The following is a 57,675-nucleotide window of genomic DNA, read 5'->3' on the forward strand; positions in this document are numbered from 1 at the left end:
TTCAGTTACTCTTGCAATAACTGGTGTCAAGTTGCTATAGGGATGCAGGGCAAGGAAGTCTAGTGGGGCAAAGGGGGAATGAGGCGCCCAAATTCCATGTTTAGAGCACAGCTTTAGTAGAATAGAATAGAATAGCAGAGTTGGAAGGGACCTTGGAGGTCTTCTAGTCCAACCCCCTGCTTAGGCAGGAAACCCTACACCATTTCAGACAAATGATTATCCAACATCTTCTTAAAAACTTCCAGTGTTGGAGCATGCACAACTTCTGGAGGCAAGTTGTCCCATTGATTTTGTTCTAACTGTCAGGAAATTTCTCTTCAGTTCTAAGTTGCTTCTCTCCTTCATTAGTTTCCTGCCCTCAGGTGCTTTGGAGAATAGATTGACTCCCTCTTCTTTGTGGCAGCCCTGAGATATTGGAACACTGCTATCATCATGTCTCCCCTAGTCCTTCTTTCTATTAAACTAGACATACCCAGTTCCTGAAACCGTTCTTCACATGTTTTAACCTCCAGTCCTTAATCATCTTTGTTGCTCTTCTCTGCACTCTTTCTAGAGTCTCCACATCTTTTTTAACATCATGGCGACCAAAACTGAATGCAGTATTTCAAGTGTGGCCTTATCAAGGCATTATAAAGTGGTATTTAACACTTCACAGGATCTTGATTCTATCCCTCTGTTTATGCAGCCTAGAACTAGCGAAAGAAACCTGTTGAATCGCCGGATCTGTTGAAAAAGCAGCCAACCCGGGAAACCGACGGGAGGGGAACAAGAACTGCCTTGACCACTTGGATTCAATTTAGAGGGGGGGGATGCCCAGGACACTTGGGGTTTCTGGAAAAAGACCCACACAGGAAACTCCCATCCTTCAGGAATTCGGCTCTTTGTGCCCTTATAAGGCTATTTCAACTCCTGGCCAATCAGCAAGAGGGAGGCGGCGCTCTGTTGGCCCCAAAACTTCGGGTAAGAAGAAGGAGGCGCTGAAAGTGGCGGCCCGCTGAGACGGTCTTGAGCGCGTCTCGCCTTCGTTGGAGATTCCGTCCTGTTCCGGAAGAGGATGAGCAGTAACCAATTCAACAAGGGTCCCAGCTACGGCTTGTCTGCGGAAGTCAGAAATCGGGTGAGAAATTGGTGGCAGGGAGGGAGGGTGCCACCCCCGGCCAGGTGCGCCCTGAGCGCACGGCGACGGCTTTGGAGAGGCGCTTCTCCGTGCGCTCTGGCGGAGGTGTGGCGCCGCGCCCTGGGAGAAGGCGGGGGCCGCGCGCTTCCCATTAAAAGGGGATAGGGGGGCTCAGGGGAATTAAGAAGCTGCCTCTGAGTTGAGCCGCCTCAGCCCCCAAAAGGGGGTTTGCTTCCCGGGATTCCCGGCTGGGGCTTGAGCATACATTTTGGGGGCGTCGGCTACGGTTAATAGTGGGCTAAAGAGGCGCGTTTCGTTCCACTTTCTCATTTGGAATCTTGAGCGTTGAAATGTTCCGTAGGAACGTTCTATTTCGGAATGTTGGAACTTACGGTAGTTCTTGGGTGGTTTCTGCCGAGATCAAAAGTGAAGCGAAGTTGGGAGTGGAAGCGAAGTTGAAAGTGTAAACGAGGCTAGCCACAAAATCGGTATCAAGATGGACAGCCTTGACTTATTCTCAAACTACCTCATGGGATTCGTAGGGAGCCCCAAAAAACCCGGAATGAGAGCCTTGTTGGCAACCTTGTATTCTTCGAAGGATGGGTGTGATTTAAGAAATCTGTGATTGAAGGGTATAAGAGGTGAGATTCTGAGTTTTCTTTTGCTGGTAGAATGGAGATAATCACGCAACTATTTATATTCAGCTTTTCTAGTGACTAAAACAGTATACTGGTATTATTGTTGCTATGCTGGTTTATTTAATTGGCTTCTAGGCCAAAACCATCATTTAGAAAGACTTTCACAGTGTGTCACCTGGCTGGCAGCATCAGGACCACCTGTGCAACGTAAGGCTGCCCATCCAATTTGAACACTGAACAGGACCTGCTCTAAATGCCTCCCAGCATCAGGTCTAGGAAGCTTGGAATGGAAGACAACCCTTTTTATACCTTCCCACTTATGCAACATGCTATCTCACCCCACCCCACCCCATGATTGACCCCCTACTCTCCTTTCATTCAGGAAGTCCCTGCCTTCCAAAATCATTTCCTCATGCCTAAGAGGATTAATAAAGATACAAATGTTTGCTCTTGTTTTCTATTATTTTGTTGCAATTAATTGTGTTTTTGTTTGAGGCTTTTTAAATTGCTGAGATATTTACTATTAATTTCTTTTTGCAAGCCCCATGGAGAAAATTTGTGAAGTAGCTACGAATCAAAAACGACTTGTCACATAATCAATTTTTGCATGCTGCCCAAAGTAGTTGGCTAGGTTGGGTCTATAAGGACAGATGATTGATTGATTGATTGATAGATAGATAGATAGATAGATAGATAGATGATAGACAGACAGACAGACAGACAGACAGACAGACACCACACACACACACACACACACACACACGGATAGATACATAGATGTCTAAAAATGCCCATGTTTTGTAATTTTTCCATATTATTCATCCTGAAATGTTTTGATCACATCTGGCTTGGATAGCCCTTATTGAAAAGAATAATTTCTTTACAGAATTCACTGTGCTTAAGATCTGCCAAAATTCAGTGTTTAAACTAGTACTGGAGCCACATTACTTCCCCAAAGTACCTTCTCTTTCATTGGCTTATTTTTATGGTACAGTATTATTTCATCTGTGTAAAAGCCACAATTTTCAGTGAGTTCAACCACATTATTATTATTGTAGTTATAATTATGTAGCTGAAAGTGCCAAATAACAAAGTACATATATTGTTCAAAAGTTTGATGTAAGATTACACAGTTTAACAAATAAAATACATTGAGAGATATTACACAAAGCATTTAAAGTGTGTTAATTTATTAGCAAAGGTTTTTTTATACCTGTAGTTAAAAATGTGGCTGTTGACCCTGTAATTTTAGTTTTTTTAGCTGAGAGTAAAACATTTTTTAGCAATATCTTTCCTGGTCTTGAATTTAAAATTAGGCCAGATAATACTCTGCGAAAAATGTTTGTAAAACATGCAATAAAATATGATCCACAGTTTCAAGGTCAATACCATTAGAGGGACAATATATTTGAGAAATGGAAATCTTTTGACATTTACTAATTAGCACATCTGATGGCAACATATTTAATCTGGCTTTTGCAAAGGCCAGATTTATTTACAGTAAATGGAAACTGCAAAGATAAATAGGAACCCACAATATTGAGAGGGTTCAAATTATACTTGGAAGTAGCACCATTAGTTTCGGTTTTCTTAGGAGCCTTGGTGGGTCATAACAAAGTCTCAATAGTTTTTGTGTGCTAGATTTGGAGCGTGTTTCTTCTTAGAAAAGTGATGGAAAGAGCTGCGCCCTGAGAAAGAAAGAAAGAAAGAAAGAAAGCAAAGCAAATTGAAGTAATGCCATTAACCAAGCATCGTTAGCTAGGACATTGAAACAGTAAATTATCAAAAAGGAATAAGTTTCATCATCTTGAAATGATGAAAGTTATCACCGCATGAGCAAGAACTACAAGTAGTTCTTGACTTACAACAGTTTGTTTAGTGACTGTTAGAAGTTACAACAGCACTGAAAAAAGCGACTTATGACCGGGTTTACACCTGTTGCAACATCTCCATGGTCACGTGATCAAATTATGATGGTTGGCAACTGGCTTGTATTTATGACAGTTTGCAGTGTCCCAATGTCATGTAATCCACCTTTTGCAACCTTCTGACAAGCAAAGTCAATGGGGAAGCCAGATTCAATTAACAACCGTGTTAGTAACTTAACAACTGTGGCAAGAAAGGTTGTAAAATGGGGCACAGCTCACTTAACAACCACCTCACTTAGCAACAGACGTTTGGGGCTAAATCGTAGTTGTAAGTTGAAGATTACCTGTACTTTTAGTCATTTGGTGAACACCTAAAAAGTATTCTCCAATTTATGTAGAGTAAATTTCTGGTGAGTTTCTTCTATGAGGTTGGATGCAAGTGAGCATCCAAAACTGGCTATTAGACTGCTAAGGCAGCTTATTTTTTCTCTCCTAGGGCTATGCAGAAAAATCCTGCCTTTTTTTTTCCAGTGAAAGTTTTGAGTTAAGGTCAACTCTTAGTGCGTTCATGACCATCCCTGTGCTGTTTTCCTGGCAGTAATATGGACGATGCTCCCCGCTGCTGCCTTCTGTGTTGTTTTTTCAGCTTTCCAGTCTAGCCTGATGAGCCTGGGATTTCATAGTGGTCGCCTGTCCCAAGTGCTAAACAGGACTGGTCCTACTTAGTTTTTTGAAGACCCATCAAGGTGTCCTTTTTCAGTTTGATGAAAAAGCAATTCCACCCAAAGCAGAAAAGATTTACAGCAAAGAGATTAAGCATGGGGAGAAGAGTTTTTTGCAAACCATCTTCATTATATGGCTTTGCGTGTGTGTGTGTGTGTTCCAGCATAACTCTGGAACGCCTTGAGCAATTTCAACCAAATTTGGTACACAGATGGCTTACTCTCTGGAAACAAATACTGTTCTGTTAAGATACAGCCTGTTGTACCTTGAAATGCCTTCTATTGTACTGCCATAAAATGTCTTCTACTGTGCAGCGTAGTGGAATTGCCATGGTAACGGCTTCACAGTACTCCACAAGAGGGTTGCCTCTGGTAAAAGGGAAAATCCAACATTAGAAATTACATTTGGTCCCGACATTTCCCCCCCTATAAATAAATACCCGGGCAATGTCAGGTTATCGGCTAGTTACTTATATATTTGATAGCAAGAGATGTGTAGGCTTATGTTATCTTCCCATGCACATACAGCATCTTCCAATTTCTCATGCCTCAATTAAACCCTAGAAGAAGGAATACTTTCCACTGTGATTTGTTTTTGTTTTTTTAATGTGGAGAAGGGTCAGTGAAATTTCAGGCTGCTAAAGACAGAAAACATGGGACAGCAAGAAGGATTCTCATCTACAGTTTGGAAGATGCCACCGAGAATGAAAATATGTTATCTCAGCACCTAAGGTAGAAAACCAGAAACTATCTTTTCAGAGGGAGGGAAAAATCCAAATCAAATTTCAGCACAACTCTTCCCCCCCACCCCCCGGGTGAATAGCACCTATCTTAAAAGGAATTACCATAAGTAGGCCAAGATCTTAGTAAGGTGTGGCATGACCTTAGTCTCTGAAAAGAGATGAGAAGGTTCTCCTGTAATTTGACTCAACTTCACTTCTGTCATAGTTCTGAAATCCTGCATTTTGCTCTGTTTCCTGTTCCTTCTCACCCACTGGATGCTTCCACTTTGTTTTCTTCGCTTGATTCTTGGCATTAAACCAGGAGGAGCCACTCCTGGGAACATTCTGTAACTACATTTCTTGGGTCTGTGAGATGTTGGGAGTTTTCCTCTGCTTGACCTCTAGGGTAAGGAGCACATTTTTGATCCCCTTGTGGGATCACTAATCTTTCCCCCCTTTCCCCCTCAAGCTGTCAGAAGGCTTGAATGCAAAAGAAAAAGCCCGAATTATAAAAATGTTTCAACTGGGTAAAAAGACATTTTGGCTGAGGCTGAAGCAGGAATCTGATCCAAAAGCTTGTTTAATTCAGATACCGTATTTTTCGGAGTATAAGATGCACATTTTTCCCTCAAAAAAGAGGGTGAAAATCTGGGTGCGTCTTATACACTGAATATAGCATTTTTGGCCTCCTGAAACCCCGCCCACTTTGCAAAAATGGCCGTGCATAGCCTTTAGGAGGCTTCCAGAGTGCTCCAGGGGGCTGGGGAGGGCAAAAATGAGTGAAAAACGAGCTGTTTTTTGCTTGTTTTTGCCCCCACAGCCCCCAGGAGCACTCTATAAGCCTCCTAAAGGTTATGCATGCCCTCTTTTTTTAAACAAAAAATGGGCCTGTTTTCACGAAAAACTGTCCGTTTTCGGGAGGTCTGCAGAGTGCAAAAACTTTTGCCTCTTCAAAATCTTGGTGCGTCTTATACGCCGAAAAATACGGTAGCTCAGCTCTGCTTGAGAGGTGATGCAAAGGAGAGAAAGAGAGCAATTACCAGCCCAGTTCCATCCTTTTATCCAAATGATAACATCTCAAAGGAAGGTAGATCCGGCAGGTTTAATTTTTCTGTGCCTTGGCTCATTTGTATGGGTATTGTGCTCCACTTGGTTAAACAGTTAACTGGGGAACTGTTAAAGATAGATAGGTAGAGCTAATGACTTCTACCATAGGAGAAGCTAGAAGTTGTGAGCTGGAGACGCCATCATAATAACTTGGAAATATATACAGCTTTCGTTTAGTGAGCGTTCCAAGTTACAACAGCACTCAAAATTTAGATGCGTGGCAACTGGCTTATATTTATGCAGCGTCCCAGGGTCATGTGATTACCTTTTGCGACCCAACAAGCAGAGACATTGAAGAAGCCAGACTCATTTAACAACCGTGTTACTATTTGAACAATTGTATATATTCACTTAACTATGGCAAGAAAAGTCTTGAAATGGGGCAAAATTCACTTAACAACAGACATTTTGGGCTCAATTATGGACATAAATCGAGGGCTATCTGTATATAAAAACTCACACATTAGCGGTGTGTGTCTTCCTGAGTTTTGGGTCCTCTGCCAAAGGTTCAGTGCAGGGGTGAAATTCAGCAGGTTCTGCAGAACCGGTAGCAGAAATTTTGAGTAGTTCAGAGAACCGGCAAATACCACCTCTGGCTGGCCCCAGAGTGAGGTGGGAATGGGGATTTTGCAGTATCCTTCCCTTGCCACATCCACCAAGCCACACCCACAGAACCGGTAGTAAAAAAATTGAATTTCACCACTGGTTCAGTGCAAGATCTTAGCTGTTCCTAGCACTGCAATTTTCTGGACCGAGAGCTCAGATGCCATTTTGGGGATCTATTGGAGCCAACTTAGGGGTGACAGCCTCAAGGGCTCCTACCACCCCTGTGATAACTTTGGCCTTTACATTGCACTTCTTCTCGAGTTCTTCCGAATCTGTATGAATTGGCTTGCTGGAATAGGACAAAAAATATGGAATTACACAGTCAGAAGGAGCCCATATAGTCAATGTACACCAGAATCCAAATTAAATTGCCTCTGTTTGAAGGTTCCACCACAAATCTGCGAAGCCCTTATCCACGGAGACATAAACGCGAAGACTAATTCGCGCCGTTCTAAGCGCTAAGGAAAAACGCGACCCTACCGCGATGACATAATCGCGGAGGGCAAATCCGCGCATTCCCAAGCACTCAGTACCCTAAACCTAACCCTAAACCTAACCCTAAACATAACCCTAAACCTAACCCTAAACCTAATCCTAACCCTTACCTTAATTGAAATCGGCTTTCTGCCGCGGCGCCATTTTTAAGCGCCCTTCTGTTGCCGCGCTGTTGTCGCAGCGGTGATGACGCGCGGTGATGACGTTGCGGCTTTAGCGACGTGCTTATGTCTCCGCGGATAAGGGCTTCGCAGTTTTGTCGTGCCACGCTGTTTGAATATATGCCAGTTGCCAAGAGGCTGAATTTTGATCATGTGACTGTGGGAATGCTGTAATGTTTGTGTGAAAAAATGGTCCTAAATGGTCCTAAGTCATTTTTTCAGTGTCATTATACCTTCAAAGAGTTACTAAATGAATGGTTGTATATTGAGCTCTACCTGTATGGGAGCTGGAATTCAAAACATGGAGCATAAACTAAATTATTTATTCTTGTCTATGTTTTGGTATGTTCTATCTCTGTAAAAGACCAAAATCTTTTGGGTTTTGTTTTCCTAAAATGGAAATTTGCTGTGCTCAAAATCTGTAGAAAAAACCTGGACAATTTAGTACTGTATGTAAATTGCACTTTCAGAAAGGGATATTTTTGTGGCTTAGGAGAAGGAGAGAAAACGCTGAATGCATTATAAAAAGATTTTTATTTCAGAAGTGGCCAGCTGCTTGGAGAGGAGCATGCCAATTCGGAAGTTGAGATCTCTCTCTCTCTCTTTCAAATGTTCGTTCCCCCAAGAGAGAAACTGAAGAATGAAACTTGCATATAGTTTCCTATAATCCTATTTCTTCTTCCCGGCAGATAATCCCAATGCGCTCCGCTTCATACTTGTAATGCAGAAATAACATTTCATTGCTTGATGAGATAAGAAAGAAGGGAATCTTTGCCTCAGCTAATTCTATTAACTAATGATGAAAAGTAATACTTATTTAGCAGAAGCTCTCTCTGCCTTCACTCTTTCAAAATCTATAAAGATTAGCTTGCTGGAATAGGACAAAAATTATAAAAGTTGGAAGGAGATAATTTGGTCGATCAATGCAGCCCTTTGTTTGACGCCAGTATTCAATTTAAAACATTGTTTGCTTGAATGCATCCACTGTCCAACTTAACTGTAAAATTTGTTCTAATCAACTACAGCCTGTCTTCTTTCTTAATTCCATTTCCCCAAGTTTAAACAGTCTCTTACTCAAAAGTAATAGATTCTTACTCAGAGAAACGGTGTTAGTTCTGTGTTTGTCTTTGGGCCAACTGGGTGGCAGGAAAGAGTCTACTCCTTTTGATCTACTTTAATCATCAAATTTCCAAGTTTTTCATATTTCAGTTTGAAGGCAAAAAATCTCTGCATTTTCCCGCTGAACCTTAATGAAACTTAGGTGAAATATAATTTGGTTGATTGCTGTTATGCTATGAAGATTTAAAATGAGCTTCCTTCTCTAGACGTTCTCTAGAACAGAAAGTCCTTGATTTATGACAGCATGCTTAGTGACCATTCGAAGTAACAACAGCACTGAAAATCGTGACTTTTGACTATTTTTCATACAACTGTTGCAGCATCCCCATGGTCACATGATCAAAATTCAGACGCTTGGCAACTAACTTATATTTATGATTGTGGTGTCAAGGCGTCATGTGATCTCCTTTTGCGACCTTCTGACAAGCAAAGTCAAGGGAAGCCAGATTCACTTACCGTATTTTCCGGCGTATAAGATGACTTTTTAACCCCAAAAAATTATTTCAAAAATCGGGGGTCGTCTTATACGCCGGATATAAGAAAGGCCATACCCAAAAACCAAAACAAAAGAAAAAGTCACGCCGTCACTAGAGCAGACGGCGGCTTTTCAATTGTTAATCTCGGCACTCCTTGCCTGGGCATGTGGATGGATGAGCGCTGGGATGGCTTAGTAAGGTCTGGCTGGCGGTCTGGAGGAGGAAGGCGCTGAGCTCAAAGTACGAAAGCCCAGCTTTCGTATTTTGAAATTAGGGGCTCGTCTTATACGCCCAATTGTCTTATATGGCGGAATATATGGTAATAACCATGTTGGTAACTGAACAGCTGCAGCGATTCATTTAACATCTATGGCAAGAAAGGTTGTAAAATGGGGCAAAACTCACTTAACTAATGTCTCATTTAAAGCAACAGAAATTTTGGGCTGAATTATGGCTGTAAATTGAGGACTATCTGTATTTTTAAAGTAATATATATTATATAGGACCATAAGACACAATTCAATGCTGGTTGAGAATTCTGGGAGTTGAAGTCCACAAGCCTTAAAGTTGCCAAGTTTGGAGAGCCCTGGTATAGGGCAGTGCTGTTTCTAGAATTTCCATCAGTAAGAACCTTTCTTGATCATTTTAAGATGCGTGGACTTCAACTCCCAGATTCCCCATGCTGGCTGGAGAATTCTAGGCATTGAGGTCCATTCACCTTAAAATGGGCAACACTGGTATAAATGCTTTTCCCCCCTCCCCCCTTTAACTTTGCTGATAATTTTTTCAGAAGGTAAATTGGATATGTCTCTTTAAAAATGGTGAGAATGGCGCCAGTAGTTCAGTAAAACACAATAAGAGTGAATTCCTTGTAGATGAACGAGAAAGAGCCACATTCCGGGGATTGTGGACATGTTCTGAATTCTTGAAATCCAAGATTCAATTCTCAGCAGCCCCAATTAAATGGATCCTGGTTAGTTAGCAAATCTGGAAAAGTCTCTGGAAAGGTAGTGCTTCTGAGTTGACTATGGTTTATCAAATTTGAGGTTCCCATAATATCCCCTCGAAGTTCTGATGTCCCCAATTCTTTTATACTTTTTGTAAGGCATTAAAGGGATGCAGTGGCCCAGTGGCTAAGATGCTGAGCTTGTCCATCAGAAAGTTCGGCGGTTCGAATCCCTACCACCACATAATAGAGTGAGCTCCCGTTACTTGTCCAGCTTCTGCCAACTAGCAGTTCGAAAGCATGTAAAAATGCAAGTAGAAATATAGGGACCATCTTTGGTGGGAACAGTGATGGGTTGCTGCCGGTTTTACTACTGGTTCACAACAGCATGTTTGTGCTGTTCAATGTAAATTGTTCTTCACACATGCACAGAATAATTTACAGTGTACTGCGCACACACAGTAACTAAAAACCAAAATGGCGGTGGGCCAGCGGCAGTGAGGGAACCGGTTTGGGAAATGGCAGGTCTGGGTCACTGCTGGTTCTTGACCAAGGCTTGAATTCCACTTCCAGTTCGGCCGAACCAGGCCAAACTGGGAGCAACCCACCTCTGGGTTGGAAGGTAACAGCGTTCCGTGCACCTTTGGCGTTTAGTCATTCCAGCCACATGACCACGGAGACGTCTACGGACAGGTTGGCTCTTCGGCTTTGAAATGGAGATGAGCACCGCCCCCTAGAGTCGGGAAGGACTAGCACATATGTGCAAGGGGAACCTTTACCTGAGGCATTAAAATCTGCTTGTTACCTAAAGCTTTGGGGCTGGGAAAGTAAGTGAGCTCTATTGGCTGATCTGTTGTGATTCTAGTCCTACAACTTGAAGTGGAACATGTTTAGACCTTGTGTATATGTTAATTTATTTAAATCAGATTTAGACATTGCCCACCTCAATATCTTAGTGACTCTGGGCAGTTTACAAATGATAAAACCGTATGAAAGGGATATAATGAAAAACATAATTGAAACTGGCTGAAAAATAAAAAATAACTTTAGTATATAAAACCACCTATAATGCATCTATTACTTAACAGTTAAGCCTAATAATATGTTCAGTTTTTTTTTGTTTCTGCTTGTTATTTATAGCATGATTTATTTTGGGTTTCGATTCTTGTTCGCCGCCTGGAGTCACTGTTTTTTTTGAGAGATGGGCAGCTGCATCAAATGTATAAATGAATACGTTTACACACATAAATAAAGCATACTGGATTGCTAGGGCTGTGCTGCATCATTTAGTTTGCACCATGCACTGAGTGACAAATTAGCTAACACCTTTGGTGTTGTTTGTTTCAATATTTCTGGGCCATCTCTGCTTCTCACAGCTCAGGGCAACCCCAGAAGAAAAGGAGATGTTTGCATCCAAAAAGTGACCCAAACTACCCATGTCTCTGTCTTTGCCCAAAGCTTCTCTGTCTGTCTGTCTGTCCTCCCCCCCCGCCTCCATCCATCCATCCAGTCATCGAGCTATATAGCTCACTCACCGATTCACTCTGGGCAGCGTACAATTTAAATATAAAAAAACATTAATACTATTCTGCTGGGGGCAGTTAAAACAAGGATAATATTAATAATATAGCGGTTTGTGTCTTTGTGTGTGTGTGATGATGGCCCAGCGATTACAGATGCTGAACTTGTCAGCTGGAAAGCTGCCAGGTTGGAGACTTAAGCGCTGTGCGACGCGTTGAGCTCCTGCCCTTGCCTCAGTTCTTGCCCTCCTAGCGGTTCGAAAGAATGCAAATAGGTAACACTTCTGTGGGAAGATAACAGCATTCCATGAGCCTTGTATTATAGTCCTAATGGCCACATGACCACAGAAATGTCTTCGGACAACGTTGGCTCCCTTGGCGAAGAAATGGAGATGATCTTCTCTCCTCCTACCCCACCCCCACCCCAGTCGGACACAACTGGATAGGGGAAACCTTTAGCTTTACCTAAAACGGAAGGTGGGGGCCTCCAAGGTTGCCTGCTCTGTGAGCCCCAAGCAAGTCGGCAAAGCTAGGTGATTTTCACAGTTTTGGGAAATGCAAGGAAGGTGAGAGCTCGCCCCATGGTAGAAGGGAGTTCATAATGGGCCTGCTACTAAGAAGACAGGGCTCTGAACCTTCCTTCTCTTAGCCTCACTTGGGATGGAGACCTGGAACAGCTCTTTTGGAGAGGAATGTGCACAGGGTGAGTTATTTCTGGTTGGAAGACATGATCTCTGGGCTTTGAAGGTTAAAAACAGCACCTAGAATTACGGAAACCTATTGTGAAAGCAGTGCAGTGGCCTCAATGCAGAATCACGGTGTTGGAAGTGTTTCCCTCCTCAGCAGAGACTGCTATACTTTGGACTAACTTTAGCTTCCAGGTCTTCAAGGGCAACCCTACTTAAACCCCGTTGCGGTAATCTAGCAGGGTTGTGTCAAACTTGCCCAAGTCAGTTGAGTCGCAAATATAAGGCAGTGCTGCATAGGAAGACACATGACATTTTTTTTAAAAAAAATGGCCTATAATTCAAGTTGAGGGGAAATAGCAATAGCAATAGCAGTTAGACTTATATACCGCTTCATAGAGCTTTCAGCCTTCTCTAAGCGGTTTACAGAGTCAGCATATCGCCCCCACAATGTGGGTCCTCATTTTACCCACCTTGGAAGGATGGAAGGCTGAGTCAACCCTGAGCCGGTGAGATTTGAACCGCTGAACTGCTGAACTAGCAGTCAGCTGAAGTGGCCTGCAGTACTGCAGTCTACCCACCGCGCATTTCTTCTGTCATTTTCAATCAATGAGAGAATTAACTCCTCTCCCCCCTTGGATAAAAGCAACAGAGTGTGTGTGGTAGGAAGAGAAATAAGAAAGTGAATATTGGTTATTAAACTTAATTGTACAGGTAGTCCTCACTTAGCAACTGCCCTTTTTAGTGGTCATTCAAAGTTACAATAGTGCTGAAAAAACAACCTTGCAACCAGTCCTCTCCCCTGCGACTGTTAGCGTTGCATCGTCCCATGGTCACATGATTACTATCTGTGCCCTTCACCGCTGGATTCTGACGAAAGGACCCTGGGGAGGATCCAGCAGTAAAATCACAAGTTGCAGTCATGTGATGTCTCACTTAACAACCATGGGTAACGGGTGGGTTTCTCGCCCCGTTCCAACCGGTTCGGTTCTAACGGGGCCAGGCGGCGTCCTCGTGCACGCGCGCAGTGCACGCATGCGTACTAGCATCTGTGCGATGCTCCAGCTGCTCCTGGAGGATCGTGCAGGCGCTGTATGCGTCCTGCGCATGCGTGGAAGCGCAGAACTCATCAAAACGTCAAAACGGGTAAGAAACGTGGGCGGGTGGGTGGACCCTTCGGCATTCCCGGAAGTTACTTACTTCCGGGTTCGCCGACCAACCGGTTCGCGGGGACCGCCGCGAACCACCTGAAACCCACCCCTGATGGGTAATTCACTTAAACAATAGTGAGGTCATAAGTCCATCCTGCTACTACAGATTGTAAACCATGATTCAACATTGCGAATCCAGCCAGTTGGTTAAAATGGCAGCTTAAAGTGTGTGAAGTGAACTACAATACTGTACAGTGTTTAGCGATTAAAATATGGAGGGAGAAAGACTTCAAATGGGAGAATAGCTATTTCAGACTTAGCTTATTTTGTGTTGCGGTTTCCTTTTAGTTGCTGATTGCTTGTGAAAGAATGCGTACTAGCAAGCACACTTTTGTCCTTTAAGGTTATACATAAAAGGTTGTCTTATTTAGCCTTTGATCATGTATAGTTCAAACACATTGAGCAAACAGCATTTCCTTTAATCATAACACTGAACAATTCAAAGCAAGAAATAGTAACAGCTAATTGTAGCAAAAAGCTTAGTTGCACCACGTAAACAAATTTTCCTGAGATTTTGAGCTAAGATATACTTTATGCCAAAGGCTTTTTTGTTGTAGTTGTTGTTGATAATGATGATGATGCTAAAGTCACTAACAGAGCTAAGAGCTTGTTCTTCATTCTTGGCAGGCATGTCTGTCTCCTTTATTTCTTTTAGCCATTAGTGGAACATGCGAGTACCAGAATTTCAAGAAAAATACTAGAACGCCATGTCAATATATGGACCCAAGATGTGGGTAATGGTTGCAGCCACGTGTGAATTGCATATCCTGCCATTGCCTCTTAGTTGCTGAGTACAGTATTTTTTGGATTATAAGACACACCAGTATATAAGATGCACCAAGATTTCAAAGAGATAAGTAAGAAAAAAAAGTTTTTGTCCTTTCCAGGAACGCTCTGCAGGTTTCAGCAGGGCTGGGGGAAGCAAAAACAGCCCCATTTTTGCAAAAAAGAGCAGAAAATGGGGCAATTTTTTTTTGCAAAAATGGGATGCAGGAGCAGGACTTCGGGAGGCCAAAAACGACTGTATTTGGTGTATAAGAGGCACCAACATTTCCACACTCTTCTAGGGGGGGGGAGTGTGTCTTATACTCCGAAAAATATGGTATATTTAATCTAGATGTGTAAGTTACTTAAATTGAACAGGAGGCCGAATAAGATGCTTTTCAGTAGTTCTTCAATTCCAGATCTCCATAGTATATTTGATTTAAGAAGGGTAAATTGAATAATTCTCCATATACTTGAAAGAAGAACCACTGAAACTTTAACTTGAGGCTCATCAGATTGAAATAAGGGAATGTTTAGATAACATGGTTCTAGAACCCCAAACCCTGAATTCTTAACTATTTAGAGTACTAATGTTAGGAAATACTTAGGGCATGGAATCCAATGCTTTGCTCAACACGGGAATTCAAATAGAAATTCCCAGACAGTTATGTGCTTGAACACATTCAGTGAAGGATAACAGGATCATTGTACCTAATATTGACTTGCCTTTAATAGTCCCTAATATTAATTTGGTATCCAGCTCCTTTCTACTTATTTTCAGATACAATTCAGAATTAGGTTTAATTGATATGAGACATTGGATTCCAGCAAGACTTAACACCCTGATTTTAGTATCCAAAAAGTTAAATCTAATTAACTCTGGGAAAACCCTAGTTAATTATCTTCGAAACTCTCCCTAGATTAATCTCACACTGATTTGCAAAATCATTATTATTATTATCATTAGATCCTTATCCACCTTTATTATTTATTTCTCAAGGCATTGTACATAATACTCCTGTCTCCTATTTCTCCATAGTGAGGGGAGGAGTGTCCAGGATGCGTTGACCTTATCCTCTCGTTGATTGGACTGAGTCAGGTAAGCTCTTGGGATATGCCCCTGGTCCACCAGGCACCACCCAGTTATCGACTCAGTCCCTCAACTGGATGGTTTGCCATCCTGGATCTCCGATAATTTGGAAAGAATTTTAAAGAAAGAAATAGGATTAATTCATCTCCCTACAGCAGCAGCCGCAAACGAGCTGGACAGCTCCCCGAGCTGCAAGAAAGCCTGCCAAAAGCCCCCTTGGGGGTGGCACGCTGCCCAGGCATCTGAGTGAGACAAGTATCACTCAGAAAAGGAAATCTGCCAGGCAAGCAGGAAACAAAGGACACAAGCATTCCAAAAGGCAAGCCCTGCCGCGGAGGCTACAGCGGCTCCGGAGAGTTCCGCTGCTCCCCACAGGGTCGAGCGGCGAGCCGCAGCTTCCTCAAACACTGTGGGGAACGAATTGGGCCACCGGCATGCGAGGGTAATGCTGGATCCTCACCCAGAAGGTGAGCCTCGCTGCGGGAACTCTGCCAGGCACCGGAGCACTCCGCTGCTCCCTGCTGGGTTGAGCAGCGAACCGTGCCTTTCCAAACGCCGCGCCAATGTCCACGTGGCCCATCTCATTGGAGGGGGTCCACAGGCAGAGCAAAGCCTCTAGCGGCGCCAGAAGAGGCAGAAGAAGTAAAAACTGGCGGCAGAGGCATGCAGCAGCTCCTCGGAGCACAAGCCGCCAGAACAGAAAATTTAAAAGAGGTGCCCTTTGTCTCCTGGTACGGGAGGAGCCACGTGTTCCAAGATGGCGGCGCCCAGCGGCAACGAGGAGACCGGCAGGACTCAAGTACCTGCAGCAACAGCCAGTAGCCCTACCAGAGGGGCAGAAGATCAACCAAGGTTAGTGATCACCCCAGAGGCTGCCCAGAAGGTGGGGGACAAAGGCTAGAGACAAGAAAAAGCACCTTTCTCCCAGGGCGGAGCTGGAGACAGAGGGTTGTCACAAGCCTTCCAAACCCTCTAAGTATGAAAGGGGAAGACACAAGAAGCTGGAGCAGCTCTACAAAAAGGCAAGTGGCCTTAAGCCCATCCCAGGCCTGGGGCAGAAGGGGAAGGCCCCTGGACTCCCTGCAACAGGCAGAAATACAGGGGAGGCACCCACATTGCAGGCTAGGATCCCTATTGACACATCAGGTCTTTGGGGTCTTTCTCAGGGGTGGCAATCCCACCTCACATATGGCTTCCCTGGGTTCAGCCCTGCCCACGGGGCTGCCACCTCTGGGTTTCCCCCAACACAGGTGGGCATGGGTTCCCCAGCAACCCCCCACAGGGGTCCCCAATTTTCAGGACCTAATGATGCAGGCCTTCCAACAATGCCTGACAGCGGCATTTCAACAGCCACAAATCGTAGGATGCCAGAAGGTCTGGAAACCCAGGGAGAAGACAGCTCTAGTTCCTCAGCCTCATCACAAGAGGACAGTGACCTGGATTGCGAGGAGGGGGAAGTTAGGGAGGATAAACTATCCGAAGACGAAGGCATGCCCCCTCCTAAGCCGGCCTTCACTGGGTTGTTCCAGCCTTCATTGCATAAGTCACTCCTGTTCAAGGCCAAGGCAGCCGCCAAGCTCGGAAACAGAACAGCAGAAGCACCATCTCAGCACCAGGGGTTCTCTGCAGAAACCATCTTTGATGAGCAGGCCATTGAGACCGACACGGTGCCAACCCCCAAGGCCTTTCTTGAGTTGGTCAAGCGCCAAAGGGCAGCCCCCACAGCGGGGCCCACGCCCCTGTCCACAGACAAGACTTCTTCAATGTGGACCAGGACACGGCCATGCTATCTCTTAGGAGCCAAGGTGGCGCAGTGGTTAAATGCAGCACTGCAGGCTACTGCTAGATCAGCAGGTCAGCGGTTCAAATCTCACCGGCTCAGGGTTGACTCAGCCTTCCATCCTTCCGAGGTGGGTAAAATGAGGACCCAGATTGTTGTTGGGGGCAATATGCTGACTCTCTGTAAACCGCTTAGAGAGGCCTGAAAGGCCTATGAAGCGGTATATAAGTCCACTGCTATTGCTATTGCTATCTCAGCCCGCCATTGATGCTCCAGTATTGGCACTACATACCCCCCCTACTCTACCAGGGGAACTAGAGGAGGCTCTGAAGTTGGAGGACAGGAAGGTGGACCTCACCCTCTAAAGGGGGCATCAAGCAGCTGTCTGGGCAGTGAAGGCAGCCATCACCGTCTCCTTCTTCAACAGGTCCTCATTACTCTGGCTGCAGCAGCTGCAGCAACATATCCCCATCACCGAGGTCAGAGCGCACCAGGACATCAACAAACTGGTGGCAGCCTTCCAATTTTCGGCGGATGCCACCTTGTCAGCAGCCAGGCTTGCCTCCAGGGCGATTGATTGCATCTCGTAGGTTGGTGTGGCTGAGACGGTGGTAGGCAGATATACGCCACAAGTGACACCTGGCATCTGCTCCTTTCACAGGAGATGCCCTTTTCAGGGCAGTTCTGGACCCCTACCTGGTCCAGAACAAGGACAAGAGGACGGTGCTTCCCACAGCCCCAAAGAAGGGACAGTTCAGGACGGCGCCTTACCCCAGACGGTCCTACTCTTGGGGACAAGACTTCGGGCCCTCCTTCCGGGGTCAGGATTCCTTCGGGCTCAGATGCAGGGTACTCAGGTGCCAGGCAGTACCAGGGTTTTTTTTTCTGCCAAGCAAAGATACCCAGATAGACAGCAGAGAGGCAGGCAGTAGAAGTGGCCCTTTCAAGGGGGCGGAGGAGCTCTATCACAGCACACTCCACACGAAGTGCGGCCAGCACTGTGGCCTGGGCAACGCAGGCCTCATTGACAGAGATATGTAGGGCAGCCATGTGGTCTTCCCTCTCACCCTTCATGAGGAACTACAAGTTAGATACCTTTGCCTCGGCGGAGGCTGCATTTGGTCGCAGGGTATTACAGGCGGTTCATAGGACGGGGGACACACCCCACCAGGCTTAGTTTGGCCATGTTTCCTCAGTATGTTACCCTCCCTAGGGATGTGTTAGCTTTGGTACGTCCCATCCTGGATACTCCTCCTCTCACTATGGAGAAAGGGCATTGGTACTTACCTGATACACCTCTTCTCATAGTGAGGGAGGAGTATCCAGACCCTCCCTTACATGGTAATGTAACATGTGTTATGATGGATGTTGCACTAATATGTTAAAGTTATAATTCAATGAAAAGTTTTGAAACCATAACAAATGTCTGGAGTGGACGGCACAACGAGTCAGATAGAGTTCTTCGCCGATAACTGGGTGATGCCTGGTGGACCAGGGGCGTATCCCAAGAGCTTATCTGACTCAGTCCAATCAACGAGAGGATAAGGTCAACCCATCCTGGATACTCCTCCCCCACTATGAGAAGAGGCGTATCAGATAAGTACCAATGCCCTTTTCCCTACACCAGCAACTCTGTGAGATTGTCGGGCTGATCCAAAATCACCCAGCTGGCTTTTAGGCCCAAGGCAGAACTTTGTAGTCTCCCAGTTTCCACTGCTCTTATTTTTATGGAACAAGCTTTTTTTAAATAAGTGCTACATTCTGAGGGGAGAAATAACAGCATCACAACCTATTTCAACTTGTGGAAGATCATTGGCTTCCTTGTTGCTAGGAAAATACTTAGGTGTTCAGAAGCTGTATGGTGCCCTCTGGATAGATAGGGGCCATAGTTTTCATCTTGGGCAGACACGATGCTGGTTGGGAATTCTAAGGTCCTAACACATCTTGAAATTGCCATGTTTGGCAAGAGGCTGCAACAGAGAAAATGAATGGAATGATAATTGCTCTTCTGTGTCTCTAAGGAGGTAATGACACTGCATTAATGGCAACTGATGTCATGTTGGTATATAATTGTAGGATATAGAAGATTGCATTCCTGGGATAAAAGAGTGACTGTGTGTGTGTGTGTGTATACATGCATACATACATACACATATACTTATAATGTATGTTAGAGGTATCAGATAGTACTGACAAGTTCTGGTAACGGAAATTTTGAATAGTTTGGAGAATCGGCAAACAGGCTGGCCCCGCCCCTGCTGCCTCCCAGCCACGCCGTGCCCACAAAGCCATGCCCACAGAACCGGTAGTAAAAAAAAACGTGAATCCCACCACTGATGTATGTACACCCACACACAGAGGAAGGAAAAGAAAGAGAGAGAGAGAGAAAGAGAAATACTAAATACTTTAGTCCAGTGCTTTGCAATCTTTTTTTTATTAAAGAGTTTTAATAAGTTTTACAATTGTATACCCTTCCCCTTCCCTCCCTCCGCCCCAATCCCACATCCCCTCCCCCCTCCCTCCCCAACCTCCCAGAGCAAAATACAGGGTATAAACATTTAACAATCATACACTAAAATAAACTAACTAACTTTAGCATTGTACTTTCACATACTTTAACTCCTCTATTGTAAAGCTAACTTTAGATAAATTGTAACATTCCTTGTTCATTCATTCATAAGCTAACTGAAGTTTTTTAGTTCCATATTTATTTTGAATGTAATCAGTCCATCTTCTCCATTCCAACTTATATTTCTCATCTGAATGGTCCTTCAAGTATGCTGATATTTTAGCCATCTCTGCTAGGTTTGTTACTTTTAAAGTCCATTCTTGAATAGTCGGCAATTCTTCCTTCTTCCAGTACTGTGCCACCAGCAATCTTGCTGCTTTAAGGTGTGTGGATTTCAACTCCTAGAACATGTTGGCTGAGGAATTTTGGAAGTTGAAGCGCAGACGCCTTAAAGTTGCCAAGGTTGAGAAACTTTGGTCTATCTTACTGACTTGGTTCAAGTATCAGGCTAAACTATCATTTGTTGAGAACTAATTTGCTTGATTGTTCTGTGATTTACAAACAGCAATGTCTAATTTCACCCAAACAAGTCATAAGACAAATCCTGTTAAGGCTAAGACCGGCATGGATCTGAACCAGGGTATTTGATGCCATCCTCTTGAGAGCTATAAAACTAGAGAGGGCCCAGTGCACGCCCAGTTGAGTCTGCACAAAATGCAAACCGATAATTAGTAGTTACTATTTCTTGCTTTGAACCAAGTTGGAAAGACTTTCTAAAGCCGGAGATAGGTCTGGTTAATCTTCGCGCCAAAGGCTGTACTTACAGCTTCTTCTTTTCTGTCTCTGCGTCGGGAAACCAGGAAGAAGGAGAAGCGGTATTGGACTAAGCCAATTGACACACCCCTGGTGTATTTGTCCTGTCAGCAGGAAATCAGCTTGGGTGTTGAAACCTGCCAGCCTTCTGGAGCGCCAGTCTGCCCTTGTTGCTCCAGGGGGTTGCGTTAGAACCGATGGAGAACATTTGGGAGGTGATGATACTTTCCTGAATTGAAGTCGGCTTTCTCACCCGATCCTGGGAGAGTATCCCAAGTGATTCTGTGATTGCAGCATTTTTGTTTTCCTCTTCCAATTTTTCCAAAGACAGTTAACCATCGAGATGAAACTAAGGATATATAATAAGCATCTGCGGTAATTAAAACAATGCGTGTGGAATGCCATTCAATTAGCATCTTGTTTAACGAGCGGTATGGCTTAAATAACTAAAAGCTTGATTGTGAAGCAAAAGACCTACTCTGCGCAGCATGCAAACCCACAATATGGCATGTTTGGTTTTGATTTAGTGTGCAGGGTGAATCCAGCTGTTAAAGTTTGTAAACTGTGGTTTATGGCTTAATGTGTAAATCTAGTTCCTGTGTTGGATGTCTTGAAAGGGGTTGGTATGGAAGTGTTTATGTTCAGTGCTTCAGTCTGAGCCTGGAGTATACGGTCTGTTCAAGAAATCATAATTTAAGAAGATACTAAACTTAGATCAGAGTTTACAAAGCACTGTGACAAGATTAGCTAGTTCACCTTCAGGCCTGGGAGCTCACAGAGTGGCAAGGGCCCAATCATAGAGCATAGAATAGTAGGATTGGAAGGGACCTTAGAGGTCTTTTAGTCCAACCCCCTGATCAAACAGGAGACCCTATACCAGGGGTGCCAAACATGCAGTGTCATGTCATCATGTGACGTATTGTGACTTCCTCCCCCCCACATTTGCTAAACCGGATGTGGGTGTGGCCAGTGCATGACGCAATCAGCCCGCAGGCTGTGGGTTTGACACCCCTGTCCTATACTATTCCAGACAAATGGTTGTCCAATCCCTTCTTGAAAACTCCAAGGTTGGAGCACCCACAACTTCTGGGAAAAAGCCCTTCCACTGATTAATTGTTTACGAACTGCCAGGAAATGTCCTTTTAGTTCTAAGTTAGATCTCTCTTGAATCACCGTCTCATAACTTAAATTCTCCCATGGCGTTGTTGTTGTTGTGAGGAACATTAAGAGTAAATGTTGGACATGATGTCTTCAGCTCCTGGCAGCAGAAAGATAAATCAGCTCAATGAATAAAAAACAAACAACTGCACCACTGCTTTGGATATTGTATAAACCCAGCCCTTGTCTCTCATTCATTCTGCTTTGTACTTAAAGAGTGGAAAAGAGTGAACTTGGTTTTGTGTTCATATCAGAAAAGAGAATCCTAGAGTTCGAAGACAAGGATAGAGAAAACTCGAACAGTATTTGTCAAAATGGAAAAGGTCTTCTGCACTCACGACATAAGCCTAAGTTTGAAAATCATGTTTGTCAGATGTTACATCTTTTCTATCCTGCTCTATAGAGTAGAGAGTTGGTCTCCGACAGAAGACCACTTGAAGAAACGCAAAGCATTTGAAATGTGGATTTACAGACTACTGTTACGTATTAGCTGGGTTGGCAAAATCAGAAATGATAAACCGCCTGGGAAAGCCAAGGGAAATCATCAAAACCATTAAAAAGCAAAAGTTAGAATATTTTGGACATGTGATGCGACACCCGGAAAAATACGGCATGCTTCACTTAATTCCCCAGGGAAAGATTGAAGGCAAATGAGGTCCAGGCAGAAGAAGAACATCAGGGCTTCAAAATCTAAGGGACTGGTCTGGACAAAACTCAACAGCACTTTTTTGTGCAGCTATTGATAAAAATAGGATTGCCAACATGATTGCCAACGTCCGATGACAGATATGGCACAAGAAGAAGAAGAAGAGTTAGAAAGCAATTCCGTGACCCGTCAAAACCGCGGTCCACTAAAGCGCGCCCGATTAAAGCGCGTACGTGACGTCATCATCAGCGTGACAAATACGACTGCGGAGAAAAAAGGGCGCTTTAAAAAGCGCTTTTAAAGCAAGCCGATTCACATAAGGGTTAGGGTTAGGGTTAGGTTAAGGGTTAGCGTTAGGTTTAGCGTTAGGTTTAGCGTTAGGTTTAGCGTTAGGTTAAGGGTTAGGTTAAGGGTTAGGGTTAGGGTTAGGTTTAGGGTTAGGTTTGGGGGGGTTAGGGTAAGGTTTTCGCGTTAATTTTAAGTTTACCGCTCACAGCGTGCTGTTTTCATCACGCTGTGATGACGTCACGTACACGCTTTCGTCGAGCGCGCTTTAGTCTACCGCGGTTTTGTGGTGGAACCGGCAATTCCATGGCCACGGAATCTTACTCATTATTCAGTCCAGGCATCCAGATTGAGACATCTCCAGCAGATGACTTCTTTCATTTTAAAATATTCCACTGCTGTTATTCTTAGGCAGGTTTTCTGAGATTCTAGGACAGGTAGTCCTTGACTTATGAACCTAATTGAGCCCGGAATTATGATTGTAAGCCATGATGGTCATTAAGCAGACCACCATTTGACCACACCTGATTTCTAACCTTTTTTAGTACAGTTGTTAAGTGAACACTATGTTCACAAACCATTATACCCGATGGGCAATTTTTCCAGCAAAACCCACCAAAAATCATGGTTGCCAGACTGCAGGATGCTGCAAATGGATATAAATCAAGCCAGTTGCCAAGCACCCAAAATGTAATCACCTTTCTTTCTCTCCCTCTCTCTCCTTCCCCCCCTCTCTCTCTGTGAAAATGGGTCATTAAAAAGCTCTGCGGAGGTCTGTCGTAGCTTTGAGCAGTTGCTAAGTGATGGGTCATTAAGCGAGGACTGCATGTACACTAGCCATGAAATCCTCTTACCTTTGCTACCGGTTCGGGACCAGGAGCATGTGCAGACTATCCGTGATGACGTCTGGGCAGGTGGGTGGGGCCTCCCGCTACCACCATTACCGGCAGAATACCACCTCTGATGTAGACTCTGATTTTATTATTCTGTATTCTGCATTTAGAACTCTGGAGACTAGGCTTATTGTTATAGAAATGGCTTGTACACACACTGTTGTGTAAAAGCAAAAAGTTGTGGTTATAATGTTACCTTCTACTGTGCTAAAGAGAGTCGGAAATCGGTGCCTTTCGCTTTCCTCTCTTTTCCCTCCCCCTTTTCTTAGTTTTCTGCTACTTTTTTTTCCTTTGTGTTTTATATTTCGATAAACTAATAAAAATCTAATCAAAAAAAGAACTTTGGAGAATAAATCTCACCCTCCTTCTGTGTCTTCATTTCAGATATCAGCAAAGTGCTATATCCATGATGGCAGGTGGCATGTGGAGCCTTCTCTGAGGGCACGCAAGCCGTTGCTTTAGGTGAGCTGCAGCGCACATATGCGCGCCAGCCAACTGATTTTTGGCCTTTGAAAGGCCTCCGGAGGGCTGGGGGAGGTCATTTTTGCCCTCTCCAGGCTTCAGGAAAGCCTCCGGAGCCTGGGGAGGGTGAAAAATGGGCCTACCAAGCTTATCGGAAGTTAGAAAACTAATATAAATGTACAAATAGAGGCAAACAAATACAACATGTTCATCATAGTAAGTTGTCATCTCTACAATTAACCTCAATCTGTTCTAAATCCTCTTCAAAATGGCCTTTGGTATAAAGAGTGCAGTCTTACTAGTGATGTGCAGCTTCGTTCCCTACAAAAACTAAGATAGTCTCTCCCAGCTGTGCCTCAGTTTTTAAAAATAATAATAATCCTATGATGAGGAAAACAGTTTGCATTCCAATGTCTTGAATGGCTAAAAGGTAAAGGTCCCCGCCCCCCCCCCACACATGTGGTAGTCGTTCCCGACTCTAGGGGGTGGTGCTCATCTCCGTTTCAAAGCCGAAGAGCCAGCGGTGTCTGAAGACATGCCTGTGGTCATGTGGCCGGCATGACTAAACGCCGAAGGCGCACAGAACACTGTTACCTTCCCACGAAAGTGTTACCTTCCCTATTTTTCTACTTGCATTTTTTGCATGCTTTCAAACTGCTAGGTTGGCAGAAGCTGGGACAAGTAACGGGAGCTCACTCCATTACGCGGCGCTAGGGATTTGAACCACCAACTTTTCTGATCGACAATCTCAGAGTCTTAGCCACTGAGCCACCCTTATCGAACGGCTGGTGCTCCACAAATGCAGTTTTTCTTCAAATGGGACTCCATGAAACCTCCCATGTTTTACCATGGAGTCTAGTTTTTCAAAACGAGCACTGGAAAAAGATATTTTGAAATGTTGAGGTTGTTAAAATATTTTTCTAACTGGGAGGCTGCTTTCTGTCCAGTCAGACACTTCAAGGACTTGGCATAATTAAGTGCCGCACTATCATCTTGGGCAGCCACATCAATGACGCTTTGTTTGAAAGCTTCCTTGGCCTTTAGATCTGATTGGACCATGAACTGGATGGAGAATCCACATTGTGAGATGACATTTGAAAGTTGGGCGGCCACAGTGCCAGGAAGCGTGTTATGCAACTGCTCTTCAAAACACAGCTTGGCTAATCTATCTGGGTCCATAGATAGGATCTTTAGCCAGTACTTGAATAATTACTAAATTGTTTTGTGCAGAGGGTATATTCAGCTCCCTCCTTAATGCTGCAGCTGGATTTTTAACAAACACAGTCTAAAATCTATTGAGAAAAAAGAAATAAAGAAATTAATGACATTCTACATTGACCTTAGCTTCTTCTTGCTGAACTAACTTTAAACAATTTAAATCATTTCTGATCTTAAGCATAGGCTAACTGGAATTTCTTGGTCCCGTATTTATTTTGTATATAGTCAATCCATTTTTTCCAGTCTCATTTATATCTCTCATTTGAGTGATCTTTAAGATATGCCGATATTTTAGCCATCTCGGCTAAGTTTGTGACTTTCAATGTCCATTCTTGGATTGTAGGCAAGTCTTCCTTCTTCCAGTATTGCGCCACCAACAGCCTTGCTGCCGTTATTAGGTGCAGAATCAAGTTAGTCTCTACCACTGTAAAGTCAATGCTTATACCTAGTAAAAATAACTGAGGAGTAAACTTTATCCTTCTTTTAAAGATATTTTGCATAACCCACCATATTTTTATCCAGAATGCCGTAACCTTTTGGCAGGTCCACCATATATGCTAATATGTAGCATCGAGTATAATATGTAGCATTGAGTTATAATATGTAGCATTCATGAGAACTTTGATGGGCAGGTAACAGTGCTCCATGCCCCTTCGGCATTTAGTCATGCCAGCCACATGACCATGGAGATGTCTTCAGCTTAGAAAAGGAGATGAGCACCGTCCCTAGAGCCAGAAATGTCTAGCACGCATGTGCGGGGGAACCTTTACCTTACAGTTCTGCCCCATATATCCCTCTGGAATGAGCTGCCCCCGGAGCTTCACATAATCCCCAACCTCCAGTCCTTCCGACGCGCCCTAAAAAGTTGGCTTTTCCAGCAAGCTGGCTTGGCCTGAACAGAATAAAATAAATGATTAATTTAATTGTTAATTTTAATCTAATTTTTTAACATTTTTATTGTTAATATTAATTGGGTTTGTTTTTGGATACTTTATTTAATTTCCCTTTTTAACTTTTGTAATATGTGTGGTTTTTTTATGCTGTATGCCACCCTAAGCCCTTTGGGAGAAGGGTGGCATATAAATCCAATAAACAAACAACAAACAAACAAACAAACAAACAACATATGTGATCATTTGGACTCTTTTGCTGTTATATACCTTTATGATTGGAATTAGAGACCCCGAGTAGTTATGGTTGGTGAGTTGTCTTAAGGTTATATATAGCACAGGCTATATAGCCCTTAAATAACTCCTTAAAGTGTGGGAGTCAGCAACCTGATGCTTAAAAACTAGTCCTAAGTATGCAGTAGATAAAACTTAACTTCATGTATCCGTTCCCTATCCAGACTCCAGTCTTCCCAAAAACAACTACAATACCTTGGTTTTGAACTTACTATGGTTTTGTTGGGGCCCTTGGTGTTCTCTGAGGTTGGTTGTTTTCTTGCAGGTGTTTCATTATCCAAACTAGGTAACATCATCATCATCCTAGCACTGATGATGTTCGTGGCACGACAAAACCGCGCTTGACTAAACCGCGTCCGATTAAACCGCATCGCTGATGTCATCAACAGGGCGACAACAGCGAGCGCGGAGAAAGAAGGGCGCTTTAAATAGCGCTTTGAAAGCAAGCTGATTCAAGTTAAGGTTAGGGTTAGGTTTAGGGTTAGGTTAAGGGTTAGGTTTAGGGTTAGGTTAAGGGTTAGGATTAGGTTTAGCGTTAGGTTTAGGGTTAGGTGTAGGGTTAGGTTAAGGGTTAGGTTTAGGGTTAGGTTTAGGGGTTAATTTTAGGTTTAGCGTTTACAGCATGCTTTTTTCTCCGCGCTGTTGTCGTGCTGTGATGACGTCAGCTACGCGGTTTTGTCGAGCACCCTTTAGTCGAACGTGGTTTTGTGGTGGAACCGATGATGTTACCTAGTTTGGTTGATGAAACGTCTGCAAGAAAACAACCGTTCAGAGAGCATCAAGGGCCTCACAATCCCAATCCTGAGCTACAAATATTCTCTTCTGTCGGTCCTTTTGAATTTTAATTTCAACTTCTATTGATTAATTGATTCTATGTCTTCCAGTCATTGTCGATTCTTAGTGACAACATGAATAGATTTTTCTCCTTGATTTAACTTCTAGGGCAGGGACCCCCAACCTTTTGGGCACCAGGGACTGGTTCCGTGGAGAAAGGTTTATCCGTGGACTGGAGAAGGCGTGGTTTTATATGCTGCCTGCATTCTGTGGATGGGGCTTCACTTTTTTGTGTGGCCCAGTTGCTGGCATGCCACGGACCGGGGATTGGGGACCTCTGTTTTAGGGTGCTTGTTATGCCCCCTAATTTTGTATAACCTACAAATTTGATAAGACTTGAGTTCCTTCACTTCTTCATCCAAGTACTGTAATTAATGTAGATGTTGAAGCATATAGGGTCAAGATTGCACTCAGTTCCTCCTTCCAATTTGGTAAGGAATTATTGATTTGTACTCTTTGAATGGTGTATGGGTGAGCTATATATCTAACCAGGCCACATCTGCACCAATCAGAATATCATGGAATGCTTTGTCAGATTAAGGCATATTACATCTACAGCATTCCTACAGTCTACTAAGAGAGTTCCACTTTCATGTTTGGGCTTAGCAGTTGCAATTGAGGAATCCAATTTACACTGGAATAGTCCTCATATATAAATATAGATCTGCGTCTGAATTACTATAAATTGAGAACCCTTTTACCCCAGTTGAATTGTGCTCACTGTTTAGTACCTGACATTCACATATATCCTTATGCAAATTATTGTAGGCCCCCTTTTTAAAACCTTTGTGATGTAAAGTCCCATCTACAAGTGTTCCTTGACTTAACGTCCATAATTGAGCCTGGAATTACACTCAGAAGTTGCGCTGGTTGCTAACAATAGCAACTGTATGACCACGCCCAATTTTACAATTATTATTTTTTCCGGCAGTCATTAAGCAAAGTCTGTAGTTGTTGAACAAAAAGCGGTTGTTAAGCTAAGCCATTGTCTGCAGTAGGCGTTTTTTGCCGAATACCAGAAATAAATGTTGGTTTCTGGCAAAAGATACCCATGAATTGCAGTCAATTAGGATGCTGAAAAACAACAATAAACGTAGGCCAATTGCCAACATCCAAAATGCAACCACATGACGGCAAGTGGGGGATAGTCATCAGAACGGTTCTACCACAAAACCGCGCCCGACTAAACCGCGTAGCTGACGTCATCAACAGGGCGACAACAGCGCGGAGACAGAAGCACGCTGTAAACCCTAAACCTAAAATTAACACCTAAACCTAAACCTAACCCCCCTAAACCAAATCCTAAACCTAACCCTAAACCTAACCCTAACCCTAACCCTTAACCTAACCCTAAACCTAACCCTAACTCTTAATCTAACCCTAAACCTAACCTTAACCCTTAACCTAACCCTTAACCTAAACCTAACCCTAAAGCTAACCCTTACCTTAAGTTGAATCGGCTTGCTTTCAAAGCGCTATTTAAAGCGCCCTTCTTTCTCCGCGCTGGCTGTTGTCGCCCTGTTGATGACGTCAGCGACGCGGTTTAATCGGGCGCGGCTTAGTCGAGCACGGTTTTGATGGGTCACGATCAGAACTTTGGGAAAAAAAACATGGAATTGAAAATTATTAATGTTATCAATGCTAAAAAGATGTCACAATAAATTTAGTTAAATATAGTTAAATTTTGAGTGCAACGTACAACGTAATAACAGCCGTAGTCAAATAAATGATTAATAATGATAACAAAGCATTTATATATACTAGATTGATAATATGAAATCTTATACAAACTGTAAGTGAGGATTATGGAGATGATGTTGAAAAGCCTTTTTATAAAAGATAAACAATTCTATATAGCATAGATTAGAAAGACAATGATTTCAGGATAATGTAATAAAATGTTATGATATAAATTTACTTCAAATTTAATATGCCTTATGTTGAAATGATGTAATAATAGCTGGGCTTAATGGATGTTTAATAATTATAACAATTTGTATACATGTATATTAGATTGATGATACTAATAATGGGGAAAAAACATGGAATTGGAAACTATTAGAGAATGTTATCAGTGCCAAAATGATTGAATGACTTAGAATAGGAGGAAGCATAAATAACAATGTATACAAAGATATCCTGATTGTCAATATGTGAATTTTGATAAAATTCAAGTGAGGATCATGGAAAGGACACAGAAAGACTTTGTAACCTATCGACACACTGTGTGTAATTGAAGAGGCTTTTGTGTTATATGTGTTGTGTGTTTGTGTTTGTCTGAAAATAAAAATTTTATGTAAAAAAAAAGAACTTTGAATCTGGGTCATAGATTCACCTGGGGAGGTCTGGCATAACTTTGAATAGTCACTAAGTGACTGGTCATAAGTCAAGATTCTAATTCCTTACTCTCAGGTGGTATGAATCTTCTCAGTTGCTTCTTCTTCCTAATCCCACTATCCTTGCCATCCATAGCTCGACAAGTCATCAAGATGAATTACAAGTGGTCCTTGACTTACAACAATTCATTTAGTGACTGTTCAAAGTTACAGTCGTACTGAAAAAAATGACTCACTGCCGTTTTTCATATTTAAGACCATTGCAGCAGCCTCATGGTGACATGAGCAAAATTCATATTCTTGGCAACCGGCTCATATTTAAGATGGATGCCATGTGATCACCTTTTGTGACCATCTGACAAGCAAAGTCAGATTTGTTTAACAGTTGTGTTGTTGACTTAACAATTGTAGTGAATCCTTTAAGAACAGCGACAAGAGAAGCCAAAAAAAAACTCATTTAACAACTGTCTTGCTCAACAACAGAAATATTGCGCTCAATATTCGAGGATTACCTGTAACACATTCCCAGGTTCATGGATAAAGCTTTCTTTTCAAACTGGATCTGTTTCTCTTTTCAGCTTGCCCAGAAATACGACCCACAGAAAGAAGCAGAATTAAGGGTATGGATAGAAAACCTCACCGGGAGGCAGATTGGCCCCGATTTCCAGAAGGGGCTGAAAGATGGCGTCATACTTTGCGAGTAAGTAGGCCGATGAAGAGAAACTTGTACTTTGAAGCATCATTCCTGCTCTTATCCCTTAACACAGATGTGTGATAAGTTATATTCTTTTTGGAAGAGCCAGTGAGCTCCAAAAATGGTTTATGGAGACAGGGAGAGGCCTGGAATGCTTAAAAGCTTGTGTGGCATTTGATTATGAGATGGTGAAAGACATCATGTTTCCTATGAGGCAAAAATAATTTACAGAGCCTAATGGTTTTGTTTTGTTTTTGTTTCTGGTGTTACTTCATTTCTTTTTTTTTTTCCACTCTCATCGGCTTTCACTTGGCTTCGTCCCATTGCTGCGCCAATTTGCTTATTTATTTTTTTGTACAGAAGCATACGTATCTTTCTGCAAAGGTGCACATTTTTGTACTTTTTCTTACCTGGATGGTGAACCTGTGGCACATGTGCCATCTCTGGGGGCATACGAGACGTCGCCCAGGTCAGCTCCACTGTGCATGCGCGTACGTTTCCTGCCGGCCAGCTGATTTTCTGGTCTCTGCTGGGAGACGTGTGCGCATGTGTGTGTGGGGGCGCCCCCCCTGCACCCTGTTTTTGGTTCCAGGAGGCTTCAGGGAGGCCTACTAGCACCAAAACGGGGTGGGGGAGTCTGGCACCCCAGGTGGGGGTGGTTGCGGGTGCATGTGGGGGGGGCTGTGGGAGGCATTGCACTGTGGGTGTTGACACAAATGCGCTTTCAGCATCCGAAGAAAAAAGGGTTCGCCATCACTGACCTACACTATATTGCCAAAAGTATTCGCTCACCTGCCTTTACTCGCATATGAACTTACTGTAAGGGACCTCCCATTCCTAATCCATAGGGTTCAATATGACGTCGGTCCACCCTTTGCAGCTATAACAGCTTCAACTCTTCTGAGAAGGCTGTCCACAAGGTTCAGGAGTGTGTTTATGGGAATTTTTGACCATTCTTCCAGAAGCGCATTTGTGAGGTCACACACTGATGTTGGACAGGTTTACGTGGCCTACCACTTCGTGGCTGAGTTGCTGTCGTTCCCAAACACTTCCACGTTCTTATAATACAGCTGACAGTTGACTGGGGAATATTTAGGAGCGAGGAAATTTCACGACTGGATTTGTTGCACAGGTGGCATCCTATCACAGTTCCACGCTGGAATTCACTGAGCTCCTGAGAGCGACCCATTCTTTCACCAATGTTTGTAAAAACAGTCTGCATGCCCAGGTACTTGATTTTATACCCCTGTGGCCATGGAAGTGATTGGAACACCAGATTCTGATTATTTGGATGGGTGAGCGAATACTTTTGGCAATATAGTGTATATATAATGTCACTTTTGTGCGCTTTCCTCTCATTTCTTCATTCCTGCTTGTAAAATTTGGGAGTGAAATTTGGATTTTGGAACATAGATTGCATTCCAGCTCGCGCATACCTTGGAAATAATTTATTCTACAGACGTTACGGGCAAACATGGTTTTTCAGTCCCATTGTGATAATGGCAAGTGAATTTAAAAACTGCATTAAATCTAACTGAAGATGTGTTTTTTACTCTCCAGATTAATAAACAAACTACAGCCCGGTTCAATAAGAAAAATCAACACCTCCTCTCTCAACTGGCATCAGGTAAAATACGTGCCTGCAATGATGGGAAATTAAATTGCAATGATGATTTTATTTTAAAAAAATGGGATGCAAGCCACAATTAAGCAACCATGTGTTGAGTCCGAACATGTTTCTCTGTGTTTGCACATGTAATGTAATGCAATGTAATGTGATGCTGACTTACATTAAAGAGTCCTGGGATGTAATAGACCCTGCCTGATAAAGCTGGCTTCCAAGGAAATTCCAGCTTCTCATGGATTGAGTTGCCTATTAAAGGAAGTGTTGAGGCCCGCCAGCAGCCAGCGGAGTTGGCGGCAGGCTCAGATAATGAGGAGGTTGGGGAGGAACATGGGCCGGTCCTGGAGTCTGGGGAAGGCTCTGATGAGGGCTCTGCGTCGCAGGCAGAAAGGGAGCCAGGGCTGTCCAACAGTTATCAGCTGCCTTCAGAGTCAGAGATTAGTGAGGCAGAAGAACAGCTGGAGCCTGTTCCCTATGCGCACATGTGCAGAGCTGCCAGGAGAAAGGAACAGCTAAGGAACAAGGGCCGACTCGGGAGTAAAGGCACAGGTAGACAGATAGATAGATAGATTGTTTATTTATATGCCGCCCTTTTCCCTGGGGGGACTCAGGGCGGCTCACAATCAAAAGGAAGGGGGAGACAGACTTTTACATATAAGACAGTACATGATTAAAAACGCAACATTCATACCATTCGGGTGGGTACAATCTTTAGCCCCAGGCCTGACGGGATAGCCAGATTCTGAGGGCTGTGTGGAAGGACTGGAGGGTGGTGAGGGTACGAAGCTCCACGGGGAGATCGTTCCATTGGGTCGGGGCTACCACCGAGAAGGCTCTCCTCCGCGTGGTGGCCAGTCGGCATTGGCCAGCGGATGGAACTCGGAGGAGGCCTAAACGATGAGATCTAATGGGTCGTATGGAGGTGATCGGCAGTAGGCGGTCTCTCAAGTACCCAGATCCACTACCATGAAGGGCTTTATGGGTGGCAAGTAGCACCTTGAAGTGTATCCGGAGATCGACAGGTAGCCAGCGCAGCTCGCAGAGGATAGATGTTACTTGGGTGAAACGCGGTGCACCCACGATCGACAGTGAGTGGCCCCTCCCACAGGGAACAAAGAGGTTTTGTCGGGACGAGGAGTCTGCTTCATGCTCTTGGGAAGCCTAGGTCAGAACATTTAACAACCATTCTTGCCAGGATTGATAAGCAAATCACTGCAATTGTTAATTGAATCATGTGGCCATTAAGCAATTGGCGATCTTCTCATGAACCTGGGACACTTCAGCCATCATAAATTCAGGCTAGTTTCCAAGTGGCCAAATTTGAGTCCCGTGAACCTGGAGAGATGCTGCAACAGTTGTAAGTTCGAGGACTGGTCCCAAGTCACCTCTTTCAGTGCCATTGTAACGGTGAGCAAATGTGGATGTAAGTCGAGGACTACCCATAGTTAATCTAAATGGAACTTCCAAGAGTAGGTGCAGTTTATCACTGGATAACCAAACCCTGGAAACCAGGAATGGGGAAGGTCCAATTCAGCCTTCATGCAGTGCTTGAAAATTTGCAGGCAATTGGACTAGGAAGAGAACTCTGAACTGGATGTATTTGTAGATTGGGTCAGCCAAGTTGCTTAGATCCTTGAATTTGGCCTGTCGGAGAAGGAAAGCTGTATTTTGGGAGGCAGTGTCCCTGCCAAATCTTTTTAAGATTACTGTGTGGCTCTGTGGTTCCTGTGCTATTTTGCAAGCAAGAGCCGAAAGGGAATGTCTGGGCGTGGGCCGAACTGGTCTGCCCAGCTGGTTTTGCTGGTCACGGAGGGACCAGGATTACCGTATTTTTCAGACTATAAGATGCACCAGAGTATAAGATGCACCAAGATTTTGAAGAGGTAAATTTTAAAAAAAGTAGCAATAGCAGTAGACTTATATACCGCTTCATAGGCCTTTCAGGCCTCTCTAAGCGGTTTACAGAGAGTCAGCATATTGCCCCCAACAATCTGGGTCCTCATTTTACCCACCTCGGAAGGATGGAAGGCTGAGTCAACCCTGAGCCGGTGAGATTTGAACCGCTGACCTGCTGATCTAGCAGTAGCCTGCAGTGCTGCATTTAACCACTGCGCCACCTTGGCTCTTTTGCACTCTGCAGGCCTCCCAAACCCTCTGCACGCCTCATTTTTGTGGATGAAAATGGGCCTATTTTTTGCAAAAAACAGGGCATGTATAGGCTTTGGGAGGTTTGTAGCGTGCTCCTTGGGGCTGGGGGGGGGCAAAAATGAGGAAAAAACGGCCCATTTGTCACTTGTTTTTGCCCTCCCCAGCCCCCAGGAGCACTCTACAAACCTCCCAAAGCCTATGCATGTCCATTTTTGTGAAGGGGGCGGGGGTTTTGAACACCAAAAGTGCTGTATTCAGTGTATAAGGTGTACCCAGATTTTCCCCCTCTTTTTTTGGGGAAAAAGGTCCGTCTTATACTCCGAGAAATACGGTAGTTCCTGAGGATGTTGAAATCCAACTTTTGAAAACCTTGTTCAATGGTCTGGCAGCCTTCTGGGTTTTTTAATGGGCGTTTTCCCACCAAGCTAGACATTTGTTTTTGACTATTTGTTTGGTTGAATGAGATCAGCTTTAGTGGAAGGTGATACAGCGGCTTTCTCCAAACAGGTGTGGTGCATTGTTTTGGGACTGTAGAGCTGCTAAGGATTCTGGGGATGCTTTCAACAATTCTGTGGGTGCCAGGTCAGGGAAGGTTGTGATACAGCCACTGAATTCTAAACCTCATTTTTACCCAATGGTTAATCCTTATTTGTTTCCTTGGGGGTAGTTGCCTGGGAAAAAAAGGTACACAGTGTGCACCCTGCATATTCACAAGTAGCAAATTGATACAGTCAAGGTTTTTATTTTATTTTATTTTTTTAATAATTTTTATTAAGCTTTTCACAAAACAAAACATAAAAACCAGATTCTACATCCATTCTTCCCATTCCTGAGACATTGGTATATCCCATTTTGTTTATCGTCATACATACTTTCCATTTGTTTTACATTTGCTCGTAAAGGCTATTTGGAGGTATCTTGTGGCCATTTTCTAACAATTGGAGATGTGAAGCTAGTTCCAGGCTCTTTCAGAAAAGTTGTTGATGGTCAGTCATCTGAAAAGCAAGCAAATGATTTGTGTCTATTCCACTTTTAGCATTTGTCCCATCCCATATATTTAAAATGCTAAACTCCCCCTACAGGTGAAACTCAAAAAATTAGAATATTGTGCAAAAAGTTCATTTATTTCAGTAAAGCAACTTAAGAGGTGAAAATAATATATGAGATAGACTCATTATATGCAAAGCAAGATAGTTCAAGCTGTGATTTGTCATAATTGTGATGATTATGGCTTACAGCTCATGAAAACCCCAAATCCACAATCTCAGAAAATTAGAATATTACATGCAATCAATAAAACAAGAATTGTACATAGAACAATATCGGACCTCTGAAAAGTATAAGCATGCATATGTACTCAATACTTGGTTTGGGCCCCTTTTGCAGCAATTACTGCCTCAATGCAGTGTGGCATGGAAGCTATCAGCCTGTGATACTGCTGAGGTGTTATGGAAGACCAGGATGCTTCAATAGCGGCCTTCAGCTCTTCTGCATTGTTCAGTCTCATGTCTCTCATCTTTCTCTTGGCAATGCCCCATAGATTCTCTATGGGGTTCAGGTCAGATGCGTTTGCTAGCCAATCAAGCACAGTAATCCCTAAGGTCATTGAACCAGGTTTTGGTGCTTTTGGCAGTGTGGGCAGGTGCCAAGTCCTGCTGGAAAATGAAGTCAGCATCCCCATAAAGCTCATCTGTGGAAGGAAACATGAAGTGGAGACCGCGGAGATTAAAGGAGAACTAAGGGAGAGTTGGTGGGGGGGAAATTGGCCCCTGGGACAGAGTTGAGGGAGTGCGGAGTGTCCTGTGATTCGGAGCTGGCAGCGGACCGGTAAACTTTAATTCTCCGAGCTGCCAGCCTCCATGGACGCCAACATTGTTGGCTAATGAAATTGACCACCTTGGACTTGTTTTTGACGCGCTGGGCCCTAAGAACGTCGGGCCCGATTATTGAATGGAGCATCCCCCCCCTCCCCTTCTATCGGAGATAAGCTTCCCTCCCTCCCTCTTTGGACTCTTTGGACTCTTTTGATCCTGGAAATGACACCAAGAGAAGCTGTTGAAATGAACACACTTACCAGACTTCTTTCTATTATGGTTAACTCCCCGGTTCTCATCATTGCAGCTGACTCCCGAACTCACTTTACCCCCCCAGCCCCTCCCCCCCCTGGACTACACTGAACTTTTCAGAAGAGCCCCCCCTCAAGGTAGGCCCTCCCTTAGGAGAGGGCAGAAGACACCTTTGGACTACCATAAACTGAACATTGTGTCTGTGAGCCCGCGCAATTTTTAAATTTTATTTTAATATGGTATGTTGAGTGCTTTTTTTTTTTTTTTTTTTTTGGTACTGTCCTACACCCCCCTTCCTTTTTGATTGTAAGCCGCCCTGAGTCCCCTCAGGGAAAAGGGCGGCCTATAAATAAATAAACAAGAAACAAGAAACAAGTGCTCCAAAAATCTTCTGGTAGACGGCTATGTTGACCCTGGACTTAATGAAGCACAGTGGACCAACACTAGCAGATGACATGGCTCCCCAAATCAACACAGACTGTGGAAACTTCACACTGGACTTCAAGCATCTTGCAGTGTGTGCCTCTCCATTCTTCCTCCATACTCTGGGTCCTTGGTTTCCAAATGAGATGCAAAAGTTGCTCTCATCAGAAAAGAGGACTTTGGACCACTGCCCAACAGACCAGATCTGTTTTTCTTTAGCCTAGGTAACATGCTTCTGATGTTGTTTGTTGTTCAGGAGCGGCTTGACAAGAGGAATACGACATTTGAAGCTCATGTCCAGGATCCGTCTGTGTGTGGTGGCTCTTGATACACTAACTTCAGCCTCAGTCCACTCCTTGTGAAAGTCCTTAACACTTTTGAATGGCCTTTTCCTGACAATCCTCTCCAGGCTGCGGTCATCCCTGCTGCTTTTTCTTCCACACTTTTCCCTTCCACATAACTTTCTATTAATGTGCTTTGATAAAGCACTTTGGGAACATCCAACTTCTTTTGCAATTACCTTTTGAGGCTTTCCCTCATTATGGAGGGCATCAATGATGGTTTCTGCACAATTGTCAGGTCAGCAGTCTTTCCCATGATTGTGATTCCTACTGAACCAGACTGAGAGACCATTTAAAGGCTCAGGAACCCTTTGCAGGTGTTATGGCTTAATTAGCTGATTAGAGTGGGACATTTTGAGCCTAGAATATTGCACCTTTTCACAATATTCTAATTTTCTGAGATTGTGGATTTGGGGTTTTCATGAGCTGTAAGCCATAATCATCACAATTATAACAAATCACAGCATGAACTATCTTGCTTTGCATGTAATGAGTCTATCTCATATATTAGTTTCATCTTTTAAGTTGCATTACTGAAATAAATGAACTTTTGCACAATATTCTAATTTTTTGAGTTTCACCTGTATATATTCTACTTTCATTCGTTATTCCTGTTCTCTAGCCAATAATACCATTTATCCCATACTGTATGGTATTTTTTTTATCTTTTTCATCTTGCAGTTTAAAAGTTAATTTGACCATTTCTGCGCAGTCCATTATTTTTTGGAATTATCATGTTTTCAGAAGGTATGCTATCTAATTTCCAATTTTGAGCGTACGTTTTTTTGCTCCTGTCAGTATATTGTATGTATTATGATATAATTGATTTCCTTTGCAAATGAAAGGTTTTTAACTTTCCCTAATTTGGAAACTCTATGGTAAATTCAGACCACTGCCCCTTCCAGCAGACGTGTTGCACACCTTAACATCATGCTGGGCTGAAGAGGTGACCCCATCAGGATCCATACCTCCACATTCGGCTTGCCGACAGAAGTTCTCCCTGCCATCTGGACCATTTCCCATGTTTTTAGAGGATTCTTTTCTACTTGATTACAGCTATCAAGAGTTGCCTGAGCAATTCTGCATATTATAGCAATAGCCCACAAAGGTCCTAAACGGAAATCCCCCATTCAATTCTGAAGTCCAGTTCCCCCATCATAGAGTCTCCTCCTAGCACGGCATCCTTTTTCCTCTACTCTGCTCTAAAAAGCAACTGCATTGTGGTTTGGGAGGGAGATGGGAGGATTGCCCACATTGGTTGCACATTAGGACCCCTAGTGGCACAGTGGTTAAAATACACTATTTCAAGCAAACTCTATCCACAGCCTGGAGCTCAAACCTGATGGGGCTTAAGGTTGATTCAGCCTTCCATCCTTCTGAGGTTGGTAAAATGAGGCCCCAGATTGTTAAGAGGAATGTGCAAACAATGCTTACATTGTAAATTGCCCAAGGAGTGCTGTACAACATATAAATATATAAGGCAGTTTGGCAGTTCAAATCCCTGGTACAGGTCTCCTGCATGAGCAGGGGGTTGGACTAGATGACCTCCAAAGTCCTTTCCAACTCTTATTACTGTTAATCTGTTAGCTGCATAAACAGGGATAGAATCAAGATCACGTGAAGTGTTAATACCACTTTATAATGTCTTGGTAAGGCCACACTTGGAATACTACATCCAGTTTTGGTCGCCGTGATGTAAAAAAAGATATTGAGACTTTAAAAAGAGTGCAGAGAAGAGCACTCTGATTAGGGGACTGAAGGCTAAAACATGAAGAATGGTTGCAGGAACTGGGTACGTCTAGTTTAATGAAAAGAAGGAGTAGGGGAGACATGATAGCAGTGTTCTAATATCTCAGGGGTTGCCACAAAGAAGAGGAAGTCAAGCTATTCTCCAAAGCACCTGAGTGTAGAACAAGAAGCAATGGGTGGAAACTAATCAAGGAGAGAAGCAACTTAGAACTATGGAGAAATTTCCTGAAATTGTTAGAACAATTAATCAGTGGGACAACCTGCCTCCAAAAGTTGTGAATGCCCCAACAGTGGAAGTTTTTAAGAAGACGTTGGATAACCATTTGTCTGAAGTGGTGTAGAGTTTCCTGCCTGAGCAGGAGGTTGGACTAGAAGACCTCCAAGGTCCTTCCAACTCTGTTATTCTATTCTATTCTAAGCCTAAATGCTGTTGCTATTTCTACTGAACATGAGAACAAAGCAGAATCCTGGCGTGGGTAACGTTGCCAGTTTCCCCAGTCTCTTGCCTCCTCCCCCCTTCTCTCTTCCAAAAATGTTTGACCCCAATAATCAGGTAATTCACTCCGCTGGGGTTTTCTCATCGGGCCCCGGTGCTGATAGCCTCTCCATTCTCCTTCATCGCCCCCTCTGCTTTCCCCACAGTACCTTTGGCTCCAATAGTCAGGGACTTCACTCGCCTGAAGTTTTCTCACAGCACCTGGCTCCAGCGAAGTTTGTGGAGGTGGTCTTTGGGTGAGCCCAGCATTCCAGCTTGTCTCTATCTCTCTTTGCCCCGCTGAAATTGACCAACGGGGTGGGGGGGAAGGTTCAGGCTGACTGGAAATTTGCAGTTGAAATAAATCTTCGTGCAAAGGTCGGTCAGACGGGCTGGGCTGGTGTAAAGAAAGGTCGGGAGGTCCTAGTTCACTGGAATCCCCTCCAGCTGCGCCCTCCTCCTCTCTGGTCGGAGAAGACATTCTTTCCCTTCTCGGTAGACGTAAATCTCCTGGAAAGGGATATATTCAGATCTTGCTTCTTGTCACGCCCCACTCCACTCCATAATTAGGAAAGAAGACTAAGAGACTCCATGGGTTGGAAATCCAAAGTACTTTTACTAATTATAAATGGTAAGCGAGCAGTAGTGAAGCAAGATCTGAATAATATGGCGCGAAAGCAATTGATATATAGGAAAACCCGTTCCCCCCCCCTTAGGATCAAAGCTCCAGTCCAATCATAAGTCCTTCAAATGTCAGGTGTGAGATAACTTCAAAAAGACAGGCCGAAGATGGAATGTGTAGGCCGTTGATGCAGGCGGGAAACACGTACGCATGCGTAATCCCAACGACTGGTACATCCTATAACATTCCTCCAGCACATCAATTAAATCCCTCCCACATACACGCCCCCCCCTCCCCGTTTCATGGCAGCTGAAGCAACAGCAAAGCAGAAGCTGACAAAAGCTATGGACTAATGGATAACATAAGAACTAGTCCAGCAGTCTGTTTTCACACTGAACTATCAACTATCCCAAGGAAATCCATAATCTCCCAGCAGATGGCCTTCGGAGGCAGTTCCTCTATCATCAAGGCTAAGAGCCATTATCTCTTATGATTTCCATGAATTTTGTTGCTAATTCGAAAGTTGAATTGCACATTATGCAGATAAGTATTTTCGTTTGCCTATGCTGTCCCCAAAGTGCTTTTTCCAAAAGGCAACTAGACTTCCTTGTTTTTTTTTCCCCCCTTTGGAAATGTTCCATTTCTCATCCAAGTAAACTGTCCCCTTTTTTTTCTTCCAACAGCTGGAGAACCTTTCCAACTTCATTAAGTCCCTGCTAAGCTACGGCTTGAAACCCGTCGATCTGTTTGAAGCCAACGATCTGTACGAGAGTGGAAACATGACTCAGGTGCAGGTTTCGCTCCTTGCTCTGGCGGGCATGGTGAGTGAAAAGATCCTCTTGTCTCCATGGAGGGCAGACTGCTAGTTCTCCACCTTAACTCTGCATGGCTACTTAAGATGACTGGCTCGCCTGTTAAGGCTGCTGCCTGTCATTAGCAATGATGTAATTTGAATACCGTGTGGGCAGAATGCCGAGTTTGTAAAGGTACTTGTGTGGATGCATCGAGACCAGGGCAGGTCAAGAGGAGAGGAGGCTTAATGAGCTGTGGTGGCGCAGTGGTTAGAGGGCAGTACTGCAGGCTACTTCTGCTGACTGCCGGCTGACTGCAATTTGGCAGTTCGAATCTTACCAGGCTCAAAGCTGACTCAGCCTTGCATTCTTCTGAGTTGGGTAAAATGAGGACCCAGATTTTGGGGGGCAATAGGGCAACTCTGCAAACCGCTTAGAGAGGGCTGTAAAGCAATATGTAAGTCTTAAGTGCTGTTGCTATATATGCAGAATTGCTCGGGCAACTCTTGGTAGCTCCGTCAGGATTGAGCTCCAGGCTGGGGATAGATTTTGCCTGCAATAGTTTATTTTAACCACTATGCTACTAGGGCTCCTAACCTGCAACTAATGTGTGCAAACCCCCCCCCCCCACCACCCGTCTTCCACCCCCAAACCACATTGCAGTTGCTCTTTATATGAGCCACGGTGGTGCAGTGGTTAGAGTGCAGTACTGCAGGCTACTTCTGCTGACTGCCGGCTGCCTGCAATTTGGCAGTTCAAATCTCACCAGGCTCAAGGTTGACTCAGCCTTCCATCCTTCCGAGATTGGTAAAATGAGGACCCAGATTGTTGGGGGCAACAGGGTGACTCTGTAAACTGCTTAGAGAGGGCTGTAAAGCACTGTGAAGCAGCATATAAGTCTAAGTGCTGTTGCTATTAACTCCTCCTATATTCCCATTCATTTTTCCAAGTGTAGCCCTCTGTTTTCTCCCCCCTACAGCTACCTGAAAATAAATTTAGGAGACAGAGAAGGTGAATGCAAAACCTCGACCCAAATGAGCTACTGTAGGGAGCTTTTGTTTTGGTATTGCATGTGAGTTAGAACAGTGGTCATCAACCTTTTGGACCTCCGGGACCACTAAATTCATAATTTTAAATCCCACGGACCACCAATATGATCTGCCTAATGACCGGCTGGGTGGGCATAGCTAGGTGGTCATGTTACTGAGTAGGCGTGGCCTACTCAATGTCACTCACATTGAGGGGCACCTTGCCCGCCTCTACTCACCCTTCTCTGCCCGGGATCCTTAGGGATAGGGTTAGGCTTAGTAGAAGTACCTCACTGAGGACTACAAGCATAGGCTTTCCAAGACCTGCAGGAGTGCTAGGCCAGGTACTGGCATCTGGAGGCTCAGCGGGCTGAAATGGTCAGCCAGTTCCAGGCCATGATGCAGTCCCACTGGAACAAGGCCCTCCGGCTCTTCGCCACCAGCGGCACTTCCCTCCAGCCTTCGCCCAAAGCCCCACACCAGGAGGCTGAAGCAGACCCCAAGTTGGAATTTCTGCCCCCCTCCGACCCGCACAAAAACATCCTGAAGGGGGAGACTCTCTGCAGCAACACAAACATTCATTGCACGTATCCGCTCCAGGGGCCATAGTTTGAGGACCCCTGATTTAGTGCAATATTAAAAAATGCAAATATTTGGTATATTGCTTGTCTCCTAGAAGTACATTGGGGGATTTCTTTAATGGATGTTTTCTCCACAGCCATTGGCTGCACCTGCCCTATTTTCAGACTTGTTCTTTCTTTTGCCACATTCTCTCACGCCAAATTTGGTCCAGTTCTGTGTTTGGAAATTTATTATGAAGGGTAAGAAAGATGACTTTGTCAGAGATGGGCCAGATTCCTTACCAAAGTGATGAAGGGAAAACCTGGATTAAGTCCAAAACAAATAGAAAGCATGCATAAATAGATCAGATGGACACCTCCCTAATTTGCATGTGTATAAGAGGGGTGGGTGGGACACAGAGTATAATAAGACTTACAAGATACTATCATTAAAGCCACTTCCAATAAAAGTATACTTCCTGTATAGTTGGCTCTTTGATCTAGCCAGCTGGTCTTTATTTATTTATTGAGTTTGTCAAACTTGTACGAGATAACAGGTATAAGTATAAACATGGACATGGATACAGGAAATGGGTACGAATAAATGGGGACAGTAGGACAGGGACGTTAGGCACGCTGGTGCGCTTATGCACACACACACACACCCTTTACAGACCTCTTAGGAAAGGGGTGAGGTCCATGCTAGACAGTTGAAGGTTGAAGCTGTGAGGGTTTGAGGATGTAACAACAGAGTCAGGTAGAGCATTCCAGGTGTTGACCACTCTGTTGCTGAAGTCGTATTTTCTGCAATCAAGTTTGGAGTGGTTTACCTTGAGTTTGTATCTATTGTTTGCCCGTGTATTATTGAAGCTGAAGCAGTCATTGACAGGTAGGACATTGTAGCAGACAATTTTGTGTACTATGCTTAGGTCAAATTGCAGGTTCTCTGTTGTCCAAGGCCAAATTTTCAAGCCTGGTGGCATAAGGTATTCTATTGTGAGTGGAGGAGTGGAGTACTCTTCTCCTGAAATGCCTCTGGGTTTGCTCAATTGTATTTATGACCTCCCTCCCTTTCAGATATCCCTGCGTGTGGGGAATCTTCCCCTGAAGAGTGCTAGTTTTACAAAGACTTTCAAGGCGTTTGATTTATCCAGAGTTGTGTTTCTGTTCTCCAATGTTCTGTGCTTTTTACAAAACAGTTTAGTAAAGAGCTGACAGAAACACTCACCAGAGTATGGGATTCCATCAGCTTATGTACCGGTAGCTGAAATCTAAGAACTGTGGAGAAACTTTTGTGCAGGAATAATTCGGGTTTTTTTTTTACCTCTTCTTGCAGGCGAAAACAAAAGGCATTGAAAGTGGGATGGATATTGGAGTGAAATATTCGGAGAAACAGGAGAGAGCCTTTAATGATGAAAAACTCAAGGCTGGACACTGTGTCATCGGTCTGCAGGTAAGTTTGGTGACTGTGGCTCTTGAGAAACCATGGGAGATCTAAGACGATGCAGCATATGGCCAAAAGACTAAGCTGTGCAATGAGGAAGTCCTGGTTTTGGGACCTTCTTCTATTGCAGGGGTGTCGAATTCAATTTCATTGAGGGCCACATCATGGTTGTGTTTGACCTCGGGGGGCCAGGGTGGGCATGGCTAGGGTGAACATGGCCAGCTCAACATCACTCGTATCAGGGATGCCTGTGTTGGCCTGCGGTGCCTCTGCCAGCAAAAATAGGCGCCTGAGCTCCGTTTTTGGCTGCAATGGCTTCTTGCAAGCTCTGCCAGAGAAAATGGAGCTCAGGAGCTATTTTCACTGGCAGAGGAACTGCGGGCCAGTCCTTTGCTGTTTCCAGGGCAGCCCTGTGGACCAGATCTAAGCACCCTATGGGCCGGATTCGGCCCTCTGGCCGTGCGTTGGACACCCCTGTTCTAATGTGAAAATGGTTTCTTTGTCAATTCGTTTCATTGCTCAGTAAGGCTGTGAATCACCTTCGTTTTGAAGGCAAAACAGTCCTTTGAAGATCGTGCAAAGTGTAACACCCATTTGCAATCCCTTAAAACCCAGTGCATCCTTTTTAAATACTACACATGTGTCCAAAGATTTGCTAAGCACTAATGAAGAAGAAGGAACGTGTTGCAGAAGAAGAGAAACAGTTTTAGCACCTTGAAGAACTGGTCATAGATGGCCATTCATAAGCTAGATGACACCAGAATGAATAAACCTGTGTCATTGGCATCCTTAACCAAGCTTTGCTCTTTCACACGCAAGACTATAAGGGGCAGAAGAGTTTGCAGGATGATGCACATTTCAACCCTTGTCTTCCTCTTGTAGACATCTATGGATCAGGTGGATGAAATCCGGACATCTGCTGTAGATGTAGTGTATCGGACATAGTAAGCTTTGTTGCCAAAAAAAGCCAACACAGTTCTAGACTGCATAAACAGAGGGGTAGAATCAGGATCATGTGAAGTGTTAATACCACTCTATAATGCCTTGGTAAGGCCACGCTTGGAGTACTGCATCCAGTTTTGGTTGCCATGATGTAAAAAGATGTTGAGACTCTAGAACAGGGGTGTCAAATTCACGTCATCACAGTGGCATCACGTGACACATTGGGACTTTTCCCCTCCTTCGCTAAATCCGGCGTTGGTGTGGCCAGCAGGTAGTGCCTGTAGGCTGGGAGTTTGACAGCCCTGCTCTAGAAAGAGTGCAGAGAAGAGCAACAAAGATGATTAGGGGGACTGGAGACCAAAACATACAAAGAACGGTTGCTGGAATTGGCTACATCTAGTTTAATGGGGGATAAAACTAGAGGTGACATGATAGCAATGTTCCTATATCTCAGGGATTGCCATAAAGAAGAGGGAGCCAGGCTATTCTTCAAAGCACCTGAGGGCAGGACAAGAAACAATGGGTGGAAACTAATCAAGTAGAGAAGCAATCTAGAACTACTGAGACATTTCCCGACAGTTAGAATAATTAATCAGTGGAACAACTTGCCTCCAGAAGTCGTGAATGCTCCAACACCAGGAGTTTCTAAGAAGAGATTGGATAATCCTTTGTCCAAAATGGTGTAGGTAGGGCTTCCTGCTTGAATAGGGGGTTGGACTGGAAGACCTCCAAGGTCCATTCCAAGACTGTTATTCTGTTAAGGCTTAATCAAGCTACTGTTTCTCTTCAGATGGGCACTAATAAGTGTGCTAGCCAGTCAGGAATGACAGCCTACGGGACCAGGAGGCATCTCTATGATCCCAAGAACCAGATATTACCTCCAATGGACCATTCCACCATCAGTTTGCAGATGGGTACCAATAAGTGTGCTAGCCAGGTAAGAGTTCTTACAAAGTGTTTAAATCTTTGTTTTAACTTTTTGTTTTGTTTTAACTTTTGAAAACTCTCATAAAGAGTTTCAGTCTTCCAAGCCCCCAAAAATACACTAGTTATTTGCAGGATCAACGCCTACAGCAGAGATACAGCATCAGCAAATTTCCCCCTTTTGGTAAACCTTGACAAGAATATCTCAGCTTGGTCATTTCATGCTTTAGATCATGATTTAATTATGGTTTATTGGATGAGCCAGTCAGGTAAACTCACATATTGCAATGAATCCTAATCCAAAGTTTACAAACCATATTTTGGCTTGATGCAATACGCAAACCCAATTGTCTGTTTTTCAGATTAGCAACATATTTATCATTTATTGGGTCAGCTCTTCATTTTCTCCATTTCTGTTGACAGTAACTCGGAAAATTGGGGAAGACATAAAAACATGGCAGAAATAAGCATGTTATCTGACCCCAGACATCACTCAGGCCAGAATTTGTAAACTAATCAACCATTTTGCCAATCACTAATAATAAACCACAATCTTTTCACTCAGGTTCACTTGTAAGCCAAAAGCAAACCATATTATGGCTTTGCACTACAGATAAGCCAGCCATTTCTGTTCAAAATAAAATACAATCCTGGTTTCTCTCCTCTTGATGAAAGATCTCTCGTAGCTATGATGTATTTTCATGTCAACCATTACAATTACCAATATTAGTTAACTTTTATTTAATTACTAGCCAATAACCTGGCGTTGCCCAGGTATTTATTTATAGGGGGGAAAATGTCCGGACCAAGCGTAATTTCTAATGTTGGATTTTTTTCCCCCTTACCAGAGGGAGCCCCCTTGTGGAGTACTGTAAAGCCATTACCATGGCAACTCCACTGAGCTGCCCAGTAGAAGCCATTTTACGGCAGCACAGTAGAATCCATTTTAAGGCACAACAGACTGTATCTACAGAACACACACACACACACACACATTGAGATGTTTTAGTGGTATCCTACCCCCACAGTATTTGTTTCCAGAGGGTAAAACATCTGTGCACCAAGTTTGGTTGAAATTGCTTGAGGCGTTCCAGAATTATGCTGGAACATAGACACACACAGCCGTTTTTATAGAGAGAGATGTTTTAGCTGTTTCCAACTATACCTTTTACCAGTGGTGGGTTTCCATTTTTTTTTTACTACCAGTTTGCTCACGTGTGACGCTTTTGCACATACGAAGAAGCGTCCAGGCAGGTGGGCAGAGCCTCCCACCGCCACCACTACCAGTTCGCCCGATCTGGGCCGAACTGGGAGCAACACACCTGCCTTTTACCTTTGCTTGTGATAAACATTCATTCATTCATTCATTTCATTCATCCATCTGATTGATTGGTTGATTGATTGATTCATGGTTTGGAAGTGTTACTGCTTTGGACTGGAAGGCTGGGCAGAGAATAGTGAGGATGGTGGAAAAGATGACTGGAAGTTTACTTCCTTCTATCCAGGACATGGCATATAAGTGTGACTTGATCGAGGGCCGTAGTATTGTCTGGGACTTTGCACATCCTCTCCATGACCTGTTTCCCTTGTTGCCTTCTGGGAGGAGACTTTGTGGTATCTGAAGCAGAACAATTGGATTCTGTAATAGCTTTATACCATATCTTGTTAACTCTCAAAACTCTTTTTTCCGCTATATACTCAAAATAGGCTGTGATTTTTTTTAAATATAGGTTTTGGTATAAGTTGGCATTTTTGGATTCTGCTGCTATTATATTATTACACTGTAGTTATCCTTGCAACGGTGACATTGTTTGGTGAGGGCGTTCCTTCTTTTGAGAACAGTGCATCAAAATTTCATTTCAATGTCTGCCATGAACCGCGGTGGCGCAGTGGTTAGACGTTCGGCGTCAGGCAACTTCTGCTGACTGACGGCTGCCTGCAATTTGGCAGTTCAAATCCCACCAGGCTCAAGGCTGACTCAGCCTTCCATCCTTCTAAGGTGGATAAAATGAGGACCCAGATTATTGGGGGGAATAGGCTGTAAACAGCTTAGAGAGGGCTGTAAAAGCACTGTAAAGCGGTATATAAGTCTCAAGTGCTATTGCTATTGTGAATATAGAAAAACAACATGATCCATTTTCTCTTCCCATTCAGGTGGGCATGACGGCTCCAGGAACCCGCCGGCACATCTATGATTCCAAGCTGGGCACAGACAAATGCGATGACAGCTCCATGTCCCTCCAAATGGGCTCCAACCAGGGTGCCAACCAGAGCGGGCAGGTGTTCGGTTTGGGCCGCCAAATCTACGACCCCAAGTATTGCCCCCAAGGCAACGCTGGGGTGGCGAGCAATGCAGCCCCCCTTGAGGATCAGAACTCAGCCAACTATTATTATTATCAGGAGGACCAGTGAACTGGATGTAGTCTTTCCCTTGCCCTCTTTTCTCTTCTTTTCCAAAACCATCGCTGGGCAATTTCTGGCAAAGTCCAGGAATTCTGCAATGTATGTATTTTTAAACTTTTTTCAAAGGAAAACAAAAAAAGAGGTTGTCCAAGCTGCATTTCCCTTCTACCCCGCAAGGATAGGAAAACATAAAAGTGTTTATCCCCCCCTTTTTTTTAAAGAAAGAGAGTGAAGCTGATCTTTAATGTTACAAGGGTTAGACAAAGATCGTGTGAACTTTCCCTGATGCCCAAACTTACCTCCAGAAACTGGAAAGAATAAAGATTGCAGTATTGATTTCACACTTTAAACAAAAATCCACACTAGCCTGAACGATCTATTTAAATGATACATGGGCACATGGGAGTGGGTTGCAAAATTTAACCTGGTATGTCCAGAAAAAGGAAGCCATTCCCAAAACCTGGAAATCATATTTTACAACTGGATTTGGTCGCAATGCCAAGCTTGAATTTTTTTTAAACTATGGTTTGTTGAACAAGCCAGAGATCACTGGAATCTTCCCAACGCTCCTACATCTGGCTTGTAGAGCTTGCATTAACCCAAGTGAAATTCAGGGGTGTTAGATTTGGTGAGGTTTGCATGCAGGTAGTCCTTGACTTGTGACCACAACTTAGCCCCACATTTCTGTTGCTAAACGAGTGTGTTATTTACTGAATTTTGCCCCATTTTACGACCTTTTTGGCCACCGTCGTTAAGTAAATCACTATAGTTGTTAAGTTAGTAACACAGTTGTAAAGTGAATCTGGCTTCCCCATTGACTTCGCTTGTCAGAAGGTCGTAAAAGGTGATCACATGACCCCTGGGACACGGCGAGCATCATAAATATGAGCTACTTGCCAAGTGTGCGAATTTTGATCACGTGACCATGGCGATGCTCCAGTGGTGGTAAGTGTGAAAAACGGGCATAAAACACATTTTTCAGTGCTGCTGTGACTTTGAGTGGTCACTAAATGAACCGTTGTAAGTCGAGGACTACCTGTAATGCCCCCACCTCACCTGGAGCACTTAGCCTGCTTCTTCCAAGTAACATCAGGAGACGTTGAAGGAAAAATAAAACTATCTTCCCAACAACCAGATGTTTTTCCTCCGTTCCCATCCAGTTCTGCGCAGAATTTCCCCTTTCTTAATTTCCAACCAATCAGAATAGTTGATACCAGGCTGGATGGACCAATAACAAGAGCTGAAATAAGGTACTTTCATTTCCCCACATTTCCAATTAGGCTTTCACATCCATAATAGCAATAGCACTTAGACTTATATACCACTTCACAGGGCTTTACAGACCTCTTAAGCTAGGGGTGTCAAACTCGATTTCATTGAGGGCCGCATCAGGGTTATGTTTGACCTTGGGGGGAGGGGCGCAGGGGTGTGTGGACAAGGTGGGTGTGGCCAGCTCAACATCACTCATATCGGGGACGCTTGCCGTGATGAGTGCTCTTCCAGCGAAAATGGGCTCCCAAGTTCCGTTTATGGCTGTGATGGCCTCCTGCAACCGTCTGCCAGCAAAATCAGCTCAGGAGGGCCACTCGCGGTCCTCCCGAGCTCCATTTTTGCTGGCATAAGTACCGCAGGCCGGTCTTTCACTATTTCCAGGGCGGCCCCACAGGCCAGATCTGAGCACCCTGTGGGCTGGATCCGGCCCACGGGCCTTGAGTTTGAGACCCCTGCTCTAAGCGGTTTACAGAGTCAGCATATTGCCCTCAACAATCTTGGTCCTCCCCAAATAGGTGGAAATAGCACTTCCTACCAAGTGCTCAAGAGGAATTACTCTGATCCCCTTTACATATTTTAGGTGACCACATCTAGGCTACACAAATCCGGACAACAGCTAGAGGGCAGCACATGCATGCTGGAAACTCAATTTTTGCTGCGGTCCAACTGCTGTCTGGATTTATAGCAGATCGACACAGCAGAATCATGTAATGGATATTAGCAATAGCACTTAGACTTATGTACCGCTTCGCAGCCCTGTCTAAGCAGTTTACAGATTCAGCCTATTGCCCCCAACTATCTGGGTCCTCATTTTACCCACCTCGGAAGGATGGAAGGCTGAGTCAACCTGGAGCCGGTGAGATTTGATCTGCCAAACTGCTGGTAGTCAGTGATCAGCAGAAGTAGCCTACAGTACTGCACTCCTAAGCACTGCGTCACTGAGGCCCTATATTGATATTCAAGCATTGAAATTTTCCTTAATAAACATTTCTATGCTATTCAAGAGAAACGGATATGCTACCTCCACCAGCCTGATCACTATTGGGATATGAAAGCCCAGTTCTCAGCCAGCTCAACTGAAAAATCCTGTGCTACTTGGGAAAACCATAAATTGTAGCCTTATAATCTAGACTGGAAGAAATGGTGCAAAAGGTATAAAACTGGAATATGAAAAAAGGATTGGTAATTTGCCCAACGGGAGAGTAGAAGCTTCATTACCTTCCAAGCTATCCAACCTTGGCCACGTTAAGTTTTGTAGACTTCAACTCCCAGAATTCCCCAGCCAACATGAGGAATTTCCAGAATATTTCCATAATTCTGTCTAGACCCTTGGCATTTTTTCATTCTCACCTTCATTCCTTCCCTCTTTGGAATCTCTTATCAGATTTTTAATCCAAGGTGATGAAGTGTAGAAAGTAGATGCTAGCTAGGATCATTTTTTTTTTACTTATGGCACTTCAGTTTCAAAAGGTTTTGTGGTTTAATTCAGAATTTCTCAACCTTGGCAACTTTTAAGATGTTTGGACTTCAGCTCCCAGAATTGCCCAGCCAGCTTGGCTGGCTGGGGAATTCTGGGAATTGAAGTCCAGGAATCTTAAAAGTCACTAAGCTTGAGAAACATTGGTTTAATTCATCCTTGATCTGCTGTTACAAAAAGGAGTTTGAACCCAGATGAAACCTCTCTCCATTGTCTGATATTCAGTTATATCGAATCTTTCTGCGAGTAAATGACTGGCCATTTTTTCAGAAGCTAGCTACTTATTGATATCACAGGGGTGATGCTGGATTAGAATTTTATTTTATTGTTTTTTATACTGGAAAACTAACAATGTGTAGCTATCGGTTTTCATCATTTTGAAGATTTGATTCTGCAAGGGTCACTGTTACTCAAGCTACATCCGTAGGGATGTACAGACTTCATGTTGTAAGGATGGGGGTATTTTCTAACTTGTAGAGGTCTAGGAGCTTGAAAAAAGCTTTCAGAAGTCCTATTTTTCTCCTCTGGCCCCTCCTCAGTTTGATAGGGCTTAATATTCTCCCCTCCCCCTGCTGCTATACAACGGATCAAGGGACCATGACCAAAATAAAGCTTTTAAGTCTAGGTACCTGCATATTACATAAAAGTCTTAGGGACTAGATACTTAGGGAACTAATATATTTAAACATTATTGCTTTTTCAAACATTGGATAGTTGCCTTAATTTTTTATGTGCTGGGGGGAAAAAAGAAATCATGATTTCTTTGCCATGCTAGCTTTCTTAGCAGAAATGAATTTTCTTCCTATTCTAGGTTTTTGCCTGTGGAGATAGAGATTACATTTACATAACATGTTAAGCTGAACATGTCATGCTTTCTGAAACTTTGCTAGCTTTGCAAACATGGCATCTATTCAGAACTCCTAAGCAGTTGACTTTAAGAGTTCTCTGGAGGCATTTGGATCAGAACTGTTGGGCCAATATATGCACACTTGTTTGCTTTTTAAGAGGCTTCACTTTTAAGAGTGAAAGCTTCCTTCGCCAAGAATATTATCCTGGTGCAATAGGCTAACTGATATAAAGTGCATCTTTCTCCATCTGGGGCCTTCCAGGGATTATTAACTACAGTTCTCATCACTGCAGGCAGGGATGATGGGAACTGTGCTGGAGGACACCATATTATTGGGAGTATTTGGTCTACAAGCATCCTTCTTTGATCAAGCCTATCTGCTTTCATAGGGATTATCAGATGTGGGGTCTTTGATGCTCTCTGAGCTTGGTGGTTTTCTTGCAGACGTTTCATTACCATGCTAGGTAACATCATCAATGCTGTGCTCTCTGAGCTTGGTGGTTTTCTCGCAGATGTTTCATTACCATATTAGGTAACAGTATCCATGCATTGATGATGTTACCTAGTACGGTAATGTAACATCTGCAAGAAAGCCACCAAGCTCAGAGAGCACAGCACTGATGATGTTACCTAGTATGGTAATGAAACGTCTGCAAGAAAACCACCAAACTCAGAGAGCACCAAGAATCCCACAGTTCAACCCTGAGCTACAAATATTTTGTCTTCTATTGCTTTCCAGCTGATATGTCAGTCAAGAGATAAAGAGTTATTTTGCGCACACTTTTATTAGAAAATTTAGACTTTCAGGATGTCACAAAGCTTTTCACTGTGGACAATGTTTTTGTATGAATAGTCTCTGGCATTTGACTTGCCCAGGGGTGCATTTTGTGAATGAAGGTATTTAAATCTCTCTAAAAGTCTGTATTTTTAACACAGCTTCCCTCTATTTTAATAATCAATGTTCTTTCTTTTAAACAAAAAAAAACAACTGGACTTGCTCTTCTGTAACGAAATAGATAGAGCTACGTACATTTCTCTGGCAGAGAAGCCGGTGCAGAACGCATGCTGTCCTTATCTTAGAAATAGCCGTAGGACTGATGGACAAAATGTGAACCTGCAATATTTGAATTTAAATAAAAGGGCTTCCAAAGCAAAAAAACAACAACAAAACACCTGTGTTCATTTGTGGGGGGTTTGTTTTCCTGAGGGATACAAAACAGAGCAATCAAACAGGAAGTGTGCAAGGATTTATTTTTCAGAAATAAAGTGGCCTGTTGCAGGTATACAAAGTCCCAATTCTTTTAATCTGTGCCCTAAAAAAGGAGGGCACGGCTTGCATTGTGTAGTTGCAGCTGCCAACATGTTGTTGTTTTTTGACAGCTCCCACAAACAGCAGAGAGGTGGCTTTGTATGGGGGAGAGAAAGAGGGCAACCCTGCAGCCTTTCTTTTTTGCCATTCAGGCAGTTTCATTCTGTGAGAGCGGAGCAGCCGGGAAAAGCTGTATCAAAACAGTCTGCGTTCATGACAACACGAAAAGCAAAACACCAAAACACACGGCTCCATTTGAGTCAAATTATGGAAATCGCAAAACACAGCCTTCACCTTTAAGCTTCCATTGAAATTGAAAACCCACGACTGAGCACAAAAGCAGTGCTGGTAGCAATCACACAAGCACGTTTGCTACATGGGTAATCCTGATTTAACAATCACAAGTGGGACTAGAACCATGATGGGGAACCTATGCACGGGTGCCGAAGTGGCACACACAGCCATCTCTCTCGGCATGCCAGCCATCGCCCTTACGTGTTCCGGGACGACAGCTGGTCTTCGTGTGTGTGTGAGCGCCGGAAACTGGAAGAATGGCTCCTGGGTGCTCATGGCCACACCAGGAAGCTGAGCTTCCAGTTTCCGGCGGGTGCATGCGTGCTGGCCAGCTGGTCTTCACGTGTGCGTGCGCATCAGAAACCGGAAGACCAGGTGACCGGCATGCATGCTCACCCTGAGGAACTGCTCTTCCTGTTTCCGGCACTCCCGCGTGTGCGTGCCGGGGAGCTGCTCTTCCGGTTGGTTTGTTTGTTTGTTTATTTCATTTGTATGCCGCCCTTTTCCCCAAGGGGACTCAGGGCGGCTCACAACTCAAACAAGGGAAGGGGGATACAGACAATTTGACAACAACACAAAACAATACATAATTTAAAAGCGCAACAATCATACCATTCGAGATAGGGGCAACGATTCTTTAGCCCCAGGCCTGTCGGAACAGCCAGGTTTTAAGGGCTTTGCGGAAGGCCTGGAGGGTGGTGAGGGTTCGAATCTCCACGGGGAGCTCGTTCCAGAGGGTCGGAGCAGCCACAGAGAAGGCTCTCCTCCGGGTAGTCGCCAGTTGGCATTGGCCGGCGGATGGGATTCGGAGGAGGCCTAATCTGTGGGATCTAATCGGTCTGGTGGAGGTAATTGGCAGCAGGCGGTCTCTCAAGTACCCAGGTCCAATACCAATACCCAGGTCTATTACTCCCCTCCCTCCCTGCACACACTTGTTTCTGCACTTGGTGCTGAAAAGGTTCGTCAACCCCGAACTAGAATTTCATTTGCTAAACAAAGATATTAAGTGAATCACACTGGATTTTACAACCTTTTTTGCCACACTTCTTCAGGGAATCATTCAGCTGTTGAGAAAATCTGACTTCTCCCCCATTAACTTTGTTGGAAGTCAGTTGGGAAGGTCACAAATGGCAATAGCGCTTAGACTTATATACCGCTTCACAGTACTTTACAGCCCTAAGCTGTACAGAGTCAGCATATCGTCCGCAGCAAACTGGGTCTTCGTTTTACCCACCTCGGAAGGATGGAAGGCTGAGTCAACCTTGCGCCTGGTGAGAATCGAACTGCTGGCAGTTTGCAGAATTACCCTGCAATACTGCTAACTTCTGCCCCACCACAGTGATCACATAACTCTGGGAATCTACACATATTTTAAATACATGCCAGTTGCCAAGCACCTGAATTTGACTGACTGACCGTGGGAATGCTGCAATGACCATAAGCGGAAGAACCAGTTGTAAGTCTATTTTTCAGTAGTGTGGTAACTTTGAGCAGTCTCCAAACAAATGGTTGCAAGTCAAGAATTCCTGTATTTAAGTTCTATCCACCTACCATACCTGATTTACTTAACCAGGGCTTATTCAATAATCCATTATGGAGCCTACACACAAAGCCAGGGGTGGGCTTCAAAAGTTTTAGCAAGGGGTTCTCTGCCCAGTTGTTAGGTGGACGTGGCCATGGTGGCTGTGGCCTAGTCAGCCTCTACCATGGTGGGGACGGCGTTTTTGCCTTCCCTGGGCTCCGGAGGTTTTTCTTGAGCCTCCGGGAGGGGGAAAATGGCCTCCCCAGGCTCCGGAAGTTCTCTGGAGGCCGGAAATGGTTTGTTTCTAGCCTCCCCGAACTTCCAGTAGGCCCGTTTTTTGCCCTCCCTAAACCTCCGTGTGCACTCTGCACTTATCTGCATCCAAAACGTGCCTTGTGGGGACTTACAGGAGGAGAGGGATGGGCGGGGCCATCCAGGAGTGGGATTTGGGGGTTCTTCGAACTGCACAGAATCTTAGGTAGAGGTTCTCCCGAACCACCAGCAGCCCACCCCTTTTGGACAAACACGGCTTTGTGACAAAGCCATCAATCATGGTTTACAACCCTAGCAGCTAAATTCCCAAAGCTCCTGAAGCCAAAAACTGAACTACATGATGTTTTGGGCTGTCTTTCCTCCTGATGTTGCCAAAATATAGTTCTTGCTGTCTTATCTTGAGAGGAGCTTGGAAAGCTACAGCTGCCTGTTCCCTGCTTAAAAGTAGGGCAAGGCCTGGGGCAAGGCTCCAGCTTCATTGTGCCAGCAACTCCACCCTTTCAAATTTTAACAGGAGAAGCATCTGTTTCATAATTGGCAGCAGGTGTTGGAAGCTGGAACACCTGGAAGTGTTTTTCAGCAGCTCTATATTGAAGCAGCAGAGGGATTCTGGTTAACAACTGGGGGGGGGGTGTTACTCCTTGTTAGGAATATAATTTAACGGTTGGGTTGGTGATATATAAATCATGTAACAATGTTGTACCTGTTTCTTTAAATCATACTGTAAAATGTGATTGGTTGCTGTTTTCCTCAATCGGCCATAAGAGGGAGCCAGAATGACTGTTAGCTCTCGTTTCTTAGATGCTGGGCTGATCTGATCTGAGTGTTTGTGGAAGCTGGCTGTTAGAAAGTGCCGTGAGCTATTGTAAGTTTTACAACTGCTAGCGAACTTTGATTAATGGACTGTTTATATGATACTCGACTATGTTATTTGGATTATCCCTTAACTGAAAGACGTTGATGACTGACTGTCTTATCCGTGTATGACTTGGACTGTTTGATGGACTCTGATACCTCTATTTCCACAAAAGTAAAAGCCTATTTAAACTGCAGTGTCTCTGTATGCCGGTTTGTGTGTTATCCAACACAACTCTCACAACGCTTCTCTGAACATACTCGCTCTTCCAACGGGGAGCTTACCTAACACATTCCTGCTGCATTTTTCTAACATGCCGGGCTAAATGATGGTTTGCTTCTTTGTGGCACTCTCTGCTTGATAAGCTTCACCATGCTAACAAGCGCAATTTCTTGGCTTTCAACAGCAGAAAACCATAAATCAACCACCCAGGCTGGATTTCCAGAACACCCTGGGCTAAAGTATGCTTGGGAAGTTTCTGTGTTATGCAAAGGCAGTGTTCTGTTGCATGAGCTCAGCCAACTCGATTAATTCAGTAGACTTACAATGCTTGTAAACTCAGTGTTGGACTGTTGTTCACAAAGTCAGCCAAATACATTTGAGTTTACTGAATGGGACGAACTCAGCCTTGGTGGTGGCCTATGGTTGTGCAATGTGTTGTGCAAATCAAGAAAATGGATTGAGTCGGCCTTATCTCATGGGAAAAAAATTGTTTATCAAACTGCAAATTAGAAGGGACCTTGCAGATTCTCCTTGCACTATGCAAGAAATTTGTGTTGTATAAACACAGTCTTAATACAATGGAACAATCTACTGTATTTAAGAGGTCAAGGGTCTCCTGCTCTAGCAGGGGGTTGGACTAGAAGATCTCCAAGGTCCCTTCCAACTCTGCTATTCTATGTTCTTTTTTTATTATTATAAACAATTATACACATTGACCAAGACATACACAACACTTACAAGTAACATTGGAACTTCCTGTTGCTTCTTACAACAGGTATTTATTGGTGCATTTTTACAAACATTTTTTTTCCTCTCAATCCATCTCTATACATTTTTACACTTATCATCCTATTATTTCTTACTGTTTTGCTTATCAGTCAATGTTTGGTTATTTTTATCAGACAGTCTTTATTGCTCATCTATTAATAAATATCTTTTTCTACTTCTGTAAATCCTACCTTTCCTACCTTCTTCTCACCAATTCCTACTTCTTCTATAATACAAACTATATTTTTTAGATTCTTATTTCCTATTTCTATCATCTAGCGAATTTGTACCATTTCCCCCAAATTAGATAATCTTCTGTTTCCTCCTTTCCTTGAATTTCCTTGGTCAATTTATCCTTCACTGCACATTCTAAGAACTTCTGTATTATCTCATCCTCATTTACAATACAATAGCAGAGTTGGAAGGGACCTTGGAGGTCTTCTAGTCCAACCCACTGCCTAGGCAGGAAACCCTATACCGTTTCAGACAAACGGCTATCCAACATCTTTTTAAAGACTTGCAGTGTTGGAGCATTCACAACTTCTGGAGCAAGTTGTTCCATTGATTAATTGTTCTAACTGCCAGGAATTTTTTCCTCAGTTCTAAGTTGCTTCTTTCCTTGATCAGTTTCCGCCCATTGCTTCTTGTTCTGCCCTCAGGTGCCTTGGAGAATAGCTTGACTTCCTCTTCTTTGTGGCAACCCCTGAGATATTGGAAGACTGCTATCATGTCTCCCCTGGTCCTTCTTTTGATTAAACTAGACATACCCAGTTCCTGCAACTGTTCTTCATATGTTTTAGCCTCCAGTCCCCTAATCATCTTTCTTGGTCTTCTCTGCAGTCTTTCCAGAGTCTCCACATCTTTTCTACATCGTGGCGACCAAAAATGAATGCAGTATTCAATTTGGTATTGCAATTTGGTATTGTGTTGTTCTTCTATTTCTGTGCATATGCTATTTTATGTTCTATTGGTCAAATTCATATACCATGAAGAGCTGTAGTTCAATCCTTGTTTAGAGAACAAACATAATTGCTTGGATTAGTGCAACATGCTAATCAATCAGTTCAGCTTCAATAGCTCACGATATAGATGTTCATGTTAAAACACATTATACCTTACCAGACAGGAGTCTGGTAATTTATAGTGTGTTTTAACATGAACATGTATGTAATCGCAAATGGTCCAATTGCATCTTTTAACTTAGCGTATTATAGGAACCTAACTGTTTTTTTTT

General features: G+C 43.8%; 1 protein-coding gene across 1 annotated transcript; it reads left to right on the top strand.

Annotated features, from left to right (window-relative positions):
* The first annotated feature begins 946 nt into the window (after positions 1 to 946).
* CNN2 (calponin 2) lies at positions 947 to 48,313 on the top strand. Its single transcript, XM_032208497.1, has 7 exons — positions 947 to 1,117; positions 29,946 to 30,067; positions 31,622 to 31,688; positions 40,193 to 40,330; positions 43,225 to 43,341; positions 45,065 to 45,211; positions 47,353 to 48,313. Exons 1-7 carry the CDS (start codon positions 1,055 to 1,057, stop codon positions 47,608 to 47,610), a joined length of 912 nt encoding a protein of 303 aa, XP_032064388.1. The 5' UTR covers positions 947 to 1,054; the 3' UTR covers positions 47,611 to 48,313.
* The last annotated feature ends 9,362 nt before the right edge of the window (positions 48,314 to 57,675 follow it).

The sequence above is a fragment of the Thamnophis elegans genome, chromosome 1 (assembly GCF_009769535.1).
Source record: "Thamnophis elegans isolate rThaEle1 chromosome 1, rThaEle1.pri, whole genome shotgun sequence".
Classification (NCBI taxonomy): Eukaryota; Metazoa; Chordata; class Lepidosauria; order Squamata; family Colubridae; genus Thamnophis; species Thamnophis elegans.

Bases quoted from the DNA above. Each gene is read 5' to 3' on its own strand.
- CNN2 (XM_032208497.1), top strand. From the start codon at position 1,055: ATGAGCAGTAACCAATTCAACAAGGGTCCCAGCTACGGCTTGTCTGCG. The intron at 31,689-40,192 runs GTAAAATACGTG...TTCTTCCAACAG, and splicing joins CCTCTCTCAACTGGCATCAG to CTGGAGAACCTTTCCAACTT. The intron at 43,342-45,064 runs GTAAGTTTGGTG...GTTTCTCTTCAG, and splicing joins ACTGTGTCATCGGTCTGCAG to ATGGGCACTAATAAGTGTGC.